We start from the raw sequence: 72,053 nt of genomic DNA on the forward strand, positions 1-72,053 counted from the left end.
GGTAGGCCTTAACGTAACGTTGCCACATTTCAGTCCTCTGGCCTCTAATACAGGCGGCCATGATAGTGGCCAGCAACTTTCTCTCTGGTCCCGGCAGCGAAGATGCTGTCTCCGTTCGTTGGGCCGCCCTCTCCGCGTATGAAACATAAAAAATAAATACAAAACTTTAGATAATTCACAACCATTACAAATATTACAAAAATACATAAACAAAACACTAAATTAAACTTTTATTCACCTGCAAACTGGGCTGACACTGGTGGATGGGTGACGCTTCAATTTCGCGTCCCACTACAATCTCTATAAAGGCTGTTCCACCCAATATCACTACCTGATCATCCTTTGTAAAATTCCTACGTAACTCCCCTATGCTGTCAGTCACTTGAGCCAACCCTGCACTAGGCTTCACAACGCTGGTGACCAGGTAATCACACCCCAACACTTTCTGCAACTACTTGCCCACAAATGTACCTAGCAGCAGAACCTTTAAATTTTTTCCTCTTGATTCTGACACACATTCTACTTTTTTGCCTTTAGCTACAGCTTACACTTATTTCCCTGAGAATTTCAAGCATCTTGAGTATTTTATGTTGTCGAATGCTTTTTGTGATTTGTAAATGCTATGAACTTCTCTCGTTTCTTCCTTAGGTCTTTCTTTCATTATCAAGTGCAGTATCAGAGATGTCTCTCTGCTGCCTCACCTTCCCTAATGCCAAACTGATCGTCATCTAAAGGCTCCTGAATTTTCTTTTTATTTCCTGCCAGCAATTTTGATGCACCAGATATTAAGGTGACTGGAGATAGTTGTTTCTCTTACCTCTCTTTGCTGTCTTCGAGACTGTCTGGATGATATTTTTCTGAAAGTCTGATAATATGTCTCTAGACTCAAAGATTCTACAAACCAACTTGAGTAGTTGGTTGCTATATCCCCCAATGATTTTAGAAATTCTCATTTGGGACCAAATGAAGTATGACAAACCTCTGGTCACGTACCTCATCAGCTTACTGAGTATTCAGTATCTGATCACAAGCAAACTTTTGTCTGGTACTCTGTAGCCAACCTGCTCCTCCAGCAAATTAGTTCAACACCCATTCTTCTCGATTTGTATCAGAATAGCTTGAAAAACGCTCCATAGACATGAGTGATCCTCTGGACAGTACACGACTGTGATTCATCGCTGAACACAGTGCGATACCATTCATCAACAGTCCATGCTTCCCACTCGTGGGACCACTCAAAATACAGACATTTGTGTTGTAATGTTAACAGCAGCCTACCCATGGGCCGGTAATTCCCCAGTCCACCTGTTGCCAATATCTGACCAATGATGGGATGACAGAATATTGCAGGATGGCAAGGACAGAGGTCAAGGTATTATGTCGTAGTCGGTGCACGACATGGCGACTATCCCTTATGGTTTTCAGACATGGTCGACCTGTACTTTGACAATGAGTATGCCTGCTCTCACTTTCCCATACAGTCCAACATTTGGCCACTGTCACATCATAATGCCCCACAAATATGGATGTTGTACGATTCGACCAGCCAGTCAAATGGAGACCCACAATGAGGCCCCTTCCAACCTCATCAGACCCTGATAATGCTGTCTCACATGAGTACGTGTCATATCTCTGTCCTTCACTCAACATCCGTTCACGCCCTCGATATACCATTTGGGCCTAGTAACAACACTAAAAGTGAACGACACTGATGTACTACAGTGGCCATTCTGCCTGTACAGAGAATTGCAACTCTTATCCCTTACATATCTGGCGATGGTGTGTAAGTGTACGTAGTCACAATGACATCCGATTGACATCCGACGATGCCTGCTGGGTGCTTCACTTTTTTTATTAGTTTGTGTATATTATGGAAACAGCTATACTGATCTCATCTGATGTACACATCATGTATTCCACAATTCCAGTCGAGGAAACAAGTAGGTAATAGAAAAAGACCTAGATGCTTACAATCTATTATCACAGGAACACATCTCCAAATTAAACTAACTTCTACACCCTATTACAGACCAAACCTACTTTCAGTTTAACGAAGAATACCGCTTGCAGGAAGGATTGGTGATGGGATTTCCTATTCATGGAAGTTAGCAAATATCCTCATGAACAATATAGACGCAAGATTGCTTCAAACAACTGTACCAGAAAAATACAACCTACCATACTGGTATAGATACATGGACGACATTGCCTGCTTGGCAGATGCTCTGGAAACGAAGAGAGACTAACTACACAGAAGGATAAACACATAAAAAACATAAAGTTCACTTCATAGGAATAACAGTTGACACAAATAAACGTCTTAAATACAACTGTCACAAAAAGAAAATAGCCAACAGTCATTTAACATTTACAGGAATATCCCCACAACGCTAAGAGTACTACACCAATCTTCAAACCACCAACAGTCTCAAACACAACAAGCTCTCAGATACATTCTCCTCAGGTTAAACACAGTATCAGTAAGCCGGAAAAAAATAATAGCTCAAACAGCAAAAAACAATGAATGGCAAGAATCTCTAATCGCAAAACTGAATGATAAAATTCCAAAAGGCATAAAAATAAAACAAATAAAGCAAAACACCATACAAATTCAAGGACTCACAACACTCACCCAAGCACATATACCAACAGCAAGACTACTGCCCGGTAAGGACACAACACTGAAGACAAGCTCGTATGTGCTCACATATGGAAACAAACTGGAACACACAACGGCAAAATCCTACAGAAACAAGGAATACAACTAGCCTACCAACGTAATAACTTCATACAAAACTGCTTAAAAAGGAATGATGACACTTACATATATAAAAAAAATCAGGCATTTACCAATTTCAGGGTAACAGCTGTGATATTTGCTACTCAAAACAGCCCAACAGAACGTTTGAAATCAGACATGAAGAGGATGAAAGAGTATGGAAGTATGGCACCAGCCGTTTAAAACTGGTAGAGTACCGCAGACAAAGAAACCTTCACTCCATCACAATAGAAATAGAAATTAGAATCACCAGATTCACTAACAAACAACATGTCCTAATACTACAAGACAGTTTCCAAACTAAAAAGGCAGTCAGAGAAAAGAAGCACATACTAAAAGACCAAACAAACTTCAGAAACCTAACATTAGCTGAGCTTATAAAACATTAGTAAGTAAATTATGACACCCCTATAACCAAGACAAAAACATTATCACGTAAAGCATACAGCATACCCACTTACAATCACACAATTTAAGACATACAATACCCCTCCAAATAAAAATTCACTCACTCGCATAGGCAAGTTAAGACATAACACCCCACACCATTGAACGCTATATGAGACAGAATGTATTCTGGTTTTCATCTTGCGTAAATCCACATTCGTTTCGTGAATTTAGTTGTGATCGCCACAGAAAAAGACGATCGTATTAGTGTGATTACAACAAAGTAGATGAAGTGAATGTAACTTACAAAACACGAAAACGAAAATACGTTATTCCTCCATAAATTGCAGTGTACTATAAATCGAGCACCTGAGTGTAGAAGGACTTAAGGGATGAAGTAGGAGCTAAAAAACACGACTAATAATGGTAATTTAAAACATGAAGACTGTTTCATAATATTCATTTAACACACGAGAACTGTTTATGATGTCACAGAACAGATATGTAAAAAAAAAAAGAAAAAGAAACACTTTGTAATGACAACTGAAAATGCTTTAAAATAAAGCGAGACGCGTGTAGCGGGACTTTGAATTTCGCCGCGCTACACTCGTTCCCTCAGATAAAAATTATACCATCGCAGCGGTATGAGAGTTCGACGGCAAAGAAAATACTAAAATTGTAACTCTGTTTTGTTTTTTTATCCGTTTCATTATTGTCTCCCGAGAGGGGAAGCTTAATGCAGACGTGATCTGATTAAGACGAAAAAACTTATTAATGTGTAGACATTGTAGAAGTTGTTATGAAATTCGGAGGATGGAGAAAAGCAACTAAAATAAATTGCATTTAATATCAAGACGGTTTTGGATACATTAGAAATTCCTGGACAATGAAACTTATTGCAAGATTTCGGAGCACACTTTTCACGCAGAATTGAAGGAGATTTTTGAAGACCTGGACGCCACACGAAAGAAGACATGTTAATCTGGTAAAGGATGAACTCTTATCTACGCCATTTACCCCTGTCAGTTACATTTTGTTATTCTCTGTTCTTTTTCAATAATTTTTGTAGTGGAAATTGGTTTAACTTTTGCTCAAAAACGCCACAAGGACCACCCCAACAATAGCTTTTCCGAATCACGAAGTCCGATAGCTTTTCTGTAATACGAAGTCCGATTTGCTTTTCATTCTTTCCCTTTTTCACGGTCATTTACGATTTTAAAACCCCCTTTTATTCCCCATTTCTTCCCACATTTTCAACCTTTTCCTTTTCTTTTCTTCTCTTTTTTTCTTTTTTTATTAACCACTACACGCGTCTGGTGTAACGGAATGTTTGTTACAGGCACATAACGTACAATACATCCCATGCTACTTGTACATCCCATATTATTTGTTAAACTGCGACTTCGGAAGAGAGGCACCAAAAAACCAAAATAGAGAACAAGTGTTCTACGTATTACCGGTAACTTAACATTCTCGGGCAGGAAGGTAGCCAGGGAGTTACTTTTGACATTAATTAGACTCCTTAAATTTATTTACTGCTACTTCTGCTGTTACCACAACTTTATTTATTTATCGTATGACGATACAGAGCTTGGATCAAATACATAATTTTAAGAATATACAGTGTAAGAAATGACAAGCAAAATACAGGTACAGAATCAAATGTCCAAAGTATTATACTAAGTTATGTGCGCATTACACAAGTTCTTAGATTTCTAAGTCCAGTCTGTTGATCCAGTTGAGCCCTTTAGGTGATGCATGGAGGATGTCATTTATTGATCCCCCGAAGGCTCGTTTCGGGCATTCATCAACAATGTGATTTATTGTTTGCAGGGCATCTCCACAGTCACAATCTGGAGATGTTGCCCAGCCTCATTTGTGCTTTAGATATCCGAAGTTCCTTTGTCCTGTTCGGATGCGATTGATGGTTCTCCACTGGCGTCTGGGGAGTGTGAAACCTGGAACTCGCATGGAAGGCTTTTCAACCAGATGAACACTGACGATTCTTCCCATTGACTTCTCCATACTTCGTTGAAGTTAAAGGCGGAGGCTTCAAGATGTTGTGCAGTTCGCCAAGGTGGTTTTCTTGACCTCAGACGCTGATGTTCTGCTATTAATATATCGCTGTGCACTGGTAGCTGGGGGTTCTTCTGAGTGTTTGTCCAGATCTTCAGGAGAGCATCCGATCTTCGCAGAGCTGGAGATTAGGTGTTACTTAAAACTGGTAGCCATGCAGTTTGAGTGCTACGTATGCAGCCTGTGATAAGTCGCATTGTCTGGTTGAGTTGCGCATCTATCTTGCTACAGTGAGCACTGTTCACACAAGTTGGACAACAGTATTCAGCGACAGAGTATGATAGTGCCAAAGCTGTTGATCTTAGGGTTTGAGCACTGCAACCACAGGAGGCTCCAGCAAGCTTCTGAATGACATTATTACGGGTCTTCAGTTTTGCGGCCACGTTAGAGATGTTGTCGGAAAGTTGGGGACTTACCGAGTGTTATTCCGAGGTACTTCGGTGTGCTGCAATACTGCAAAGTTTGTCTCCGGAGTTTAAATTCCGGTTTATAGTCAGAGTGTCTGTTACGCAGGTGGAATGCTGAAGTAACAATTTTCTGATGGTTTAGGCGGAGGCACCATTTCCTGAAGTATGTGTCCAAGTTACCCGCGTCCGTGACATACCCTAAGACACACGTGCCTCCTGGGTGGTGCTAAATGAGTAACAACAACAGGATGAGACCGAACTGCCCGAAAAGGCCTCCGGTCATACACTCCTGGAAATGGAAAAAAGAACACATTGACACCGGTGTGTCAGACCCACCATACTTGCTCCGGACACTGCGAGAGGGCTGTACAAGCAATGATCACACGCACGGCACAGCGGACACACCAGGAACCGCGGTGTTGGCCGTCGAATGGCGCTAGCTGCGCAGCATTTGTGCACCGCCGCCGTCAGTGTCAGCCAGTTTGCCGTGGCATACGGAGCTCCATCGCAGTCTTTAACACTGGTAGCATGCCGCGACAGCGTGGACGTGAACCGTATGTGCAGTTGACGGACTTTGAGCGAGGGCGTATAGTGGGCATGCGGGAGGCCGGGTGGACGTACCTCCGAATTGCTCAACACGTGGGGCGTGAGGTCTCCACAGTACATCGATGTTGTCGCCAGTGGTCGGCGGAAGGTGCACGTGCCCGTCGACCTGGGACCGGACCGCAGCGACGCACGGATGCACGCCAAGACCGTAGGATCCTACGCAGTGCCGTAGGGGACCGCACCGCCACTTCCCAGCAAATTAGGGACACTGTTGCTCCTGGGGTATCGGCGAGGACCATTCGCAACCGTCTCCATGAAGCTGGGCTACGGTCCCGCACACCGTTAGGCCGTCTTCCGCTCACGCCCCAACATCGTGCAGCCCGCCTCCAGTGGTGTCGCGACAGGCGTGAATGGAGGGACGAATGGAGACGTGTCGTCTTCAGCGATGAGAGTCGCTTCTGCCTTGGTGCCAATGATGGTCGTATGCGTGTTTGGCGCCGTGCAGGTGAGCGCCACAATCAGGACTGCATACGACCGAGGCACACAGGGCCAACACCCGGCATCATGGTGTGGGGAGCGATCTCCTACACTGGCCGTACACCACTGGTGATCGTCGAGGGGACACTGAATAGTGCACGGTACATCCAAACCGTCATCGAACCCATCGTTCTACCATTCCTAGACCGGCAAGGGAACTTGCTGTTCCAACAGGACAATCCACGTCCGCATGTATCCCGTGCCACCCAACGTGCTCTAGAAGGTGTAAGTCAACTACCCTGGCCAGCAAGATCTCCGGATCTGTCCCCCATTGAGCATGTTTGGGACTGGATGAAGCGTCGTCTCACGCGGTCTGCACGTCCAGCACGAACGCTGGTCCAACTGAGGCGCCAGGTGGAAATGGCATAGCAAGCCGTTCCACAGGACTACATCCAGCATCTCTACGATCGTCTCCATGGGAGAATAGCAGCCTGCATTGCTGCGAAAGGTGGATATAGACTGTACTAGTGCCGACATTGTGCATGTTCTGTTGCCTGTGTCTATGTTCCTGTGGTTCTGTCAGTGTGATCATGTGATGTATCTGACCCCAGGAATGTGTCAATAAAGTTTCCCCTTCCTGGGACAATGAATTCACGGTGTTCTTAATTTAATTTCCAGGAGTGTAGAATGCAGAGCAAATAACCAAAAAGTGCTTCTCAGGACGCACAAGGTCGTAGAACTGGACCATCTATTCGCATATGCCAACTTAACATCGAAGGAATAAGCAGATTACCACAAATGTTCTTTTGTTTGTGAGCAAACTTTCCTAACATAGCCACCACCCACTCTCTAGTTTAACAGTGATACTCACATTATTTATGGCCAGCTCAGTTTTTATCGCCTGTTACATTTTTTTGCGATCATCAGATACTATCTATTGCCAACACCATGTCAGCTACATGCACCCGTAGCGGAAGTCCAAACGGACGCTAGTATGTATGTTTGTTTTCGACATGGAGTTTGCATGTTCGAATTATTGTGAGAGAACGAATCTTCATATCGAAACACAGAGGACAAGTTACAGGCTTTTCACCACAAAATTTTACATCAACATCCTGGGTTAAATGACAAACAACTTAGAGTGCCATGTAATGAGAATCTATTAACCTGTTTATCGTGGCTTTCACGTTTGACGCTCTGGTGTGTTAAGCTCAACGCCACCTCTATCGCATTTCAGAGGAATACACTAGGTGCTTGTGCAGCTATAATCGTTGGTTTTGATCAGTAATTAATGCACGTAAACAGATGGAAAGTGAAGTGTTTCGCCATGAAGAACCTGTCTATATTTGTGAAAGTTTGTGGGAACGTATGTCACATAACTGGCATTAAATGATTCGACTTTTTTCCCATTCGGAACTGATACCCCTTAACTACAGCGGTATCAGATACGACCGCGAATACACTTGTATTCATTGTGGCGTGGAAGTAGACAATCTCTGAACGCCGTCATGAGGAATCTCCCGCCATGTCTAAAATATATGCCGTGTCACTTCTTGAAGATGACTCATTGCAAGTTGTTATGAAATTATAAGTCTTTCCATCACACCTAATACATGGTTTATGGGCGATAAATTAGGATATCGGCTGACGAGGCAAGGACCCGAAAATTTCTCAAGGCATTTCTAGTGTGATCCGTAATGTGAGGAGTTACGTTTCTTTCTAGAATGTGCTATTTGGTACCCTGATCATGATGGATATGACAGCAGGATTTACCATTCTTGCCACGCACTGACAAGATTTCAGTTGTCCTTGAACATTTAGAAAATCAGTCTTGTAGTCATATCCTTAGCTGTACACACCATCTCAGGTGAAGGACAGTTATACATATCGAGAACCGCTGCTTTCTATGACCTTTCACCAGCTCGTCTACGGACAGACTGGCATCGATCTGACCGCCGCAGACAGAAGTAAGATTCATCACTGAACACCACAGAATGTCAGTCACTGTCCTAGTTGACTCTTACATCGAATGGAAGTCTCATTTCTCTACAATAAGGTGTCAGTGGTAAACGACGAATGGTGGCACTAGATCACAAACCAGATACTAGTAATCTGTTCCCGGATGAAAACTTCTATCACCCGTCTACTTGTCAGAGCCAATCAAACAAACATACCATCTTATTTTCGATCATCAATCTTCAAACGGATAGTGCAGCAGTGTACCGTGGATCTCTAGAGGAGCGAAGCGTTCCTCGTGATTGGAAAAAAGTACAGGTCACTCTCGTTTACAACAAGAGTCGTCGAACAGACGCATAAAACTATAGGCCTACGCCTCTGATGTCGTTCTGTTGTAGAATTTTGGAGTATGTTTTATGCTTGTGTATTATGACATATCTGGAGACCAAAACTCTCTTTTGTAGGAACGAATATGGGCCCAGAAAACAACGATATTGTGAAACCCAACTCGCTCAGTTCTTCCACGAGACCAAGAAAGCATTAGATACAGGCACCCAGGTACATGCCATGTTCCTTGATTTCTGGAGAACATTCGATATGGTTCTGCAGTACTGCCTGATGAACAAAATACGAGCGTACGGAGTATCAGGTCAGCTGTGTGACTGGACTGCACTGTTTCAAGTAAATAGATCACAGCCGTTATGCCGAACGAAGATCAGTCTTCAGAGGTAAGGGTAACTTATGGTATGCCCAAGTGGATTGCTATAGCACCGTTACTTTTGATAATAAATATAAATAGGCTAATAAATGACGTAGGAAATTCCATGAGGCTTTTCGTGGATGACGCCGTATATACAGACAAGTCGCGACGCTAGAAAATTGTAATGAAATGCAGGAAGACGTGCAGAGGAACGCCGCTTGGTACAGGGTATGGCAATTTATCCTCCACATTAGCAAATGTAACGAAATGCGAAGACATTGACAGGAATACTCTGTGGTTCCTGATGGTACAGTTCCAGAACAGTCACTGTAATCTGTTACGTATATAATATTTCTAGGAATTCGGGTATGAAATCACTTAAACTGGAATGCCTGCATAAAATTAACTGCGAGTAAGGTAGATGTCAGAATTAAAGGCATTGAAAAAAACCTCAGAAAATATAAAACATCGACAAAGGAAGTAGCTTATAAACGCTCATTCGATCAATATTCGAATATCGCCCATCAGTAAGGGATCCTTACCAAATAGGACTGATAGAGGAAATACAGAAGACCCAAAGAAGAGCAGCACGTCATGTTGCTAGTTCATTTCGTGAAAGAAAAAGCGTGACGGAGACGCTCGGCCAATTCCAGTGGCAGACACTGCAAGAGAGGCATTCTGCATCACAGTTGTCTACTGTTAAAGTTCGAGTGTGTACATTCCTAGAAGATTGCCAGCACGATGCCTTTGAAAGGGCATGGTTGATTCCCCCCCCCCCCCCCCCTTTCATGAAACAGTTCGAGTTTGTGCTTCGTCTCTAGTGATCTCGACGTCTACAGGATAATAAAGCCTCTCTTCCTTTCCTCTCCCTAGAAGAACGAATAAATTGCTTCCTCCAGTGTATATCTCGTGGCAAGACCATCAAGATTAAAGTAGAGAGATTGGAGCCCACACAGTGGTTTACCAGTAATCGTTATTCCCACGAATGAGGGAAATGACACTAGTACACAACGTACCTTCCGCAACACACCATAAAGTGGCTTGTGAAATATAGATATAGATGTATATGAAAATTGTGGGACAGGAGCTAGAAAATATATGTGAATGAATGAACAACACCGAAAGCTGCGTGTCGGTATGTATTATTTATTAGACTTTTCCACACAGCTTTGCCCTTGTAAGTGCACGTCTCATACATCCAACACACCTCCTCCTCCCCACTCTCTGAGTCCACACTTTCCTTCCTCTATCTGTCCATCTCATCCTATCTCCTCTATCTGTCTAGCTCTTCCTCTCATCTCTCTCTTCCTCTTTATCTCTCCCTCCCCTTCCCACTGATGATATCCTTCTCCCCTTTCTCTTTCCATCTCTGCCTCTCTCGCTTCCTTTTCCATTTGCCCACTCCCTTCTACAGTTTCCAAATGCCTCATGAGTCTCACCCTCCTCCTCTCTCTCTGTCCATTTCCTCTTCACCCTTATTGTGTACATCCCATCTGCTGTCCCCAGCCATGCTCATTGACATGTGTAGCCCCTGCAATACAGTTCAATAAAGAAGGCCGATACTACTACTGCAGCATACCTGCCACACAGGCAGTCTATACATAAGGGGCTTAAAAATCATTTATTTACCCCTGACATATAGGCCGCCATGTAAAGCAAGTCGTAAAAGTAAGTAAGTCCCACTCTAACTCAACACAAATGTCATCTAGGGCTGCCTACATGTCAGGATACAGAAAACTATTTCTTGCTCCTGATGTGTGGGCTGCCCTGCGAAGCAGATTGATTTGGCAGCCTGATAGTGTTTCCATGGTACATGCCCATCGCTAGTGGCTCGAAAAAGAAGTTTTTGCCTGTATCTGCACCCCAGCGGGAGATCTAGAGGTTATAAGTCCCCATAGTGCCGATACTCATGAGCCAGTTGCTTCTGTGACAAATATGACTGAAATCCTGGAATATACTACATGCTGTTATGTATATACGTAACAAATTTAATTTTCAGTTTCAGCGGTACACTCCATTGTTTTCAGGTCGTGGTATGCCAAATGGCGGTCGTAAAACTAATAGCAATCAACATCAAAGAAAGATCAGTGTCTACGAATTTCCTTATGTGTGGTGTGTCTAGTACGAACCATGCGCACTTGAGAAGGTTTGCGGATCCAATGTTTCCTGTCATTTTATGATGTTGACTATCATTGGTTTTTATACTGGATTGAAGACTCTCTTGCAGACAGAACTCAGCACATCACTATTAACAGAACAAAATCGACGGATGTAAAGGCAATTTCTGGAGTACCTCAAGGAATTGTGATAGGACTGTTACTGTTTGCAATATATGTAAAGGATCTAATAGAAAGCGTCATATGCTCTTTAAGGCTGTTCACAGATGATACGGTTGTTTATAACAAAGTAGCAACGCCAGAAGGTAGTAATGATTTGCAGAATGACCTCCGGAGAATTGATGAATGGTGCGGGTCTAGCAGTTAACCCTGAATGTAAATAAATGTAACATATTATGCACACATAGGAAAGGAAATCCACTACTGTACAGCTACACTGTTGATGACTAACCTCTGGAAAAAGTATCTACCGTAAATGTCTAGAAGTAACTTTCCAGAGTGACCTTAAGTGAAGTGACTACATAAAACAAATAGTGGGAAAAGCAGATACCACACTCAGATTCATAGAGAGAATCTTAAAGAAATGTAACTCATCCATGAAGGAACGCTTTAAGATGCTAGTTCGACCAATTGTTGAGTATTGTTCATCTATCTGGGATCCCTAACAGGTAGGACTGATAGAAGAGATAGAGAAGATCCTAAAAAGAGTGGCGCGTTTCGCCATTGGATCATTTAGCCAGCGCGAGAGTGTTACGGAGATGTTGACAAACTCCGTTGGCAGACAACAGAGGCGTTGAGCATCATGGAAATATTTGCTATTGAAATTTCGAGAGCACTTTCGGGGAAAAGTTGGCCAACACGTTACTTTCCCCCCACCCCTCCCCCCACATATGTCTCGCGTAAATACCTCGAGGAGAAAATTCGAGAAATTAGAGCCAATAAAGAGACTTGCCGACAATCATTCTTCCCACGCGCTATTCGCGAGTGTTGCAGTGCTCAGTTAGTGGTACAAAAAGCACCCTCTGCCACACACCGTTAGATGGCTTGAAGAGTAAGATGTAGATGTAGGTGTAGATGTAGATTTGCCATAGAAGGGCCTGATGACTATAGTGGGACGAAATGAACAACATCGCAAGTTGTATGTTTGTAGCTATTATTTATTTAATCGGTCGCAATTAAATAATAATAAATACAAACAATAAGTAATAGTAAATAATACTAAATACAAACAACGTTCATTTCGTTACGTAAACCTACGATTTTCTCGTTGTGCAGAAAACTGTTTCTTGCCCCTGATGTACAGGCCGCCTGGCAAAGCAGGTTGACTTGGCAGGCCGACACTGTTTCCACACAAAATGCTGGGAAGGATCCACTCCTACTCTCCTTGCCATACTGTTGTCCTGAGTTCATCCAGGCTGAGCCTAGGAAATTTCTGCGTGATATAATTTTTTCTAGTACTGATAACCCAGCAAGGTATGCAGAGCTTCTATAAAGTTTAGAAAAATAGGGGAGTACTGACAGAAATGAAGCTGTGAGGGCAGACTGATAGTCACACTTAAAAATCCTTCGCATTGCCTACGAAATACTTGATTCCGTGTCCAAGTCCCAGTCCTTCACCCAAGTTTAGTCTCCTAGCGAGTTTCGAAGGTAATTTTTCGCTCTCACAGCTCTAATGAGAGAATACTATATTCTGAAACTATCTAATCAAAAGTATCCAGACGTCATTACTTAATGGGGACTCAACTACTAGATGTCTCGGGAGGCGGACCTGTCAGTATGAAAGGAGGTGGGAAGTACTGTGTTGTAGGAGGAGAAGCAGTAACAGTAGTATGGCTCGGTATCTTTGAACATGGATTCATCATTGATGTCGAGTAACAGATCCAAGAAGGAAATCTCAACTCTTATAAGGCTGTCCATGACGACTGTCCGTGATGTGATCGTGAAGTGAATATGTGAAGAAACAGCCACAGCCAAAGCATGACCAGGCAGACCTCACGCACTGCCCCACAGTGACCATCGATTACTGCACAAGATGGTTTTAAAAAAATCACATGAGATCAGTGAAGGGAATCACTCGCTGGTCCAAAGTGCTTCCAGTAGTCCAGGTAGCAAAATGCGTAAGGAGTTAAAAACAAATTCTCGAGCTGCTCCTCATCAGCCATGCGTCTTTGTAGGAAATTCTAAGCGACAGTTGAACATCTGTAAAGAGCAACGCCACTGGACAATGTATGAGTGGAGACGGATAACTTGGAGTGATGAAACACGCTATGCCTTGTAGCAATCCGCTGGTAGGGTTAGTGTTTGGCGAATGCCTGGACAAGTTTAGCTGCCATCAGGTGTTGTGTCAACAGTGGGTATTTCTCATGGCTAGGGTGTGGGTCCCTTACTACTCTTAAGAATGCGCAAGGATATCAACACATTTTGTAGCATTCTGTACCGCGTACAGTTCAGGAAGAGTTCGGAGGCGATGACAGTTTGTAACAGCATAACAATGCACCGTGTCATAAAGCAGTATCTGTGTGGAAGTAGTTTGTGGGCAGCAAATGGACATGACTTCCCCGAGTCCCAATTTAAACCCAATGTCATACCTATGGGATGAGTTAGAACGTCAGCTTCGCTCCAGACATCAACGTCCAACGTCACTACCTTCCCAGGTTTCGGCACCTGAGAAAGAATAGGCTGCCATTCCTCCACACTTCATCGAAAGGGTCCTCAGCAGAGTTGAAGCCGTCATAAAGGCGCAGGGGAGATATACCCGATATTAAAGTGCTTCAATAGGTAACCACATACTTATGATCAGTCAGCGTACAACAAAAGTCTTAGGTATAGAATTTCAACATATTGTCTAATGTAAGACCAGAAACTTTTTATTTGATGAAGAGTTTGCTGGAAATCTGTCACAGTTGCAGTACATATACTCGTATTTTGGCGACTATTTTCGAACCGACTGGTTCATTCTGAAGCCGGACCTACTGAGGCTGCAAGGAAAGTGGCTGATCTTAATGACAAAAATCTAAAATTGGCAGTACATGCATCACACAGTGATCGTCTGCAAGGAAAGTGCCTGATCTTAATGACAAAAATCTAAAATTGGCAGTACATGCATCACACAGTGACCGTAGATAAATGTCACAATATATACAACATATATACAAATCTAAAATTGGCAGTACATGCATCACACAGTGACCGTAGATAAATGTCATAATATATACAACAGCATCACTCGGAAAATGCCTCATGGAACTTCCGTTGTTATCTACTAGCTTCGCCCTAAGTCTGTAATGTTGTCCTGTGACTTCCATTATGGATATTCATCATCCTGTGCTATGCGCTAGAGATGCACTTTAGACGAATGCCGAGTAAAGCTTCACACGACGATCTGTCCACGCTTGTTCATCTGTACTAGTGGCCCGGCCCTAACGAGCACGACGTCGACGGGGCGTTGACCTCTACCTCGTTTCCTTTTTACAGAAAAAACTTTTTCTAAAACAACCGATTGGTTTACATCCATCCTACAAAACCTGCCAAACAACTTTTCGATAACGTAATAAATTAATTTTGTGCTCAGACACTCTTACGACGCCGAATAAATTCAAAGATTACTTAAATTAATATTTTTTTGGTAATTACAGAACACTCAGGCTTTTGATGTTAAGGTAATAATTTACAACGAATACTGCATGATCCTTCTGGGCAGTCTTTATTCAAATCAATAGCGGGTGCCGATTAAAATTGTGGGACGGCAACACGCGAGAGTTGCTGCTGCCGGAGAAGCAATAAATGAGCAACTAGAAGGGGCCAGGCAAGACCGGAAGTAAGATCTTAGGTCCGATTAAACGTTACCTTTGATTCTCCGGAGCTTCTCCGTTTCAAACTGTTGTCATCGTCCAGCAGAACAGAGTGCTTTTACGAAATATTGCTATAAACATTTTGAAAATAGTCGATACATAAGAGTCCGCTAGTGGCGGATAATGTGTCCAGAAGCATGTTGATGTCCTTCGTTATTATTTACAAGTGTTGCATAATGCTAGCATGCTCAGGTACCGTCCAAGTGACTTACACGATTAACTGTTGCTCAATATTTTCATACACAAGGGTGTGCTGAAATGAAATTGAGGCGTAGCACCGTATACCGATCCTGCCTTGGAGGCGGTTAAGTGGGAGATGTGTCTCAGAGCTGGATAGTGACAGATGGTGACGCGAGACTGGACGCGCACTAGTTTATGTTACAGCCGATAGAGGACAGTATTGGATAGGGGGACTGTGATTTTAGTTTCGATTGTGCCCACTAGAGTGCACTAAAGTAATAGAATGTTTTTCATAAACTGTTGTAGTATTTTCAGAAAGTGTTATTATGTCTTTTTGTGTATGTAAAATGTTATAAATGTGTTTTAGCAGTATGAATGATGCGTGAGTGTGATCTAAGTCTAATATGAAGATAATTGTTTAACGAGTTATGTAGTAGGATTTCATGTGGGAACATTTCGAAAAAGTATGGATGTGGACAAAGGGGATTTTTGTAGAATAGATTTGTAAAGTAAGCTTATGGTAAAGGGAAAGTTAATTCAGGTATAAATAACAATAGTAAATAACTTTATGCATAAACCAAAATTCAGCAGTCGTTAGGTTTACTATTTTGCGATTGGCTATTAATGAAAGCGCGGATTGACGTGGGAGAACGTTGTTTTGCTATTGGATGTTGATTAAACCGACCAGTTTCAGAATACATTGAGGACAAAATTTCCAACCTTTCATTTCGTGTGAAAACTTTCTCCCGAAACGTAGATTAGTGACTTTAATTGCAGCCTGATTCACGTCGAAGTACAGTACGTTTCGCTCGGCTTCCCTACTGATGATATGCTGAGACAATGTTCACAGGTAGGTGAAGGTTAGTCGTAAAGGGACGGAAGGAATCGCGCCGCCGCATAATGCCTCCGAATTTGTTATGGGAAAACTCTTAAAGTTTTTTAAACAAAACAAAAGTTATTAACATTCTACATCTGTATTCTTCATGTCCACATATTTGCGACTTCTGGTGCTAGAGGGCTCCGAATTTTAGAGTGCAGCTTGGTGATGCCTAACGTAACCATGTCGGTGCGTGAGGGTTGGGTTGTCTGTGGGAAGAGACCAAACTGCGAGGTCATCGGTCTCGGTGCGTGAGAAACTGCGCGTGTAATCAAGCTTCGGATTCGCAGGCTTGGTCTACACGTGGATCGCCCACTCCTTCAGCATGACAATGCAATACCAGACGAGCGCTGCGACATCTGCAACAATCCGACCCCTTGGGTTCACGGTCATCGACCGGCCCCTATACTGTCCCGACTCGGCCCCATCCGATCTTCGTCTGTTTCCGAAACTTAAAGAGCACCTTCGAGGATTTCTCTTTGATGGTAATGAAGCGATGCAAGCACCGGTGAAGACTGTGGCTCCGTTAACAGTGTTAGATATTCTATCGTGACGGTGTCAAGAAACTGGTCTCTCAGTGGGAGAAATGTATTCGTCACCAGAGTGACTATGTGGAGAACTAGATACGTAAATATGAAGACTAAAGATGTATAATGTTAATAACGTTTGTTTCATTTAAAAAGCTTTAAGAATTTTGACATAAAAAATTCGGAGGCATTACATTTCAGCACGCCCTCGTATATAAACGTACATGGAAACTGCCAACACCAAGAAACAACGGCCCGAATAAATCCTGACTCGGAAGCTGTGTGGACAAGTGTATGAGCAGTATGCGTATACCAGTTTTTTTGTTTGCATAAAATACAAGCAATGAAATAAGTAGTTGTAGAGAGAACTTAAATGAAATTTTTTGTCACTAAACCTCGAAACGACGCACTATATGCAGATCAGTACTAGGTACAGAATATATAACCCACAAATTGTCTTAAGCAGTTTGTCACGTAGATAGGAGAGGTTGACAGTTTTAAATTCCCGGGATTACAACTCGGTGATGAGTTCAGTTGGAAGGAAGGTACCACTGAACTGCGTAAGCGAGTAACAGATCGTTATTTGCTATGCGGATGTTGTCGGAAATAGGTGTAAGAAATAAAAGAATCTGGCGTAGTTTGTTTTTATTCTTTAATGTCATGCAGGATCAAATTCTGCGTTAAAGTGTGGAATACCATTTTTGTGAGGTACCAACGCTCTGCAGTGCTCGCTTCAAGGAAATAGGAATACAAACTACTGCTTCCAAGTAACTTTATGCATTTCATAAACAATTAATTCTTATACCAAAGTAACAGCACTAGGATCGATACTAGGAATAAAAATAATCTACACAAAGGTTTAAATTCATTTACTTCCCTCCTGAAAGCTGTCCACTATTCAACGACACGCAGTTTCAATAACTGGCCACCAGTTTAGCTGTTAGTAAAGTACAGTCTACAGCTAGCTCAGAGGCTTATGGTCCCCTCCTTCTGTTACACTGACGAATTCTTTGGTTGAACTAACTGATGTAATTACCATCTTACGATATGCAGTGTTTATCTCATTACCTGTGCAACAAGTAATATCTATTAATTGTACCAAATATCGGGTATTACGCCAAATCTGGCTTCGGCACCTATTCAGTGCAGTACTGATGTACTTACCATCTTACAACAGACAGTATTAGTCTCATTACCTGTGCAACAAGTAATATCTATTAATTGTATCAAAAAACCCAGTATTTCGTCAAATCGGACTTCTGCACCTTTTCAGTGCAGTAAAGCAGTCTGTGAAAGTAACTGTTGTAACCTGCTTTCTGTTTGATGACATATGGCCACCTTAGTCTACGAATCATCGAATTCACTACAGTGTATAAATACTTAAATGTCTACGATGGGTTTGATATAATTTTTAAACTAAAATATGTTTCACAATTTTTATTTATTCCACAGTCTTGAGATACATTTCACTTATACCTATGGTAGGAAATTTAGGATAGCACTTCTTTTGTAAATATGTTAGGTATTTTTGTTTTTATGAGTTGTGCTACATTCTTGAGGAACCCATCATTACGGATCCATGAAAAGAACGTGCGTCTATCACAGAGATGCGTGGTACGAAAGGCTTCAGCAGCAGTATTGTAACGTTCTGAGGCCTAACCTAGTTGCGATATACCGCTTATTTCCGGGTTCTGCATCTACTTCTTGTGGGACCGCACTTTACTTGACCGAGCGAGGTGGCGCAGTGGTTAGACACTGGACTCGCATTCGGGCAATTCTGATTTAGGTTTTCCGTGATTTCCCTAAATCTCTCGAGGCAAATGCCGGGATGGTTCCTTTGAAAGGGCCCGGCCGACTTCCTTCCCCGTGCTTCCCTAATCCGATGAGACCGATGACCTCGCTGTCTGGTCTCCTCCCCCCAAAAACAACCCAACCCAACGCACTTTGCTTGCGGCAAGATGAATGAGTTTTGACAAAATTTTCAAATTTTCAGCCCCTTAACAATTTTATATTGAACAGTCGAAGTCTCTCAACCACCCAGTATAAAGATAGACTTACAGTACCTCTACGTAATAGATAGCTAAGTTTTATCTTTAACAGACGACAGTACAATAGTTAAGTTTTATCCCCGACAAGGATGAGCTCTGCGATTACGGCCCCTCTTCAAGATTTTGAAGTCATTTCGACTATTTTTCGACCGTGACTGTCTCAAGAAATATGTAAAGGCTTTTTTAAAATCCCGCTACCAGTCACAAACTTTGTCGCCTATTGTGTTATTTATTTAGCGACATGTTTCGAGGGTTATACCTCATCTTCAGGCTAAATGGCATTACAAAAACAACTTTACAATAAGTTCATACTGATGATATATAGTCTTTTCGTAAATGTTGTGGTCATCCTGTGGATGAAAGACTATATAACATCATTTTGACCTTATTGTAAAGTTATTTTTATAATGCCATTTAGCCTGAAGATGAGGTATAACCCTCTAAACATGTCGCTAAACAAATAAGTAACACAATAGTTGACAAAGTTTGTGACTGGTAGCGGTAATTTAAAAAATCCTTTACATATCCCATTCCAAGATATTTATGCTGTTCTCTGACGTCTGACTTGTCAGTCAACAAGACTCAGTGGAACCGAAAACACAACTGAAAATGTCCACCGCAACTCTCGACGAAATGTCATAAACAAACATGTTTTATGGACCACGGCCACGGCCATTCCTTCGGTCAGTTTATTTGTGCTGGTGGTGTTACAGGTGCGTGCAGCGGCTGGGGGCGCTGGTGGGTCCCATCGTGCTGGGCCAGTTCCTCGCCGACATGGTCACCATCAGCGCCGCCACCTTCGTGGCCACCGTCTCGGTCAGTCAGTCACTATGTGCTCTAGTAAAAGAAGAGGAGAAAAATAAAAATAAAAACACTGGTTGCCGTCATGCCAAGCAACCTCGTTCCACGTCATGTTTGGGGGATTGAAAATGACGAGCGGAAACTGCAGTCTATGGCCAAAAGTTGCTAGACTGTTGACCTACTTCTTAGCTAAGGTTGGTAACCAGGCTTGTTCGATGACACTCGACTTAGCCTGTTTGAATCCTGCAAGAGGGAAAAATTTTCGTCACTAGTATTTCGTCGGCAAGAGGGCGAGTGATGACGGCATAAAGTTGTTGATCAACAGTCATTGTCTCAATCTGCTAGATTCGAACCTCTCCTTGCAACCTGATTTATTGAATGTTGAAGGAAATAGCATCTGCATTAGTGGAAGGTGCTTTAGCAACTAGCTAATCAATTGCTTAACACACATGAAAGACCTAAAACATTTAAAATTAAAATTAATATTCTAATAAAAATAACGAATATCACTCCACGAACAAATAGAAAATAAATACACAGTTTAGAAAGAAAAACTTCATATCATTGATCCCACAAAACAATATTTTTAATTATACCACTTAGCCGCAAAAATAGGACCTTCTCCATGGTCTAGGAGGTATCAGATCCTGTTTATGGAGAATGCCTTCGAATTTACTAGGGTAAGGTAATTTGCGATGATCTCCGCTAGTGCTCGTTAGGTCAAGTGAAAAGCCCTTCCGTAAATAAATAGTAACGTTGACACTGGTGCCAAAGCCACTTCAAACTAAAACAATTGCAAGAGGTTGGAAGACGCTCGGCATATAACGATGTACATGGAAATGAACGAATCAGTTACCAACAGTAATTGAACATCTTTCTCTGGGACTTTTGATGAGTGTGGTTAATAAGCTCTAGCAAACTCAGACGAGGACTTGAAACTTCCTGGCAGATTAAAACTGTGTCCGGATCGAGACTCGAACTCGGAACCTGTGCCTTTCGCGGGCAAGTGCTCTACCATCTGAGCTACTCAAGCACGACTCACGCCCCGTCCTCACAGCTTTAATTCCGCCCGCCAGTACCTCGTCTCCTACCTTCCAAACTTCACAGAAGCTCTCCTGCGAACCTTGCAAAACTAGCACTCCTGGAAGAAAGGATATTGCGGAGACATGGCTTAGCCACAGCCTGGGGGATGTTTCTAGAATGAAATTTCCACTCTACAGCGGAGTGTGCGCTGATATGAAACTTCCTGGCAGATTAAAATTGTGTGCCGGACCGAGACTCGAACTCGGGACCAGCAAGGATCGCAGGAGAGCTTCTGTGAATTTTGGAAGGTAGGAAACGAGGTACTGACGGAATTAAAGCTATGAGGGCGAGGCGTGAGTCGTGCTTGGGTAGCTCACTTAGTAGAGCACTTGCCCGCGAAAGGCAAAGGTCCCGAGTTTGAGTCTCGGTCCGGCACACAGGTTTAATCTGCCAGAAAGTTTCATATCAGCACACACTCCACTGTAGAGTGAAAATTTCATTCTGAGACGAGTACTTATCTGGCAGAGTAAATACAGCGTGTTACGAAGTTGGCACTATTAATGCATCTTCCGATAGCATGCATGTTTCCAACTACTCTTATGTAGCATTTATTTTTCGTTTCTATTTAGTATCATTCTTTAAATTTTTTCAAGGTGTTCTTCCACTAAACTATCAATCTTTATTTTTGTTCATATTATCACTATCATCGTCATTACAATCATCATCAGCCATTTAACATCCAGTGTGCGATGAAATCCTCCTTCAGATTTCTCCATGTATTGCTTTCATCAGTGTTATGCATTCATGTAGCCCCTGTATGTTTTCTAGCGTCATCCACACTCAACTATTACGTCGTCGTTTCGGTCTTATTGAAAAATATTCAAGCTACTGAAAATAGATGATTTTGGAAATATAAATCCTTCGCAAACAGTTTGATTTTGCAATACAGGGGTTAACTAATATCGAGCTACATTCGAAGTACATTTGTGGCGGAAGATAAATTAAGTGCAGCTACTGTCGAATTAAAAGACGTATTTCTTTCGAGGAATATTAATCGTTATATTTGGTTAGCAGACAACCACGTTAAAATAATGAAAATACACATCTGGTTGTGCAGCCCCAAATCATGAAATACATGCATCATAAAATGTGAAACAATAATAACAAAACAAAACCACTTGGACAAACGCCCATGTCTTACATAGTAGTCATGAAGTAAAATCATTAGGGCGCAAAATCCTCGTCTTACAGTTAGATTCGTCCACTTGCGTCCTTGGAGGTATATCACACTACTGCTCGACATCCACAGCGTCCATCAGTCTTCAGTAAAGTTTCGTGTAGCATCCACTTGGTTTCTTTTTAGGTGACTTACTTAACACGTCGGCTTGTACAGAGGCACTAGAGCACAACTCAACGTGAGCGCACCGCCTGACTGATTGTTCCTCCTTGTTCAACAGTGTCAAAAGAGGTCCATACAGTTGAGGAATCCGTTGTGGCTATCAGCTGTTCGTACATTAACCACATTATCGAATCTGTCATGGTGGATTGCTTTTCCGAGCCCTTGAACCAAGTCCAGCTTTCTTTCCTTTTCATTTCCGCGTAGTACTTCTGAGTTCTCCTCAATATATCTATTAGTTGGGGCCTGTCTCTTACATACGCTTGGCTACTGGGGTGCATCTGTTCAACAACTTACGAATGGGTATCCTGATGATGAGGGCCTGACTAGAAAAGCGTTGCTGCGTGTTTTTGTTGTTTTAATTTGATTGTCTGTCCATAATGTACAAATCCCCCCACACTTAGTTTCTGTCTGCATGTTCGAGCTAATCTCAAGAACTACTGTAGGGATTTTAATACGGATTTCATTAACAGATAGACTAATTCACGAGGTAGGTTTTTGTATACAGTTTATAAATATTCCGTGAAAAATGGCTGAACTATAATGAATTAAAGTCCTCCACCGCTGTGTAAATGATGCCATTACCAACTAGCACTGAATGGTGGAACTCCTTAGTATTATCCATACGTAACATAAAGTCCCCTCCCGCGTTTTTCTGTCTGTATATTCGAGCTAACCTCAGCAACTGCCGTAGGAATTTTGATATGGTTTTCACTAACAGATACAATGATTCACTAGTAAGGTTTGTGTAAACAGGAGGCAGGTTTACGGTTGCTCAACTGCAGCGCCAGACAGGCGAGAGTACCTCCAGCGGGAAACCGGTGCGAGCTGCTGCCCACATCCCAAATGCCCTGCGATGTAGGATGTATCAGATTTTAGGCTAATACGAACAAATTTTTTGGTATATAGTTAATGTTTACGGGATGTGAAGGCAAATGTGGGTAAAAGTCAAACAGAAAACATAGCTCGCGACAGACTGACGTTGGGGTTCTAGTTGGGCAGCTAGCAATTGGCCGTACCTTGCACCGAATTGGTGCCAGTCCAGTGGGCCTGGCAGATTGGTAGCTCGCATCTCCTGTCACTGCCCTGAGGTGTCACTCCAAAAGCCCATTAAACGCGAAACAGGTAACATTTGTGCCTCCTGGGGACTTTCCCGGTATGCGCTGCTTCGATAATTTAACTCATATGAAAGTCGAAGGAAGAAACCTCTCAACCAAGGTCGCATTTGTAAAACCTTTATTTAGGATGACCGGTTACCTTCAACTGATCTGTGAATAGTGTACATAAAGTGTAATTAAGTAAGTGACTATGAAAAACAACGTCCAATGTCACAAATATAATACGTATAATAAGTTATGGCTTCAGTTGTCAGAGACTGTGGTCAAAGTGTGTTTGAGCTGTGATTGCGTAAGTGTGTGAGTGTGTAGTATGTTATCTACGGTATTTGCGATGAAGGCCTTGTTGGCTGAAGCTCACTTTCTGACAGTCTTTTTGCTATGCCTATCTGCGACTCAGCATCTCCGCTCTATGGTGAGTAGCAACTACACTTTTCATAATACTGATGAATGAATTATTGCTGCACATACCTCGGTAAAGGTTAATATAAGTACCCAATTGGAGCTATAGATATATCTTAATAAGCTAAATAGTTGACGTAAAATGCTTTGGCAAGTCGAAGATACGATCAATCATTACAATATGTTTCACCAAGTCCCACATTACAAGTCGCATATTACATTACAGATACAAGAGCACTGCAGAACTGATAGGCGGCGGAAGCTGCTAAAGAACATGTTGACATTAGTGCCGCTAGAGGTCACTCCTGCATTTATATCAACGTCATCTACAAATCCAAATATGTAATTTAAATAAAAATGTGGTAACTGGCATAAAATTATATTATTTGAACCTTCTTAATGTCTTCAAAGCTCTGTCCTCTACAGTTTTCATTCCCACACTTCCTTCCATAACCAAACTGACTATTCCTTGCCTCAGGATGTGTCCTACCAAGCGATCCCTCTTTATAGTCAAATTCTGCTTAACTTTCTCTTCGACGCAGTGCCTCTTCGTTAGTTATTCCATCAACACATATAATCTCCAGCACTCTCTTCTGGTCTACAATGCTAATAGTCTACGTCTTACTTTCATGTAAGGCTATACTCCAAATACTTTCATATTATACTTGCCAATACTTAAATCCATATTGGATGTCAACAAGTTTCTCGTTTTCAGAAACGCTTTTCTTCATGTAGCCGACCTGCAGCTTGGATCCACCCTGCTTCGATCATCATCAGTTTCCTTATTGCCGAAATAAAATACCTTGTCTACTGGTTTTAATGGCTCCTTTCCTGATCTAATTCCCTCACCGTCACTGGACTTAATTTTATTGCACTCAGTTACTCTCCTTTTACTTTTCTTGATGTCCATGTTATAACCGTTTTTCAAGAGTCTATCGAATTCGTTCAACTGACCGTAAACTCTGTCTATGAGGAAACTGCTTTGTCATCGATAATCGTCAAAGTTCTTATTTCTTCTCCCTGGACTTTAATTCCATTTCTAAATTTCTCTTTGGAATAATATTAGATACATATTTGCAGTTGGTAGAAATCTGCAGTCAGAGACAAATTTATTCTTAATCTCGTCATCACTTTGTTCCCTCTTTGCAGCACAGTAAAAATTTAAATCTCTTTATGTTCCTTTACTGCTTGCTCAGTTTACGGATTGACTGACATGGAGGATATGCTACAGGATTTTGTTACTCCCTGCACAATTACAGCCCTTCTTTCAAGTCCTACGGTACGTTTTCTGTACAAGTTGTTGACAACATTTCGTTTACTGTATTTTATCCCTAAGAAACGTAGTATCGAGTCAATTTTTAACATTAGAAACGAAACTTCCTGGCAGATCAAAATTGTATGCTGGATCTGGCCTCAAAACCGCGAACTTTGCCTTTCGCGCGTAAGTAATCTAACAACACTACCCAACCACAGCCAACGACCCGTCTTCACAGATTTGCTATCGCCAGTACCTCATCTGTTACCATCCAGACTTCACAGAAGTTCTCTTGCGAAACTTGCAGGGCTAGTACTCCTGGATGAAGGAATATGCGGCGTCATAGCTTAGTCACAGCCTGGGGGATTGTTTCCAGATTGAATTTTTCATTTTGCAGCGGAGTGTGCGCTTATATGAAGCTTTCTGATAGATTAGAACTGCATGCACGACCGGAATTCTAACCTGCGACCTCTGCATTTCGCAGGTAAGTGCTCCATTGACTGAGGAAAAATTCATATCGGGATTTTTAACAGGTCACCACCACTTCATCGACGGTTGACTATACCGGCAAGAACGCGAGATTTCAAATCTTCGTACCACTTCCAACAACAAAATGTAGAGTAAATGTATAAACGTATAACACAGTCTGTTGATTTTCTGGTTTTAATATGAAAATTGTTGTATTAACTTAAAGTATATAGCATAGCTTAGTACCAATAAAGAACATTGGTTTAAGGAAACGCCCTCATTATGTTGCAAAACATGCATCTGTATAATGCGATGGACATTCAGTAAGAAATGGCAATTTAGGTTGCAAAAATGCGGAATTTCCTAAGGGACGTAGTGGAATAATCCTGCTTCAGCCACTGTAGTTTCAAAAAGTTCCGATAGTTAAGTAGCCTTCAAAATGGCGTCTGCAATAGAGGTGCGTTCCAAGCAGAGAGCTGTCATTGATTGGTTGATTAAGGAAGGATGCGAAAGAAGTCGGCCATGCTCTTTCAAAGGAACCACTCCGGCATTTTCCCGAAGCGATTTAGGGATATCACGGAAAACCTAAATCAGGATGGCCGGACGCGGGTTTGAACAGTCGTCTTCCCGAATGCGAGTCCACTGCGCCACCTCGCTCGGTTCTGTCAATGAATTTCTTTTGGCGAAAACCAGAGCGTCGCAGATATTTATAAGCGCTTGCAGAATGTCTACGGAGACCTGGCAGTCAACAAAAGCTAGGTGAGTGGTTGGGCGAGGTGTCAGTCGTCATCGCAACAAGGTTGCGCAAACCTGTCCTATCGCCCACGTGCCAATAGACCTAACACAGCTGTGACTTCTACAGTGTTTACGTCGCCACAGATATGCAAACGAGCTTCTCCTTCTCCACGACAACTCAAGGTGTCACACTAGTCTGTGCACCAGAGAGGAGAGGAGACCACAACACTTCATTGGACCGCTCGTCGTCATCCACCCTACAGCCCAGACCTCACACCTTCCGACTTCCATCTGTCTGGCCCAACGAAGGATGCACTTTGCTGGAAGCAGTACGTGGATGATGAGGAGGTTATTGATACAGCAAGACATTGGCTCCATCATCGACCAGTAGAGTGGTACCATGCGGCCTACAGGTCCTCCCGGTAAGGCCGTGGCACTGAATGGAGGCTATGTTAAAAAATAGGGCTTTCTAGCCAAGAGAGTGGAGACTAATGTGGTATATTGTAATTCTGAATAAAACCAACCTGCTTTCAGAAAAAAAGTGTTGCGTTACTTACTGAACGCCTCTACCAAAATGATGTCACTTCCCAACTATTTAAAAACTTAAAATGCATGATGACCCAAATCTTTAGGGACGTAATTGTCTTTGTTATATACACCGAGATAACAAAAGTAACGGATTGTCTCCTAATATCTTCCTTTTACCAGGCGCAGTGCAGCAGCTCTCGACGTGTCATGGACTCAACGAGTCTTTGGAAGTCCCGTGCAGAAATACTGAGCCTCGCTGCCTCTACAACCGTCAATTATTGTGAAAGTGCAGCCGGTGCAGAATTTTATGCACGTACTGACATCTTGATTATGTCCCATAAATGTTCTATGGGATTCATGTTGGGCGATCAGGGTGATCATATCATTCCGTCGAACTGTCTAGAATGTTCTTCAAACCAATCACGAAAAACTGTGGCCCAGTGACGTGGCGCATTATTATGCATAAAAATTCGATCCTTGTTTGGGAACATGAAGTCCATGAATGGCTGCAGATGGTCTCAGGTAGCCGAACATAATCATTTTTAGTCAATGATCGTCTGAGTCGGACCAGAGGACCCAGTCAGTTCATGTAAACACATCCCACACCATTACGGAGCCACCACAACCTTACACAGTGCCTCGTTGACATCTGGAGTACATGGTTTCGTGGGGTCTGCACCACACTCGAATCCTACCATCGCCTCTTACCAACTGAAATCGGAACCCATCTGCCCAGGACACGGTTTTCCAGTCTGTAGGGTCCAAACGATATGGTCACGAGCCCAGGAGAGGCGCTGTTAGCGGAGGCACTCGCGTCGGACATCTGCTGCCACAGCCCATTAACATCAAATTTCGCTCCACTGTCCTAATTGATGCAATCGTCGTACGTCCCACATTGGTTTCTGCGGTTACTTCTCGCAGTGCTGCTTGTCTGTTAGCACTGACAACTGTACGCAAAAGCCGCTGCTCTCGGTCGTTAAGAGAAGGCCGTCGGCCATTGCGTTGTCCGTGCTGAAAGGTAATGCCTGAAATTTAGTATTCTCGGCGCACTCTTGGTATTGTGCATCTCGGAATACTGAATTCTCTAACCATTTCTGAAATGGAATGCCCATGCGTCAAGCTCCAACTACCATTCCGCGTTCAAAGTCTGTTAACATCCGCTGTGCGACCACAAGCATTTCGAAAACCTTGTCACATGTACTTGTCGCTAGCCCATGACTTTTTTCACCCCAGTATATCATTCTCAAAAACAGTATTTTGAGATTTTAGATTGATCTTTTTAAGCATAACCTTATTGGTTCCTCAGTAGAGTATAAGCGTTTGTTAAAATACTACGAAATTTCTAGCATAAAAAGCTATCTTCAGCAGCATTTTCTCTTGCTTACCTGTAGCATACTGCCACCTTGTCAGTTGCGCGGAAGATCTGTGAGACGCCTGTGTGTTTGTTCGCAGGAAGCGGACTCGGTGTGGCTGCTCAAGTTCTCGTCCTACCTGCTGGCCATCGCCGAGCAGCTGCTCCTCTACTGCTGGTTCGGCAGCGACGTCGCTACTGAGGTACGGTCAACAAGTATCTACACTAAATCATCAAAAGTATCCGGACATCTCTATGTAATGCGGAGCTGACAACTGGCTGTCATGAGAGGCGTACCCGCCGGTATAAATGGAGGCGGGGAGTATTCAGTTGTCAGCAGAGAAGGAATTACAGCAAAACGGATCGGTCGCGAGCGTGGGTTAGTAATTGGAGTCACCTGAGTACCGAATCCATCAGGGTCATTTCACCACTTCTAAAGTGGCACAAATCGTTTGTTGGTGACGTGATTGTGAAGTGCAAACTCGAAGGAACAACAGCAGCTAAAACAGACTAGGAACACTGAAACGTCCCCTTAGAAAATTGTGTATTACTGTGCTGGTAAACCTCTACGTTATTTGATTTTCAAACAGCTGAGAAAATCTGAACGTCTCAGACATTTCTCTCTTTACTTATTCTGATCATCAATAAACTGACTCACAATGTTTTTAGCCCAACGCAATCTGATTTTCAATAGTCCCTACAAAAGAATGGCTCTGACTAACAATAATCTATACCTTTCATGAATCACTTACCTCACAAAAATCTTCATTACTCGAACTACTGCAATACAGCGAGCGTCAATACTGCCAGCTAAATAAAAGATTCTAACTACGGAAGGCACTAACTACTGATAGGCATAAGTAGCAAATGAAAGATTTTTATGGAGAACAAACAATGTATTTACCTTAATAGTGTTCAAAAGTCATATATATATATGACCAGATGGCAGTTATAAGAGTCGAGGGACATGAAAGGGAAGCAGTGGTTGGGAAGGGAGTAAGACAGGGTTGTAGCCTCTCCCCGATGTTGTTCAATCTGTATATTGAGCAAGCAGTAAAGGAAACAAAAGAAAAATTCGGAGTAGGTATTAAAATTCATGGAGAAGAAATAAAAACTTTGAGGTTCGCCGATGACATTGTAATTCTGTCAGAGACGGCAAAGGACTTGGAAGAGCAGTTGAATGGAATGGACAGTGTCTTGAAAGGAGGATATAAGATGAACATCAACAAAAGCAAAACAAGGATAATGGAATGTAGTCTAATTAAGTCGGGTGATGCTGAGAGAATTAGATTAGGAAATGAGGCACTTAAAGTAGTAAAGGGGTTTTGCTATTTGGGGAGCAAAATAACTGATGATGGTCGAAGTAGAGAGGATATAAAATGTAGGCTGGCAATGGCAAGGAAAGCGTTTCTGAAGAAGAGAAATTTGTTAACATCGAGTATAGATTTAAGTGTCAGGAAGTCATTTCTGAAAGTATTCTTATGGAGTGTAGCCATGTATGGAAGTGAAACATGGACGATAAATAGTTTGGACAAGAAGAGAATAGAAGCTTTCGAAATGTGGTGCTACAGAAGAATGCTGAAGATTAGATGGGTAGATCACATAACTAATGAGGAAGTATTGAATAGGATTGGGGAGAAGAGAAGTTTGTGGCACAACTTGACCAGAAGAAGGGATCGGTTGGTAGGACATGTTCTGAGGCATGAAGGGATCACCAATTTAGTATTGGAGGGCAGCGTGGAGGGTAAAAATCGTAGAGGGAGACCAAGAGATGAATACACTAAGCAGATTCAGAAGGATGTAGGTTGCAGTAGGTACTGGGAGATGAAAAAGCTTGCACAGGATAGAGTAGCATGGAGAGCTGCATCAAACCAGTCTCAGGACTGAAGACCAGAACAACAACAACAACATATATATATATATATATATATATATATATATATATATATATATATATATATATATAGGGTGTCCCAGCTATCTTGTCCACCCAAAATATCTCTGGAACAATAACAGCTATTGGAAAACGACTTTCACCGGTATCAATGTGGGGCTGGGCCCATGAATGTACATAATTGGAAACATTCAAAAACGAAAGCATATGTGTTTTTTAACACAAACTTATGTTTTTTTAAATGGACCTCCTATATTTTTTCTTCAGCAATCCATAGCATGACAAAGCACATACACAATGGCGTTGATTGCATCGCAATATTCCCATTACATCCCGAGATATTGAGACGCGAAGTTGACGCTTGAAACACCCGACATGCGCTGCTAGTGCACGTCCTGAGGCTCAGGCATGAACCCCGTGCTATTGTACCCTGTGTAAACCGCTTCATCTCCGAATAATTAGTGCAACCTACATCTTTCTGAATCCACTTACTGTATTCATCTCTAGGTCTCCCTCTACGATTTTTACCTCCCCCCCCCCCCTCACACACACACACACACACACACACACACACACACTTCCCTCTAAGACCAAACTGATGATCCCTTGACGTCTCAGAATGTGTCCTATCAACGGATCTCATCTTTTAGTCAAGTTGTGCAACAAATTTCTTTTCTCCCCAATTCTGTTCAGTGCCTCTTCATATTTACACGATCTACGCATCTAATCTGCAGCATTCGTCTGTAGCACCGCATTTCACAATCTTCTGCTGTATTCTTGTCTAAACTGTTTATCGTCCTTGTTTCACTTCTATACATGGCTACACTCCAGACAAATACCTCTCAAAAGACTTCCTAACACTTAAGTCTATATTTGATGTTAACAGACTTGTCTTCTTCAGTAACATTTTTCTTGCCATTGCCAGTCTACATTTTATATGCTCTTTACTTCAACCATCATCAGCTACTTTACTCCCCAAATAGCAAAATTCATATACTACCTTCAGTGCTTCGTTTCCTAATCCAATTTCCTCGCCATCGCCTGATTTAATTCGACTACTTTCCATTATCTTTGTTTTGCTTTTGTCGCTGTCCATCTTATATCCTGCTTTCAAGACACTGTCCGTTCCGTTCAGCTGCTCTTCCAATTCCTTTGCTGTCTCTGGCGGAATTACGTCGTCGGAAAACCTCAAAGTTTTTATTTCATCTCCTTGGGCTTTAATTCCGACTCCAAATTTTTCTATGTGGTCCTTGCTTGCTCGATATACAGAATGAACAACATTTGGGACAGGCTACAACCCCGTCTTACTCCAGTCTCAATCCTGCTTTCCTTTCATGCTCCTTACAACTGCCCTCTGGTTTCTGTACGAGTTGTTAATAGCCTTTCGCTTCTTGTATTTTACCCCTTCTACCTCCAGAATTTCAAAGAGTATTGCAGTCAACATTGTCAAAAGCTTTCTCTAAGTCTACAAATGCTATAAACTTAGATTTGCCTTTCCTTAACCTATCTTCTAAGATAAGTCGTAGGGTCAGTATCGCCTCGCATGTTCCTACATTTCCAAGAAATCCAGACTGATCTTCCCTCAGGCCGGCGTTACTAGTTTTTCTATTCTTCTGTCAAGAATTCGTGTTAGTATTGCGCAACAATACTTATTAAACTAGTAGTTCAGTAATTTTCACATCTTTCAGCAACTCTTTATTTGGAATTATTACATTCTTCTTGAAGTCTGAAGGTATTTCGCCTGTCTCATACATCTTACACACCAGCTGAAAGTTTCGTCATGGCTAACCTCCCAAGGCTATCAACAGCTCTGACGCAGTCGTCTACTCCCGGGGCCTTGTTTCGATTTAGGTCTTTCAGTGCTGTGTCAAATTCTAATCGCACTATCATATCTCCCATCTCATCTTCATCTACGTCCTCTTCCATTTCTACACAATGCCTTCAAGTTCATCTTCCTTGTATAGACCCTCTATATACTCCTTCCATATTTCAGCTTACCCTTCTTTGAAACTTCCTGGCAGATTAAAACTGTGTGCCGGACCGAGACTGGAACTCGGGACCTTTGCCTTTCACGGACAAATGCTCTACCAACTGAGCTACCCAAGCACGACTCACGCGCAGTCCTCACAGCTTTACTTCTGCCAGTACCTAGTCTCCTGCCTTCCAAACTGTACAGAATTACCCTTCTTTGCTTAGGACTGGTTTTCCATCTGAGCTCTTGATATTCATGCAGCTGCTTCTCTTTTCTCCAAAGGCCTCTTTAGTTTTCCTGTAAGCGGTATTTATGTTTCCCCTAGTGAAATATGGTTATAAATCCTTACTTTTGTCCTCTAGACACTCCTGTTTAGCCATTTTGCACTTCCTGTCAATCTCATTTTTTAGACGTTTTACTCTCCTTTGTTTGCTTCATTTGCTGCATTTTTATGTTTTCTACTTTCCTCAGTTAAATTAAATTTCTAGCAGGCCTTGTCTTTTTACCTATTTGATCCTGATTAAATTATGCTCTGTGCAAAATTTTACCAGGCGTCTTCCTCTTTCATTACTTTCCCCCAGTCCATATTTAGCTACTACTTTCCCTCTCTTCCTTTTTCCTACTATCGAATTCCAGTCGCCCATTGAAATGGAAATGAGCGTTTGGCGTCATTGGCCGGGAGGCCCCTAACGGGGCAGGTCCGGCCGCCTTGGTGCAGGTTTTATTACATTCGACGCCACATTGGGCAGGCTGCGCGCCGGGTGGGGATGAAATGACGATGAGGACAACACAACACCCAGTCCCTGAGCGGAGAAAATCTCCGACCCGGCCAGAAATCGAACCCGGACCCGTAGGCCGACAATCCGTCACGCTCACCACTCAGCTATGGGGGCGGACAGTCCCCCATTACAATTAAACTTTTGTCCCGGTTAACTATCTGAATAACGCCTTTTATCTTATCTTGCATTTCATCAGTCTCTTCATCATGCAGAGGTGGCTGGCAAATAAACTTGTACTAATATGGTAGGTGTCGACTTTGTGTCTGTCTTGGCTCCAGTAACGCATTCACTATGCTCTTCATAGTAGCTTACTCGCATTCCTATTTTGTTATTCATTCTCAGACCTACACCTGCATTACTTCTATCTGGTTTTGTGTGACCTTAAGTCCGCTGGCCTGTATGGCCGTGCGGTTCTAGGCGCTTCAGTCGGGAACCGCGTGACCACTACGGTCGCAGGTTCGAATCCTGCCTCGGGCATGGATGTGTGTGATGCCCGTAGGTTAGTTAGGTTTAAGTAGTTCTAAGTTCTAGGGGACTGATGACCTCAGATGTTAAGTCCCATAGTGCTGAGAGCCATTTGAACCATTTGACCCTAAGTCCTGTTCCTCCTGCCTCCGAACTTTACTAATTCCCACTATGTCTAACTTCAACCTATCCTTCCCCTTTTTAAATTTTCCAACTACCTGGCCGATTAACGGATCTAACATTACGCTCTCCCATCCGTTGAACGCGTTTTGTTTCTCCTGATGACGTCATTCTCCTGACTAGGCCCCGCCCGGAGATCCAGGTAGGGGACTACTTTACCTCCGGAATATTTTACTCACGAGAACACCATTATCGTTTATCCACACAGTAGAGTTTCAAGCCTTCAGTAAAATTTACCGCTGTAGTTGCCCCTTGCTTTCATCTGTTCGCAGTACTAGCACAGCAAGGCCGTTTTGGTTGATGTTACAACGCCGGATCAATCTATCACCCAAACTGTTGCCGCTGGAAATACTGAAAAGGCTGCTGCCCCTCTTCAGGGACCACAGTTTTATCTAAACTCCCAACAAATACGCCTCCGATGTGGTTGCACCTACGGCACGGCTCTCTGTATCTCTGAGGCACGCAAGGCACCCCACCGATAGCAACGTCCATGTTTCATGTGAGAGAATACTAAAATGTGATTAGCGGATGACTGCAATAAAAAAGATGAGTAGGTCACTCTGCAACAGATTAAAACCTCCATATTAAAAGCGTGAACTGTAGTTCAGATACTACACAAATTGAAAAAGAGAGCAATTTCGCACTCAAATGTGTTTCTGCGCTCTCGTCAAAATATGGAATGTATGCTTTAAAGTCTGGCATTCAGTGATTTTCACGCTCCAGGTATCATAGGGAATAGGAGATGGGGGTGGAGGGGTGGGGGGCTCCCGTTGCAGTGCGCTATGTAGCTACACTTTAACGGACAGTGTCGTATTCGGAGGTGGACCACGGTGGCTTAATCCCTTCGGAGTACTGGTGGTAGAATGCGTAGCACACTATTTGCGTATGTAGATAGCTAAGGTTTCACGTCTATTGTTGTCTGACCAAGAAAAAAAAAGAATAAAATTTTGTGAATGTCGTTTTATCTATCCATCCTTTTACATATATCCTTTTTGTCTTCTCTCACGGGCGAATTTTGCGGGGTCTGTGTCATGTCGCAACGCCCCACCGAGGTGTCCTCAGTATCTCTCCAGCGGACGCCTACGAGCAAACTGCAGACACAAATACCGTGTATTTAGTGGTTCCGTCCGCTCACTTGAAAGCTCTTCAAATGTCAGCACGCAGCAGAGGGCCAGGAGGTGCGTCTTAATAACTGACGAGCCGAAGCGACGGAGACAGAGGGAATTTGTTGTGCCTGGGCTGCTGTGTAAACTGAGCGCCCGAATCGATGGCTCCGTAGCCTGCAGCCGTCACGCCACGCTGCGTGCCGCCGTCGCCTGAGGCGCAATTAACGACCGCTTCCCGATTCACTTTGCGTCGAGTGCTGCGGACGAATATAGCGGCTTCTTTAAGGCTTCTTGCATGTTGCAAATTATCGGAAGTATACGTAATCTCATTAAAGGTAATTCTGCGTCAGCACTGGAATCGGGATTTTCTTAGGATAGCAGCAAAGTGTGGGGGTTAAACTTTAATTTGTTTTGGTAGAAACTAGGTTTTTGTTGACCTAGTACTGTCCCTCTGTAATTTAGTACCTAACATATATACTGTTTTCAAAATTCTCTCTTGAGTGAAACAATTCTCCCGGTCATAACCTTGCCCATACATGTTTGGGTGTTGTTACACCATCATCATTGGATTTCATTTACCTTCTAGACGTCTGGCGGCCGATGTGTCACACTTGCTTGGGTCGTACAGGCGTACTTCTCTGACAAAACTGCTGTTATAAGCAGGTCTACTTTTAAGGTCGCATATTCGCTCAAGATTTCGCAATCGGCTGCCAAAGGGTACTCTTGCCGATGTTTGTGGTGGTTTGCACGTGATCACAACTACATCACTGAATACAGAAAAAGTACTACTATGAAGTTTACTGTGTACTCACATATTTTGTCATCGCCATTTATTTTATTTTCTAAAATAAACTATACGTCATATTCAAGTCAGCAACAACTCAAACTAGCTAGTTTTATCTAAATCATCTTTCGTTTAACTTGAAAGCCTTACCTGCAGCAACAAACTATCTGTGGCCGCCATTGTTTATAAATACACCGCCTGCATTTGCTTGTTTATAGATCATCGGCTGCTAATTTCTGAACGCATGTGCTACTTTAAAAATACGCACCTGGCATACATTTACAAGGACACTGATAAAATATTTGTCAGTCCTTCATACTGTATTCACCACGTCTGCGCGAATTTTTGATAAAAACTTCACACAAATTTACCAACTATGAAGAAACTCACCGAATCAGCAAGCAGCTTAGACTGCAGTTGCACAGTAAGGATCATCTCTGTTAAACTGCGATGCCTTTCCCGAAGCTCTGTGTTTCTATTTCGCCGTAAATTGCGTCGAAAGCACTGTTACGTGCAAGAAAATTTTGAACACCTAAATGTGCAATCGCTCGACAATAAATAGAAAAATAAAACGATTGAAAGCTGGTTACAATAACTTGAAACTGTGTATAAAACAAAAAGGGCTATTTAAACCAACAAAAAACTATTTTCATTACTTTTTGTTGGATAATTATATTGCATTTTTTTCATCGAATCCATATCTGGTTTTTTTCCTATCACGTACTACTCTGTCGCAAAAGGGCTGTTATGAAGCAAAAAATTAGCAAGACGTATTTAATAGGAATAAAAAGTAATTACATTTTTGAGTATGAACAAAACTTTTATTGAAGTATGAGAAAGGAGACACGTCCTTATATCATAGGAATTATGTCCATTGGCTTATATTTTCTTTCCCTCTTCTCCGTAAAGTGTCTGATATAACTTATTCTTCCATAAATTTTGTGTTGTACGTCTCGCTGAAGTGACCAACAGCAGTCTCACGCAACATTGGCATTCTTACGACCCTGATATAGTCCTTCCGTCTTCTAGATATTTTGATACAAACGCTCTTCTTGTTTGCCCTGACGTCACTAGAGTCTGTTCGAAAAGCGAATTTTGAGGCTCATCAAACAGCCCAATTTTCCAACTTTCAGCTCGTTGGCTACAATAGGAAATTAATATGAGTCTTTTTACTGACTAAGAAGCCAGTAACAATTTCCTTGAACTATATGCAAGCAGGCTTCTAATTTACGCTCATTTTTAATTGGAATCTAACATCAAATATCAAATGTCAGGTCTAAAAATCATTTTCATTTGAGTAATTCTTCCAGAAATTATTTCATGAGGTCCCAGTTCACTTCCAAAGATACCAATGGACTTTTTTCGTATCCACGAGGTTATGGTCCACAAGGTACAACAGCCAAGGATCTTCTCAAGAGCATTTACGATACGCACTATCTACTACAATAATAGACATGGAAACTGTAACTTCGTATTAGTGTTAATTGAAACAGTTTACGAATTATAAGTATACATCTTTAACCCTTTCATGGTTAAAATTTATTTTACATGTATTTGTAAAATAAACGGTCAAAAACTGTCTTCCTTTGTGATAAATAATACTCCTTCACTATCAAAGAATTTTAACCTGACTTATTTTGAAAATCAGTTAAGTATGACACATGTGTCCCGCGAACGTAACAAGCTCCGTGTTATCACATGAACCTAAGATTTTAAGAGATAAATTTTTATTTTTAGACGATTTTACCAGGATGGTAATCGTGGAGAAAAGTATAACGAATCAGTAGCTAAACACATTTATTCTTCTGACAATGAAAAACACGAATTTTCGCACACAAATTTTCAACACAACATTTCAAAGTGTCTTTGATATACCACACACCAATGTTTTCGACGTTGTATGAAATTTTCTGGATCGTGTACTTCCCACTACGTGAATTATACACAAACCAACAGAATTACTGAGGTGTTCAGTAGTGTTTCAAAACAATGTCGATTCTGTATAAGAAAACACAGTTAGTTCAGCCATTCTTGGACTAGAGAAGATGGTGATGTAATCTGATTTTCGTGAAACAATCACACTATAAACGCACGCCTCACCATCTGATCACTCACAGCCTTCTATACAGGGTGAGTCACTAACTATTGCCACGTAGAATAACTCCGAAAGTATGATAATGGCTGAAAAGTTTGTGGGACAAATATTGCATGGGAGAACGGGGGCCATAATATGACAATAGTTTTTTGTTCCTAGGTGGGGTCGCGTTACAGATACGAAGGTCAACTTTGTTTTTTTAATTGGTATGCTGTAGTGTTGTACTTATTTTCTGATAAGGGCTATCGAGACGAATCCAATGATGTGTAACAGTAAGGTCTTTGAAGGTCAACGAAGGTCACAAAGGTGGCTGGTATAAATGCAGTGCTACAATCTTCTTATCATGGATTGAGTTGTATTCCTTATCACTTCGGCACCTATCGGAGCACATGCTCTGACAATTCTCTCTCGTATGTAGTGGAAATAGTAAATATTCGCCGAATACGGCGTATCCATCTAACGTGCCATTGACATGTAAACACCATTCGACCGTTTCGCAATAGGAACTGTAAGACTTGTATCGTCGAATCAAGCGAATTTGAATGGCATACTCCTTCGAAGAACAAGTCGATATTCTTCTCATTTACGGAGAATGCCAACGAAATTCAAGGAGAGCTAGAGACTTACACGCTGAAAGACATCCTCACCCTACACGCCGTACATTTATATATATGTACAGCTGGATCTTTAACGCATCGGAAACATATCTGACAAAGAAAAGTTACTATCGAGGAAACGGTAATTGGTACTCTTGCCACTGTGGTTCGAGATCCTTGTGTTAGTTCGCGTCAAATCCAAGGGAATCTGGCATGAGCCAGAGTAGTGTTGTTCGTGTTCTGCATCGCCATAAATATCATCCTTACCATATCAATCTCCACCATGAATTAACGGGTTATATGCGTCGCACTGAATTCTACCGATGGGCTCAACTTCAGATTCAGAGGCTCTGGTTCAAATGGCTCTGAGCACTATGGGACTCAACTGCTGAGGTCATAAGTCCCCTACAACTTAGAACTACTTAAACCTAACTAACCTAAGGACAACACTCACATCCATGCCCGAGACAGGATTCGAACCTGCGACCGTAGCGGTCGCGCGGTTCCAGACTGTAGCGCCAGAACCGCTCGGCCACCAGCGGCCGGCCAGATTCAGAGGGATGACACATTTATTGATTTGATTTTATTTACTGACGAGTCTACATTCACGAACCATGGAAATGTTAATTTGCGTAACATGCATTACTGGGCAACCGAAAATCCATGTTAGCTCCAGAAAGTTGCACACCAAAAACCGTGATTGTTGAATGTACGGTGTGGGATTCTGGTGGACAGAATTATAGGCACCTATTTCATCGAAGGAAATCTTAATGGTAGGAAGCACACCACATTCCTGCAAGAAACATTAGGTCTGTTATTGGAAGAAATACCTTTAAGAACAAGGAACAGAATGTGGTATCAACACGATGGCTGTCCGGCATATTTTTCGCTGATGGCTAGAAATGAGTTGCAGAGACAATTCCCAAATCGTTGGATTGGACGCGGAGGAGATGGGGCGTGGCCGGCTCGTTCGCCAGGCTTGACGCCTCTGGATTTTTTCTTGTGGGGTTTCGTAAAAGACGTTGTTTATAAAGATGTTCCAACTATCCTGAAGAAATGTGAGATAGAATCGTCAGAGCATTTGCTTCGATAAGTGCCGATATGACAAGGAATACCACCCAATCCATGATAAGAAGACTGCAGCACTGCATTGATACCAATGATCTTCACTTCGAAGACCCTCTATAAATGGACGTTCATGCCACCTTTGTGACCTTCGTTGACCTTCAAAGACCTTACTGTTACACATCACTGCATTCGTCTCGATAGCCGCTCTCAGAAAATAAGTACCAAACTAAAGCATCCCATTTAAAAAAACAAAGTTGACTTTCATATCTCTGAATCGGCCTCAGCTAGCAACAAAAAAGCAGCGTCATATTATGGCCCTCGGTGTCCCATGCAACTTTTGTCCCACAAACTTTTCAGCTTCTATCATATTTTCGGAGCTATTCTTGGTGGAAATAGTTAGTGACTCACCCTGTATAGCCATGCCACGGTCCATAGTCTTCTCTCCAAGTTCTGAATGCATCTTGCTACGTGCTAGCACTATACAAATGTGAGATATAGACGTCCCAAAGCTCAAACCTGTGTTTTACTTTAGTGGTACTCTTGTATCCCGTCAACCAAGAAAGCGTTAAAATCGGAAAGGTATAAATTTTTTGAATACTGAGTGTTAATTTGTATGAATGTATGGTTTCGCGGCGATATGAATTAAAAAATTTTTCTCGGGTTTCCATCCCCGTCAGGTGGTTAAAATCCCACGAGCTTTCGACCGAGCTCTCCTCAGTCATTGTCAAGTGCTAAGAATGACTGCTGTGTCGCCGCGGCCGCTTCGTTATATAGCCGCACTGCTGGCTGTGACGTCACTAGTGCTCTCTTCCTCGCCATATATGGTAATGTTTCCATCCCGCCTCCGTCGCGTCCGTTTTAGCTTTGCGATGGCCGGGTCCCATGCTGTGCTGAGCTGCAAACCGTACAGCCACGGACATTTGTCGCAGGCTATATCTGGTGTGAGACGCAAGAAACACACCAACAGCGAAGAGAACACCACCGAAGAAGAAAGCAAAAAACTTGTGTTTTTGCCTTTCTGTGGTACAGTATCTGGAAAGATTAGCCGCCTCCTGAAGAGATATAACATTTCATCGGTGTTCAGGCACCCAGCAAAAATTCGACAGCTTACGAGGCCTGTGAAGGACGATCTAGGGCTTAAAACACCTGGAGTGTACAAGATACCACGTCAGTGTGGCTGTTACTACGTCGGCCAAACAGTACGCACTTGGAGCAACGCCGGACGGAACACGAGAGCTGCTTACGCCTACGCTATCCAGAAAAATCAGCCGTGGCAGAACACGCCTTGGAAAATGGACACCGAATTGTATTCAACGAAACATCCATCGTTATGAGGACGAAAGCATTTTGGGATAGCGTCATAAAAGAAGCTATTGAAATAAAAACCTCTGAAAACACTATCAGCTAGGACAGCGGTTAGCAGCTCAACACAGCCTGGGACCCGGCCATCGCGAGGCTAAAACGGGCGCGACGGAAGCGAGATGAAAACATTACCATATATGGCGAGGAAGAGAGCACCAGTGACGTCAAAGCCAGCAGAGCGGCTATATAACGACGTGGCCACGGCGACACAGCAGTCAGTCTTACCACTTGACAATGACTGAGGAGAGCTCGGTCGAAAGCTAGTGGGATTTTAAGCACCTGACGCGGTTGGAAGCCCGAGAAAATCTTATTGAGTGTTAATTGTAAAAGAACTGTAGATATTTTATATATATATATTAGCATTCAGCAGCCTAAAAATCACAAGACAAGTCACTTTCGTTTTCATCGTCAGCATACGCTCTTCAGATGTGATAAAATAAACGCTGTAAAAACCTCTTTAGTTTATAAAGTGAAGATTAGGTGTTTTTTTAGTGGACGTTATTGACCGCCTCGTCATTTGCTGTGCCTCGGCCACCCGTGTTGCAGAGCGAGCGCCTGCAGCTGGCCGCCTACAGCAGCGACTGGACGGCGGTGCCCGCGCGCTTCCAGAAGGACCTCTGCATCCTGCTCAGCCGCGGGCACCGGCCGCTGCGCCTCGCCGCCTACAAGTTCTACACCATCTCCAGGGAGACCTTCCTCATGGTACACGTTCAGAGGCGCTCTTCTCATCCCCCCGTCACGCGATCCACCTGTCACCTACCTCTCACGGGTGATGCGCTATACTGTTAATCTCGAGTAATACACTATTGGCCATTAAAATTGCTACACCAAGAAGAAATGCACATGATAAACGGGTATTCATTGGACAAATATATTATACTAGAATTGACATGTAACTACATTTTCACGCAATTTGGGTGCATAGATCCTGAGAAACCAGTACCCAGAACAACCACCTCTGGCCGTAATAACGGCCTTGATACGCCTGGGCATTAAGTCAAACAGAGCATGGATAGCGTGTACAGGAACAGCTGCCCATGCAGCTTCAACACGATACCACAGTTCATAAAGAGTAGTGACTAGCGTATTCGACGAGCCAGTTACTCGGCCACCATTGGCCAGACGTTTTCAGTTGGTGAGAGATCTGGAGAATGTGCTGGTCAGGCCAGCATTCAAACATTTTCCGTATCCAGAAAGGCCCGTACAGGACCTGCAACATGTGGTCATACATTATCCTGCTGAAATGTAGGGTTTCGCAGGGATCGAATGAAGGGTAGAGCCACGGGTCGTAACACATCTGAAATGTAACGTCCACTGTTCAAAGTGCCGTCAATGCGCACAAGAGGTGACCGAGACGTGTAACCAATGGCACCCTATACCATCACGCCAGGTGATACGCCAGTATAGCGATGACAACTACACGCTCCAATGTGCGTTCACCGCGATGTCGCCAAATACGAATGCGACCATCATGATGCTGTAAACAGAACCTGGAATCAACCGAAAAAATGACGTTTTGCCATTCGTGTACCCAGGTTCGTCGTTGAGTACACCATCGCAGGAGCTCCTGTCTGTGATGCAGCGACAAGGGTAACCGCAGCTATGGTCTCCGAGCTGATAGTCCATGCTGCTGCAAACCTCGTCCAACTGTTCGTGCAGATGGTTGTTGTCTTGCAAACGTCCCCATCTCTTGACTCAGGGATCGAGACGTGGCTGCACGATCCGTTACAGCCGTGCGGATAAGATGCCTGTCATCTCGACTGCTAGCGATACGAGGCCGTTGGGATCCAGCACGGCGTTCCGTATTACCCTCCTGAACCCACCGATACCGTATTCTGCTAACAGTCATTGGATCTCGACCAAAGCGAGCAGCATTGTCGGGATACGATAAACCGCAATCGTGATAGGCTACAATCCGACTTTTATCAAAGTCAGAAACGTGATGGTACGCATTTCTCCTCCTTACACGAGGCATCACAACAACGTTTCATCAGGCAACGCCGGTCACCTGCTGTTTGTGTATGAGAAATCGGTTGGAAACTTTCCTCATGTCAGCACGTTGTAGGTGTCGCCACCGGCGCTAACCTTGTGTGAATGCTCTGAAAAGCTAAACATTTGCATATCACAGCATCTTCTTCCTGTCGGTTAAATTTCGTGTCTGTAGCACATCATATTCATGGTGTAGCAATTTTAATGACCAGTAGTGTAGGTTGCCAACGGAGAAATGCTCCTATCGGGACACATAAAAGGCGAATATGCTCCTGTTTAAAAGACTCTGAAAAGTGGGGTACCAGCTGCTTCAGTCTACCCTCTTCAGCACCCTTAAAATCTTACTCAAAAGTTTTGGCATGCGAACATTATCGCGCTCTTCCCAGCGCTCAACTCAACTCTCGTTACCACAAGCTCCACTCACTCACACCCACTATCGCTGTAAGTCGCTCATACCCATCCACTACCACTTGCCCATTCTCACTCACTCAGTCAGCCAATTCACTGCCATTATCTCTTTGTGTCTCTCTGTCTGTCACCGTCTCCCTTTTTCTCTCTCTTACTGCTACTGTCTCATTCATTTCTCCCCACTCCTGCTGTCTCTTCTAACTGTCGCTCTCTCTTTCTACATCGTTGTCATTGTCAAAGACTGTGTCTCTCATTATCACTGGCTCTCACCCATCCGCATGCTTAGCTGGGTGGTAACGTGCTCGCGGCCCATGCAAGCGGGCCCGGGTTCGATTCCCGGCTGGGTTGGAGATTTTCTCCGCTCGGGGACTGGGTGTTGTGATTTCTTCGTCATCATTTCATCCTCATCCGCGACAGGCAAGTTGCCCAATGTGGCGTCGACTGAAATAAGACTTGCACATGGCGGCCGAACTTCCCCGGACGGGGCCTCCCGGCCAACGATACCATACGCTCATTTCATTTCTAATGCTCTCATCGCCCCCCCCCCCCCCCGCCGCCGTTCCATTTTCTCCTTATCTTTATTCTTCTCCCACTGGCACTGCATCCTGCACTCTTGTACTAGCATACTCTGTCGCTGTCAGCTATGTTCCACTACCATAGTGCCCCTTTTCTTTTGCTCACACTGTCATTGTCTCCTTCGCTGTTGCCTTACCACAACCACTGTCTTTCAGTATTTATCACTTTTCCGTCTCTTACGCGCTGTCATTTCCTCTTTCTCTGTCAGCATAAAAAAAGCGTGAATATGTTCGCATGCCAAAATTTTTGAGAAAATTTTTAAATGTTCTCCAGAGATTAAAAATGAGGCAGCTGGTACCCCAGTTTTGAAAGGTAACGGATTCGCCTTTTTTGTGCTTCACATTTTTCCGCTTGTTCTCTTCTATTCCCTGCTGCAACAGGGCATGTCACTCATATGAAAAGAAATTTTGATGTTTTACTTATGTGCAACTCAAATAACGCAGAACTAATTTTACACCTCAGACTGTATTTTACGTGCACAAAAATTTTGCTTGTCTTTCTGTAACACAATACGAGATTCCTAGACGTTCTCGTATAACAGAGACACTTTACAGCATATTTGTCCATGCAACATTGAAAGGTCTCTGTTGGATTCCTTTCATGTTCATTTCTTAAATCTGTTGTCATTTACGGCATAAATTCCTCTTCTAAATTTACTGTGGTGTTTCTAACTATCTGGGAGGAGACTGAGCAGTGAAACGTGTTACCTTTACGCATAAACAAGAACGATCTGTCACACTACTACACATGAAAACACAGTTTATATGTAATTCATGTCACACAGTCTCATACGCACCCTACATCCGCTTTCTTTTATATACTGTATATGATAAGATACTGTCATCCTCCTTCCCTTCTGTGTGAGAGGATGAATGAGCAAATGTATTTCTAGTTGCATGTTTGATGGTAGCAGACAAGCCTGTCTGCTAGAGAACAGTAGGACCAACGTCGTAACAGGTAGCTACGCTTTCTAAAAGCAGAGAGGTTTCTATTCTTAGTATGGTCCTGTCTGTTCCTTGTCATGTTTGTATAGGAAGCTGCCTCTCTGGTCACTTCCGTTTGTATCTGTGAGGCACCCTCAGGAAGGGACCACGGCGGTCTGTCCGCGGCGAGCGTCTGAGGTGGTAAGATCTCCGGCTAAGTGTGTGTCTGCTAAGTCCGTAGGACAATGGATTTCTTAAGTTCAGCCTAACTGAAAATTTAATCACCTTTATTTCAGGTTTAGCTCTAAAATATCTAATGTTATCTTAAATTGCAACGCAGTGTAAATCGAGTGTGAAGTTCAGAATATCTTCCGGTAGTTGCTTTGTCACTACTTTGTGAGTAAAGTGGAACCACGTGTTGATCAGTAACTCTAAGATCATCAATCTTAAATGCGAATGTGCGTGAGATTATAACGTCTCGTCTTGACAATATTTTTCAATATAGCAACTTTTCTTTATGTTCAACCCACGTGCGGTGTACTTTGTGAGATCAGTACCACGTGCTTATACAATTGTTTGACCCATCAGGTTAATAGTAAGACGATAGTAACCAGTTCGTGGTTTTTCTTTTGTAAATCGCGTTTCGATGTAATTTATTTTCATTATCAAAATTATTGTGTGACTACGTGAATCTTGTGGTGTAAGCACCAAAGTAGCTCTCAGCTATTCTTTTCGGGAAGATTTCACAGGAAGTTAGTATGAATTTAGTTTTCCAGTGTGTGGTAATTTCATGACGGACAGGATTGCGCTACAAACGTAACTTTTTTGGGTGAAAATTGAATCGGTTGGTTGTGGTTAATTTCTTCTTGCATATGTTTCAACGTCCTTCGTGTGTTATTTTATGAATGCAGTGGTGTATGTAGTCTCCCAATGTTGGTTCCCTATTTGATGTGTTCCGTAAGATTACAAACTCACATTTTCACAATCCTAAATAAGGCACCAGTTTAGTTATGAATCAAGTTTGATATGCTGAAATTTTAACGGAACAATGATCAATGTTAAAATAAATGTCCAAATATAAACTGATTTATTTCTTTTTATTTAAATTGTCTTTATATATGTATATCACCGGTTATCATAAGATGAGCACTAAAATATTATAATTAATGTTAGTCTGGTTGGGAATTTGGTAAGCTAGACTGGATACCTGGTGAAACAGTTGCGCAGAAATGCAAGGTTAACTTCCTCAGATAGCTCACAGCTTTTAACCCATTTTTACGGTCTTGAATATCAGCACCGCAATCAGAACAAATTAATGCAACATTACATTCATCTTACGATAACCGGTGATATATATATAAAAAGACAATTTAAAAAAAAAAAGAAATAAATCAGTTTATATTTGGACATTTATTTTAACATTGATCATTGTTCTGTTAAAATTTCAGCATATCAAACTTGATTCATAACTAAGCTGGTGCCTTATTTAGGATTGTGAAAATGTGAGGTTGTAATCTTATGGAACACATCAAATAGGGAACCAACATTGGGAGACTACATACAACACTGCATTCATAAAAAAACACACGAAGAACGTTGAAACATGTGCAAGAGGAAATTAACCACAACCAACCGATTCAATTTTCACCCAAAGAAGTTACGTTCGTAGCGCAACCCTGTCCGCCATGAAATTACCACACACTGGTGTACTAAATTCATACTAACTCCCTGTGAAATCTTCCCGAAAAGAATAGCTGAGGGCTACTTTGATGCTTACACCACAAGCTTCACGTGGTCAACTTGATTTACACAAAGAGTGTAACTCCACAATAATTTTGATAATGAAAATAAATTACATCGAAACGTGATTTACAAAAGAAAAACCACGAGCTGGTTACTATCGTCTTACTATTAACCTGATGGGTCAAACAATTGTATAAGCACGTGGTACTGGTCTCACAAAGTACACCGCACGTGGGTTGAACATAAAAAAAAAGAAATAAATCAGTTTATATTTGGACATTTATTTTAACATTGATCATTGTTCTGTTAAAATTTCAGCATATCAAACTTGATTCATAACTAAGCTGGTGCCTTATATAGGATTGTGAAAATGTGAGTTTGTAATCTTATGGAACACATCAAACAGGGAACCAAGATTGGGAGACTACATACAACACTGCATTCATAAAAAAACACACGAAGAACGTTGAAACATGTGCAAGAGGAAATTAACCACAACCAACCGTTTCAATTTTCACCCAAAGAAGTTACGTTCGTAGTGCAACCCTGTCCGCCATGAAATTACCACACACTGGTGTACTAAATTCATACTAACTCCCTGTGAAATCTTCCCGAAAAGAATAGCTGAGGGCTACTTTGATGCTTACACCACAAGCTTCACGTGGTCAACTTGATTTACACAAAGAGTGTAACTCCACAATAATTTTGATAATGAAAATAAATTACATCGAAACGTGATTTACAAAAGAAAAGCCACGAGCTGGTTACTATCGTCTTACTATTAACCTGATGGGTCAAACAATTGTATAAGCACGTGGTACTGGTCTCACAAAGTACACCGCACGTGGGTTGAACATAAAAAAAAAAAAAAGAAATAAATCAGTTTATATTTGGACATTTATTTTAACATTGATCATTGTTCTGTTAAAATTTCAGCATATCAAACTTGATTCATAACTAAGCTGGTGCCTTATATAGGATTGTGAAAATGTGAGTTTGTAATCTTATGGAACACATCAAATAGGGAACCAAGATTGGGAGACTACATACAACACTGCATTCATAAAAAAACACACGAAGAACGTTGAAACATGTGCAAGAGGAAATTAACCACAACCAACCGATTCAATTTTCACCCAAAGAAGTTACGTTCGTAGCGCAACCCTGTCCGCCATGAAATTACCACACACTGGTGTACTAAATTCATACTAACTCCCTGTGAAATCTTCCCGAAAAGAATAGCTGAGGGCTACTTTGATGCTTACACCACAAGCTTCACGTGGTCAACTTGATTTACACAAAGAGTGTAACTCCACAATAATTTTGATAATGAAAATAAATTACATCGAAACGTGATTTACAAAAGAAAAGCCACGAGCTGGTTACTATCGTCTTACTATTAACCTGATGGGTCAAACAATTGTATAAGCACGTGGTACTGGTCTCACAAAGTACACCGCACGTGGGTTGAACATAAAGAAAAGTTGCTATATTGAAAAATATTGTCAAGACGAGACGTTATAATCTCACGCACATTCGCATTTAAGATTGATGATCTTAGTTAGAGTTACTGATCAACATGTGGTTCCACTTTACTCACAAAGTAGTGACAAAGCAACTATCGGAAGATATTCTGAACTTCACATCCGAATTACACTGCGTTGTAATTTAAGATAACATTAGATATTCTAGAGCTGCCATTCGTCCACAGACATATAGCAAACCTCATGCCGTCACGAAGGCGAATGGTGGATACACTCAGTATCAGTGTCCACTAATAGGTGTCCCGAGAGTTTTGATCAGATAGCGTACATGAATGTATTGAGAAGAAGCACTAAACATAAATGAAATGGAAAATACCCCGGGTCATGCAGCTTTACTGTATGGTTAAATCATGATGGGATCCTCTTGGGTAAAATATTCCGGAGGTAACATAGTCCCCCATTCGGTTCTCCAGCCGGGGACTCCTCAGGAGGATGTCGTTATCAGGAGAAAGAAAACTGGCGTTCTACGGATCGGAGCGTGGAATGTCAGATCCCTTAATCGGGCAGGAAGGTTAGAAAATTTAAAAAGGGAAATGGATAGGTTAAAGTTAGATATAGTGGGAATTAGTGAACTTCGCTGGCAGGAGGAACAAGACTTATGGTCAGGCGAATACAGGGCTATAAATACAAAATCAAAGAGGGGTAATGCAGGAGTAGGTTTAATAATGAATAGAAAATAGGAGTGCGGGTAAGCTACCACAAATAGCATAGTGAACGTATTATTGTGGCCACAAAAGACACGAAGCCCACGCCTACCACATTAGTATAAGTTTATATGCCAACTAGCTCTGCAGTTGACGAAGAGAATGACGAAATGTATGATGAGTTAAAAGAAAATAATCAGATAGTGAAGGGAAATGAAAATTTAATAGTCATGGGTGACTGGAATTAGATAGTAGGAAAAGGGAGAGAGAGAAACGCAGTAGGGGAATATGGAATGGGGGTAAGAAATGAAAGAGGATACCGCCTGGTAGAATTTTGCACAGAGCATAACTTAATCATAGCTAACACTTTGTTCAAGAATCATAAAAGAAGGTTGTATACGTGGAAGAGGCCTGGAGATACTGGAAGGTTTCAGATAGGTTATATAATGAATGGTGAGTCAGAGATTTAGGAACCAGGCTTTAAATTGTAAGACATTTCCAGGGGCAGATGTGGACTCTGACCACAATCTATTGATTATGACCTGTAGATTAAAACTGAAGAAACTGCAAAAAGGTGGGAATTTAAGGAGATGGGACCTGGATAAACTGACTAAACCAGAGGTTGTACAGAGTTTCAGGGAGAGCATTAGGGAACGATTGACAGGAATGGGGGAAAGAAATACAGTAAAAGAAGAATGGGTAGCTTTGAGGAATGAAATAGTGAAGCCAGCAGAGGATCAAGTAGGTAAAAAGACGAGGGCTAGTAGAAAACCTTGGGTAACAGAAAATATATTGAATTTAACTGATGAAAGGAGAAAATATAAAAATGCAGTAAATGAAGCAGGCAAAAAGGAATACAAACGTCTCAAAAATGAGATCGACAGGAAGTGCAAAATGGCTAAGCAGGGATGGCCAGAGGACAAATGTAAGGATGTAGAGGCTTATCTCACTAGGGGTAAGATAGATACTGCCTACATGAAAATTATTAAAGAGATCTTTGGAGAGAAGAGAACCACTTGCATGAATATCAAGAGCTCAGATGGGAACCCAGTTCTAAGCAAAGAAGGGAAAGCAGAAAGGTGGAAGGAGTATATAGAGGGTCTATACAAGGACGATGTTCTTGAGGACAATATTATAGAAATAGAAGAGAATGTAGATGGAGATGAAATGGGAGATATGATACTGCGTGAAAAGTTTGGCAGAGCACTGAAAGACGTAAGTCGGAACAAGACCCCAGGAGTAGATAACATTCCATTAGAACTACTGACAGCCTTGCAAGAGCCAGCCCTGACAAAACTCTACTATCTGGTGTGCAAGATGTATGAAACAGGCGAAATAACCTCACACCTCTAGAAGAGTATAATAATTCCAATCCCAAGGAAAGCAGGTGTCGACAGATGTGAAAATAGCCGAACTATCAGTTTAATAAGTCAAGGCTGCAAAATACTAACGCGAATTCCTTACAGACGAATGGAAAAACTGGTAGAAGCCGACCTCAGGGAAGATCAGTTTGGATTCCGTAGAAATGTTGCAACACGTGAAGCAATACTGACCCTACGACTTATCTTAGAAGAAAGATTAAGGAAAGGCAAACCTACGTTTCTACCATTTGTAGACTTAGAGAAAGCTTTTGACAATGTTGATTGGAATACTCTCTTTCAAATTCTGAAGGTGGCAGGGGTAAAATACAGGGAGCGAAAGGCTATTTACAATTTGAACAGAAACCAGATGGCAGTTATAAGAGTCGAGGGGCATGACAGGGAAGCAGTGGTTTGGTTCGCACTTTGCACTGGCTGTAGACTTGGTAAATGCCTGCCTTATAAGTGTGACACAATGAGACAGGGTAAAGTTAGTTCAGAGAGGTTCTGTGGACAATATAATAGGAGTAATGAACGATGCAAGTAAACAGTCAATCCCGCATACAGCCAAGCAGTGTTAAGCATTATACGAGGGTTGGAACTTAAATAGTGGCTGCTATTTATTCACAACCGATGCAAAAGAGTTATATGTTTGCACCTGTTACTGTCCTTCAAAGTAGTCGCCAGCGTTGTGTAGGACCCGATGCCAGCGATGTGGGAGGCGTAGTATACCGTTAGCAGAGCCTGTTCTGTTTATGGTGCGAATGGAGCGGTCTACTGCCTGTCGAATCTCTGGAACAGTTTTGAAGCGAATGCCACGAAGTGATTCCTTCATCTTCGGAATCAAATCAAGGTCACAAGGACTTAAGTCCGGGGAGCAAGGTGGATGGTACAGTACGTCCCAGTCCCATCGACCGAACAGAGCAGCCACAGCTTGCGCTGTATGAGCCCGTGCATTGTCGTGCAAAATGATGGGTGGGTTGCGCAGAAAGTGTCACCCCTTCTTTCGCAAAGCTGGTCGCAGGTGATGCTCCAAAAACGTACAGTAATACTGTGCACTGACGGTCTGCCATGAGGAACGTAATGCCTTAGGACAATACCATCACAGTCGTACACGAGAATCACCATAACTTTCACCATACTGAGTCTCTGACGCACTTTCGACTTACGCGGCGACCCATAATGACGCCATTCGCTGGATTGGCGTTTCAGTTTTGGCTCGTACGATGTGGCCCATGTCTCAGCCAGTGTTACGATACGGCGTAAGAAAGCCTCTCTCTCGCGCTCATAGCGCGCTCCAAGTGCGTCTCAGCAGCGTCGTATGGCATCCACTTCTGCATTTCCGTCAATTCATGCGAAACCCATCATGATGCAGTTTTTCGCATGCCCAGGAGTTCCGTCAGGATACAAAGCACAGTCGTATGAGCTAATCCGGTTTCGTGGGCTAGCCCACGACTCGTATGGCGTCGGTCACTGTCCACTAACGCGGCAACAGCATGCACTTCTTCTCCTTCAGAGACGCTAGGACGACCTGCCCGATGCATGTCTGCCACAGTTTGCCGATCTTCGTTAAAGGCTTTTACCGAACGTGCCACTGTTCTGTACGGCAATCCCGATTCCCCGCACGCCTCTTGAAGACCTTGATGACACTGTCATCCTGTACGCCTCTGACACATTCAATCTTGATCCAACTCCGTTGTTCCTGTTTCGAAAACATAGTGACACCGTTACGTTAGACCGCTCGCTTACAAGTGACTGTGTTTCGCTCGATTGTGCGAACGCCGGTGACGTGGGATGGGTGAGTCCATTTGCTCGGAGGTAAGGTAGGTATGTCAACAACGTGTGCTATCAGTGATAATAGCAGATTCCATTGCACAGTGTCTCCACAGCAGTGTTGCCTCTATTTAAGTTCCAACCTACCTATACGCACACATGACACCAGGTCCACCGGCTTCACAACGAGTCCGTAGAATAGCTCCGGGACGGTTGGCTGAGACTAAGGCGATACTTCAGGATATGCTCCGTGCTGGTGTTATACGAAGGTCAGACAGCCCAAGGGCATCCCCGTTACATCTAGTGCGCCAAAAGGATGTCACATGGCGCCCCTGTGGCGATTACCGTAGGCTGAACGCAAGAACAGTCCGAGACAAGTACCCAATACCTAATGTCCAAAAATTTGCCTATTCTCTGTTCGGAGCAAAAGTTTTCTCAGTGCTGGATTGGCGGAAGGCTTACAATCAGATCCCAGTGCGAATACCGATGGTGCAAAGACAGCCGTTATTACACCTTTCAGCCTGTTCTAGTTTTTATTTACGCCATTTGGTCTTAAAAATGAAGCCAAAACCTGGCAGAGGCTCATTGACGAAGTGTTACAAGGCTTGCCATTTTGCTGTGCGTATTTAGATGACATATTAATATATTCAGCTGATTCACAAGTTCACGACAAGCATATACGTGAAGTGCAACAGAGGTTGTATAACTATGGAGTGGTGTTAAACGAAGACAAGTCCGTCATGCGCAAAAGGGAGGTAACTTACCTAGGCCACAGAGTCTCGGCCAATGGGATCCGACCTTTGCTTGAAAAGATTGCCACATTTCGTAATCTACCAAAGCCAACGGACTACAAGCAACTTAGACGATTTTTAGGCATGGTAAACTTTTACCGTGGTCATTTGCCAATAACAGCTACCATCCAGGTACTCGCTTGCGGGTAAGAATGCCAAGGGCAAGAGACTATTACAATGGACACTAGAAATGAGTAACACGCCCAGCCAATCACAAACCAGCCTTGAAGACGCAGTGTTGCTGGCTCATCCTGTCCCGGGTGCAACCATTGAATATTGTGGTCGACGCCAGCCAGCTACTGCACAGGCAGACAAAATGGAGTGCTTATTATAGGGAGTTATTGGCGATATGTGGGAGTGTGAGACATTTTCGGCCTTACATTGAAAGCCGACCAGTGACAATTTTCACAAACTAAACGTATCACAACTGAGACCACGTCCATACATTACACAGCGATTCCGCAAAATGGATTTTGACAGTCTCCGCAACTTAGCTCACCCACCTGCAAACACCCCTCTCAAGTTTCTAACCGAGCGGTTTGGGCGGCCGTCGATCAAAAAGGATATCAGGAATTCGAGTCGTTCGTCCCTTCATTGCCAGTGTTGTAAAGCAGGACGACGTGTTAATGCAGAGGTCGGAAATTTTTCAGGTTCCCCAGCAAGGTTTGGTCACGTTCACCTCGACATAGTGGGCCCACTTCCACCCTCAGACGGTTATAAATACTTGCTCACGGCATTAGACAGATGCACAAGATGGACAGAGGCTATACCAGTGACAATTGTAGCAGCCGAGACAATAGCAAAGGCATTTGTTGCACATTGGTGAGCACTTTGCGGATGCCCCCTACGTATCATAAAGGATCAGGGTCGACAATTCGAGTCTAATCTGTTCATTGAACTGGCTAGACTGTGTGGATTCCAGCGTCATCACACAACCAGTTATTACCCGGCAAGCAACGAAATGATGGAAAGATGGCACAGAACACTCATGTGTCACCGAGAGTGCTGTACAGTGGCGCTACCGCTAGTACTTCTAGGTTTACGGATTGCGCATAAGGCTGGTATAGACGCATCAGTGGCGGAGATGGTTTATGGAGAACCATTGAGAATTCCTGTGGACTATCTCACAATGGCACCACTACAAACACAAACGTAGATACTACTGTTGGTACAGCGCATTCGTGACCATGTAGCAAGGATGAGAGGGCCACCGGCATCCCGCCATGGTGAACATCCGGTCTTCGTGGACAAAGCTTTGATGGATTGCTCGCATGTCATGTTGCGCACAGACGACGTAAGGGTTCCCCTTCAACCTCTTTATACTTGGCCCTACCAAGTACTGCGACGTAATGCCCATACTATAGACATATCCCAAAATGGAAAGTGTCAGGGTGTCTGTTGGAAGAATGAAACCAACAGGGACCTTACCATCCCCGAAGCACGAAAGCACTCCTCCAGTTCCGGATGATTGAAGGTCAGGCGAGCTTACACAAAGTCGAACTGAAGAGACAACGCCAAGATGCCAGAGGACTATAGAACTCACCGACACATCAACCGGTCGTCGGTACAAGAGCTGGACGACAAGGTCAAGTTCAAGTACCCCTACATCCCAGGTGCTCCGCAATTTGAGGGTTGGGGTGCTGCATGGGGACAAGAGACCGGCCAGTGGAGAGTATCGTTTATGCTTAGTACGAGCAGCTGATTTCTCTGGGGTTTTTTTTCTAGAGCTGTACTTCTGACCTTAATCCAAGTAAAATAAATATCTCTAAGTATATGTGGATTTGATCTCTGACCTACAGACTTTTGATCTTTACCATATTTGTGAAACTGCCTTTATTGATTGATATGTGGTACACGATACGATTCAAAGTAATGAACACATTGCTTACGTAAGATACGTCGACAACACTGCCCTATTTGGAATACAGTTCCAGTAATAACGTTACAAATAACAACATGGTCTGTACAGTTCCCCTGAAATGTATATTGGTTGTTTGAGACAAACATTCACATTGAATCCGTGCACAGAAGGATGAGTACCATTTTGTATGACTATTACTTATTACGCTGTGTCGCGATATTGCGATTTCATCTTCTCAAGATTAAAAAATTAAAAAAGTTACTTTCCTCTGCTGCACTTATCTCCATCCAGCACTCAACAAGTGAGGTACTTAATTCTCCAATTTTAAAGAGAGTAGAATTCACTGACATGAAAAGCATGTTTTCACCATTCACCTCGACTTTGGGTAGCATCTGGAAAACTATTCAGTTTTTATTACAGTAAATTTATTCTTACTGTTAATGTTTCAGTAATTTTATAAAATATCAATACCATTCCTGCGTTCATTGCAGTGGGCAGCCTTACGAGTTACTTGGGCTCAAGTTCGCGAGGGCGGAGTACAGGGGAGCAGCCCTTTGCGCAAGTGCATCGTGGGTAGCGGGGTCCTTGCGGCAAATATCAGCCGTCTCATTGTTAACAAGACAACAGGTAGCTAGGCTTTACGATTTTGGCATCACACGCAACTGCAAGGAGAGCGGAACGTACAAATCGTAGACTTCACTTTCCCGGAACACATCGCATTTGCATAACGTGCGAGTAGGCGACTACTTTCATGTCAATATTTGGCTCGACAAACATACCACAGCTTTCGCGTTGGAACGGAGGCTCAGCAGAAGCAAATGGTCGCTCGGCAGCATTAAAAATAAATAAATAAAAAATCATCCAGTTGCGAGTAAGGACATGTCAACGCGGACACGTTAATGAATCACAGCTTCAAAGTTCAGCTACATTTACATCTACGTATATACTCTGCATATTACTGTGAAGTGTATGGCAGAGGGTCCGTCCCATTGTACCAGTTATTAGGGAATAATGACTTTTTGAATGTATAGCGCGTGCTCTAATTACAGTACTGGCCATTAAAATTGCTACACCAAGAAGAAATGCACATGATAAACAGGTATTCATTGGACAAATATATTATACTAAAAATGACATGTAACTACATTTTCACGCAGTTTGGATGCATAGATCCTGAGAAATCAGTACCCAGAACAACCACCTCTGGCCGTAATAACGGCGTTGATACGCCTGGGCATTGAGTCAAACAGAGCTTGGATGGCGTGTACAGGTACAGCTGCCCATGCAGCTTCAGCACGATACCACAGTTCATCAAGAGTAGTGACTGGCGTATTGTGACGAGCCAGTTACTCGGTCACCATTGACCAGACGTTTTCAATTGGTGAGAGATCTGGAGAATGTGCTGGCCAGGGCAGCAGTTGGACATTTTCTGTATCCAGAAAGGCCCGTACAGAACCTGCAACATGCGGTCGTCCATTATCCTGCTGAAATGTAGGGATTCGCAGCGATCGAATGAAGGGTAGAGCCACGGGTCGTAACACATCTGAAATGTAACGTCCACTGTTCAAAGTGTCGTCAATGCGAACAAGAGGTGACCGAGACGCGTAACCAATGGCACCCCATACCATCACGCCGGGTGATACGCTAGTATGGCGATGACGAACACACGCTTCCAATGTGCGTTCACCGCGATGTCGCCAAACACGGATGCGACCATCATGATGATGTAAACAGAACCTGGATTCATCCGAAAAAATGACGTTTTGCCATTCGTGTACCCAGGTTCGTCGTTGAGTACACCATCGCATGCGCTCCTGTCTGTGACGCAGCGTCAAGGGTAACCGCAGCCATGGTCTCCGAGCTGATAGCCCATGCTGCTGCAAATGTCGTCGAACTGTTCGTGCAGATGGTTATTGTCTTGCAAACGTCCCCATCTGTTGACTCAGGGATCGAGACGTGGCTGCACGATCCGCTACAGCCATGCGGATATGATGCCTGTCATCTCGACTGCTAGAGATACGAGGCCATTGGGATCCAGCACGGCGTTCCGTATTACCCTCCTGAACCCACCGATTCCATATTCTGCTAACAGTCATTGGATCTCGACCAAGGCGAGCAGCAATGTCGCGATACGATAAACCGCAATCGCCATAGGCTACAATCCGACCTTTATCAAAGTCGGAAACGTGATGGTACGCATTTCTCCTCCTTACACGAGGCAACGCCGGTCAACTGCTGTTTGTGTATGAGAAATCGGTTGGAAACTTTCCTCATGTCAGCACGTTGTAGGTGTCGCCACCGGAGCCAACCTTGTGTGAATGCTCTGAAAAGCTAATCATTTGCATATCACAGCATCTTCTTTCTGTCGGTTAAATTTCGCGTCTGTAGCACGTCATCTTCGTGGTGTAGCAATTTTAATTGCCAGTAGTGTAATATTGTCTTCGAGAAACCTACGGGAGAGATACGAAAAGTCATCATTCAAAGCCGGTTCATGGAACTTCTCAAGTAGGCATTCTTGGGATGGTTTGCGTCTGTCTCCAAGAGTCTGCCTGTTCATTTTCTTCAGCAACTCTGTGACACTCCCCCACAAACCTGTGACCATTCGTGCTGTATACGTTCAATCCTATTTGGTACGAGTCCCACACACTTGAGTAATATTCCAGGATGGGTCGCGCGAGTCATGTGTAAGCATTGTCATCTGTAGACGGATTTTTTCGGAAACCAAGAAATTCTGTATCTACCTGACTGCTTTGAGACAAAGATTTCAGTACGTCGCCTGAAAAAAGTTCGATTCGGCTTTCACAGGACCCATGTTTTCGGAATTCATGTTGTTTAGCGTGAAGGAGGTCATTTTCTCCGAGATATCTCATTATGTTTGAGCTCAGATTATGTTCTAATACTCTACAACAAATCGATGTCAAGGATATAGGACGGCAGTTTTGTGGAATGGGTCTACCGCCCTTCTAATAAACTGGTGTGACCTGTGCTTTCTTCCAACTAAAAGGAAAATTTTTTATTTGGGGGATCTATGACAGATTATAGTTAAAAGAGGTGCTAAGTCGGCTGCAAATTCATTACAGAATCTGACATATATTCCATCGGTCCTTGGAGTTGCTTTCGGTTTTAACGATTACATCAGTTTCTTAACACCACTGACACTAACATTTGTCTCACTCTTCTATTCAGTGGTGAGCCGATTAAATTGGGGCTATTCTCGCTACGCTCAATTTCAACTTCTGTCTGATCCACGAGTTGGTGGATATCATTACGGCCTATGTGGAAAGCATTAAATAATTAATAGGTCTGTAAACCTTCTATCGTGTTCAAATGGAAACTTGCAAACTATGACTCGTAACGGTTCATGTCCCTATTGTGGACACAGTGTAAGTCGACAAGTGTTAAACAAACTCGTCTCTGATGTACCTCACACATGGTTCTGGTCCAATTGCAGCTGATGAACACAGCCTTCTCCTATTACGCCGTCCTGAGACAGCTGAACGGCAACTGAGGGTCCTAGAGACGTCGCCAGTAACCACTCCACTGGCTCCACACCACGTCAACAGAGGGAGTGAAGCAAAACGACCACACAACTGCAGCTACCTTAACAACGCTTCAGAATTGCGATTCTATTTCATTGTGCAAGCAGGAGACAAATGTTCTTTTTTCTTGTAAAACTTCCTTCACATAGTTAGCAATAACCAAGACTGTAAATAGCATCAATAAAGAAATTGGAAGTTCCAGATTTCCTTAGAATTTTACCATTCGCTGCCTTAATAGCCATCACCATCATCTGAAGTCGCAGGAATTTCTGTTAAAAATGGCTCGTTTAATAATATGTTCCCTCAACAGAAAATGTCCGACACACCTTGCGGTAAACTTCACTTCTCCTCGATTTCGAACACACGCTTACCCAGTTAGAAACAAATCACTGTTGCTCGACTGAACAAGCTGCAGGAGAACGAGCCAAACTAATTGTATCTACAGGTTGCATCAAATGTGTTCTGGTAAGAGTTTAACTAAGCGATTAATTGAACGGTAGTTTTTGAGTGAAACCTTCGATATATTGTCACTTCTGTGATACAAAAACAGTCTATCCCGTGCTAACCTTAAGTTGCAGTTTCGACACTCAACGCAATCACAATCAATCTTAATAGTTTATGGTGTCGAACAAAACCTAATACCAAAAAGGATTACAAAACGGATGATCTGTGACAGGGCGCTCTCTCAAATATTGCACTAATTGACCATTACGAACGTTGAGTTCAAGGTGACAACTAATACAACATGCCACGCGGGTTCTGGTTAGTTAAAAAGTCACAGTTTACACACAAAAATCGGAATTTCGCGTGTTCGTCTTTCTCACACGTTCGCGTATACTTCGCGGCACTCCAATGTCAAGTTTTTCTCATTATTCCGCTAATTTATTACACCTATTCGGAGCTCCTCACATGCGCGTCCCAACAAGGTGATGGCTGAGCTCCGCTCGACTTTACATAGCAATTCTCAGATTTCACGAAATACGTACGGATATACTGTCCTCTGACTGGCTGATGCACATCATTGACAATTCTACATTAGTACAAAACCCCGCAATCCCTCGTCTTTTACATTTGGCCAATTACAACCTCATAACTTTTATGAACAATTTATTAAATGTATACATTTATAAAACCCACAAATATGAAAATAGCTCCCTCTTTAAATAACTGAATTATCGTAAAACGTTTCTTGTTTCCCAGTGCCATAAACTGGCTAATGGCAGTTCGCAAATTTCCTCTGAGTGATGATTCAGGCCCTCTGCAAAGCCACAGATCTCACACTATCGTACACTCAGTTGATTGAAGTAACAGAATCCATTTATTAAATTTTTCACATTCATACCATCATTCACCCTAGTAATTAAACCTATTAAAATAACAATAATTAATGAAAGTTGTAACAGTCACAAAAGATACAATTTTGTTTCCAAAACATGCTATTTTAACTACGTATGAATTCATAGTCCATAAGATGCTGACACCTTTCGGCCACAGACGTAATTACTTGCAGCTAGCTAGCATGTTAGAACCATGACTCATTTTCTGTACCTATCTGCTCACTACCTTCCGGAATACATAAGCCCGATACAAGACGCCTCATGGCGTCCAGTTTTCCCTTCCTCCACGTCCGTTCGAGGACTCCTTCTTTCTCACACCATTTTATGGGCTGGAATTTAGAACAAGTGCAAATATCAAAATGGTTTTATATACAGACGTTGGAAACACCCATGGGTTAATTTTTCAACAAAATCACCATGGCTATTTGTCGTAACGGCCTTCCAGTTTTCCTGTTTGCTTTGCAAACCGGTACGGCGCCAGAATTTTGACACGTGTAGCCATAGTGCTCTGCAGTTCTTCATTTGAGGCGAAACGTGGTCCGTCCAACAACCACTTCTTCGTCTCTGGAAGGCTAAACAGGAAACTTAAAACAAGCACGTAAAAGACGTGGTCTTTGTGGTGGCAATACAAGCTTGGATACGGTAAAGATGAGAAAGGAAATGAGCCATACCATTTTCAAAGGATTCACCTCGTCGCTTGCCTTGGTCATGTTAGGGAAACAAAGTAAAACCAAAGTCTGGATGTCTAAGGCAAAGCTGTGGTCTCTCTCCGACTGAGTGGGATTCTACCAAACGAAGAGGCCTGCTAAGGTCGAATTTCGCTCAATAGGATCACAACATCCTACAGCATTCTGCTGCACACTTTCACATCTTCTTCGACTATTCACACAGCAGGTAAAGTCAGTATTTTGCGCCAAATGACGTCCACTATTTCCCAGAAATGAAAAAGTGGCTATGAACGACGTTTCATCCTACCCATGACCACCTGACAGACAGACAGACAGATAGTAGAATTTTTATATGAAGTAAAAAGGTAGTACAGTCGACATGGTCGTTACGCTTAAAAATTGTCAATGCATGTATATATCGTAGGATTTGTCGACCTAGAAAAGGCGTTCGACGACGTAAAATGATGCCAGATGTTTGACATCCTCAGGAAATTAGATACAAGCTATAGAAGATGGACAATACACCGGATGTACAAGAGACAAGACGGAACAATAAGAGTGTGAGACCAACGGAGTAATAGTTGTTGTTGTGGTCTTCAGTTCAGAGACTGGTTCGATGCAGCTTTCCATGCTGCTCTATCCTGTGCAGGTCCCATCATCTCAGAATAACGACTGCAACTTACATTCTTCTGAATCTGAATGGTGTATTCATCTCTTGGCCTCTCTCTACGATTTTTACCCTCCATGCTTCCCTCAAGTCCTAAATTGGTGATCCCTTGATATCTCAGAACGTGTCCTACCAAGCGATCCCTTCTTCTAGTCAAGTTGTGCCACAAATTCCGCTTTTCCCCAGTTCTACTCAGTACTTCCTCATTACTTACGTGATCTACCCCTCTAATCTTCAGCATTGTTCCATAGCACCAAATTTCAAAAGCTTCAATTCTCTTCTTGTTACACTGATTATCGTCCATGTTTCACTTCCTTACACGGCTACACTCCATAGAAATACTTTCAGAAAAGACTTCCTGACACTTAAATGTATACTCGATGTTCCCAAATTTCTCTTCTTCACAAACGCTTCCCTTGCCATAGTCTACATTTTATATCCACTCTACTTCGACCATCATCAGTTATTTTGCTCCCCAAATAGCAAAACTCATCTTCTACTTGAAGTGTCTCATTTCCTAATCTAATTCCCTCAGCTTCACCTAATCTGATTCGACTACATTCCATTATCCTCGCTTTGCTTTTGTTGATGTTCATCTTACATTCCCCTTTCAAGACACTGTCCATTTCTTTCAACTGCTCTTCCAGGCCGTTTGCTGTCTCTGACAGATTTACAATGTCATGGGCAAACCTCAAAGTTTTTATTTCTTCTCCATCGATTTTAATTCTTACTCCACGTTTTCTTTTGTTTCGTTTACTGCTTGTTCGGTACACAGATTGAATAACATCGGGGATAGGCTACAACCCTGTCTTACTCCCTTCTCAATCACTGCTTCCCTTTCATCCCCCCGAGTCTTATAACTGCCCTCTGGTTTCTGTACAAATTGTAAATAGCCTTTTACTCCCTGTATTTTACACCTGGCACCTTCAGAATTTGAAAGAGAGTATTCCAGTCAACTTTGTCAAAAGCTTTTTCTAACTCTACAAATGCTAGAAACGTAGGTTTGCCTTTCCTTAACCTATCTTCTAAGATTAGTCGTAGGGTAAGTATTGCCTCGCGTGTTTCAATATTTCTATGGAATTCAAACTGATCCTCCCCGAGGTTGGCTTCTGCCAGTTTTTCCATTAGTTTGTAGGGAATCAGTGTTAGTGCTTTGCAACCATGACTTATTAAACTGATAGTTCGGCAATTTTCATACCAGTCAACACCTTCTTTCTTTGTGATTGGAATGATTATATTCTTCTTGAAGTCTGAAAGTATACCGCCTGTTGCAAACATCTTGCTCACCAGATGCAAGAGTTTTCTCATGACTGGCTTTCCCAAGGCTATCAGTAGTTCTAATGGAATGTTGTCTACTCCCGCGGCCTCGTTTCGACTGCTCTGTCAAATTCTTCACGCAGTATCATATCTCCCATTTCATCTTCACCTATGTCCTCTTCCATTTCAATAATATTGCCCTCAAGTATATCGCCCTTGTATAGACCCTTTATAAACTCCTTCAACCTTTTTGCTTTGCCTTCTTTGCCTACGACAGGTTTTCCATCTGGTGGGCCTCTTTTTCTCCAAAGGTATCTTTAATTTCCCTATTGGCAGTATCTATTTTACCCCTAGTGATATATGCTTTTATATGATTACATTTGTCCTCTAGCCATCCCTGCTTAGCGATTTTGCACTTCCTGTCGATCTCATTTTTGAGACGTTTGTATTCCTCTTCGCTTGCTTCATTTACTGAATTTTTATATTTTCTTCTTTCATCAATTAAATTCAATATTCCTTCTGTTACCCAACGATTTCTACTAGCATTCGTCTTCATCTTCTGCTGCCTTTACTATTTCATCTCTCAAAGCTACCCATTCTTCTTCTACTGTCTTTCTTTCCCTGTTCTTGTCAACCGTTCCCTAATGCTCTCTCTAAAACTCTCTACAACCATCGGTTCTTTCAGTTTATCCAGGTCCCATCTCCTTAAATTCCTACCTTTTTGCAGTAGTACTGGAAATGAAAAAGGTGTAATTCAGCGAAACAAAATTCCCCTCTTAGTTCCATCTTAATATGTATCATGTATAATTTTGGTATGTGAACTTTTGGTATCTGAATCGATTGTAAGCGAACAGCGATGTGGTAAGGTGTATCGCTGAAGATAAGCTTGAGCTGCACGAGGGCGCAGGGGAGCCGTCGAAGTTTAGCTGAGTTTGAGTAAAGCAGACAATATTTAGCTCTGGTAGCGAGAGGAGTCGAAGTACATCTGTGTTGGAGTTAAGCTGATTATTTTAAGCAGTGTTAGCGAGGAAGCTATGGCAATATTATGATTCAAATTAAAGTTTATCTTTCGTTCAATCACTATGAAACTGATTTGTGAATGAAGAAATCTAATGGAATGTGAGGTAAATACAATGATGATATTATTTTTACTACTGCTGCGCCATCGAACGAACTTGGTTATTGTACTGATAGTTGTTAGATTTGGGAGATAGGAAAGTGTATTGTTTGGATGTTGAGAAGTTCATTGAATTTAAAATCTGCTTTGAGCTATTTTTCTCATTACACAAAAGAAAACGATGTTGTCCTTCATGTGCATATTTCATTTTTTTGCCAACCTTTCTCTTACAATACTTTTTTATTTGATGATCCAACCACGTTTTTCGATTTGCAATTAACAGAGAACTCGTTGCACCTCTCGAGTGTCTCTGCAGATATAGTTATTTGCAGCTTTAGCACAGCGGCGCGCAAGAGAGAGCAGTACTGCAACATGTTATCTAGATTTGCGCAGATTAGAGGTAAAGCCTAGTTTACACGACGACACAAGGCTGCAGGCAACTGCGCTACCGGCCACTGCGCATGCGCGTCGCACGTTTGCGCAGATAGTCGGTGAAACTAAACACTTTCTGCGAGTTCCAACTTCGGCGACACTAGTTGCATGACTTTTGAGGTTACGTCTGCTCGTAGAGTGTGGACAGTCTGAAATATGCAGTGAGGAACGGGGAATAATGTTCGCTTTTTGGATATCTATGCTTTGCATAGGTGTTTGTGGGATTTCAGTGATACTGGTTACAAAATAAGCAATATATTGCTGCTCCTGAGACCTTCACGTGCCATCAGAACACAGATAGTTTGACAATATTTGAGCTGCAGGGCAAAATTTATTGAATTTGGAGCACATATACAAATGAATTAAGAAAAACACAAGCAAATGTAATTCTAGCTGTGGAAATGCTCTCGTCTACAAGACTAAAAATCCCATCGTTCGAGTTTATTGTTGACAGGATGGAAGGCTACACAAATCAAGTAGCTGCATTCTTTATTCAATATTCATCTGTTTAAAACGTCGCAGCAGTGCTCCCCATTCACATATGTTTGAATTTTGAAATATTGCCACTGTACAGATCTGTCTTGCAAGCCATTCTTTTCTTAATGCGGCCTGCTTCGAATAATTACTGCTGTTAATGTTAATAATTATTACTGTTAATGTAAATAATTATTGGTGTTAATGAAAAAGCGTCATCACCAACTAAAACCGCATCATACAGCATGTCGAGTGTTGTCGATTGAAATGCACGCAATGTGATATGTAATTTCAGTTCTGGCGACAGTGCTTCATGCATTACAGTATCTTTATTCCTTATCGCATAATGATCTCTATTTAGAAGAACGTGAACAGTTCTGGTGACATTCTAAGATAATTGAAAGAACTTCTTGGGTCTTCCATTGCAAATTATTTCAGCAAGGATGCCGAGCAACTGAGCTGACGTCTTTTCTTCATCCACTCACAAATCGAAACACGTTTCGAAACAACTTTTAACTTCATCACAACTCGTGCGACGTGCAGCTGCCAAAACTTTCGTTTCAGACACGACTGAGGAACCCACAAAATGGCGAAACTGAAGTGTATACTGGTTTCGCCGTGTCTACAGTCAAATATGAAACAATTTGCGTGCAACCCATTCCACGCAACGAGTGGCGCAACCCAATGTAAACTAGGCTTCACGGGAAAATATTTTGGTTGTGTTATTTATTCAATCAGGGCCAACTTATTTTATTCAGAGACAATTTCTGTTATCAAATTTTGCAAAGTCAGTGACTAGATTTCATGTCTAAGTTAATCATTCAAGCAGTTTATATTGTTCGAAATTCTTGCAATTAGATTGCTAACTTTTACAGTATGAAATACTTCCTGTTTCATTGTGGCAATTAATTGCTTTTACAGTGCAGCTTGCCTTTTCATTACGACAGTGCAAATTTCATTACGACAGTTGATATACTATCACATCTCATGCCTACAAGGAGAATCTGAGTACTTCAGTCCTATATTTTTATTTATTCAGAGAACTTTCACTTGGCGATATCCTTGTACAGTACAGGTGACGTAGGATGTTTTGAGAAATAGTCAGAAACTATATACTGCTCTGTCTTACTGTAATTATTAATGTAGTATAGCGCAACGCGTATATTGCTGATACTGTGTTTTGCCTTTCAGCTTTGACATTATTGTTTTCGAAGTTGTCTTTTACATCTGTGATATTGTGATTCATTTTTATATTTCTCTATTATCATGGCGCGTAGTACGTTCCTCAGCAAATCACGCACCACGATGAATTCGCAAAAATCTGATTAGAAAAATGCAATCGACAGCTGATCACTCTCTTGCTTCTAATACTAACCATGTATCTGACGTAATAATGCAAGACGCTGTGTCTTTGCGACCGAACAGTCAAGTCACGACGGTTAAAGGTGCTGCAGTCCTGAACCGCAAGACCGCTACGGTCGCAGGTTCGAATCCTGCCTCGGGCATGGATGTTTGTGATGTCCTTAGGTTAGTTAGGTTTAACTAGTTCTAAGTTCTAGGGGACTAATGACCTCAGCAGTTGAGTCCCATAGTGCTCAGAGCCATTTGAACCAGTCAAGTCACGAACATTGTAAACACTCTTGATACTGACATGACTCCACATTCAGATAATAATGTTTGTGGTAATACTGCTATTTTATTTTCTGAGAATAGTGATATCACACACACAACTATGGAAGATTCTCTACGTTTGCCAAAATCCGACACCCAGCATTTACGTAATTCTTCCGACAAAACTATTACGCAACAACTTCATTTGACTACACACAGTATGAATTTCTCGCAGCAAGCTCAGTTCGATCGTTTGTTTCAGTTCTTAGGTGAACGTTTTGAGGAAAACTCCGCTCGTTCTGCTGAGCAGCTCAAAGAAAACAACAACACACTTACGAAACGTTTGATGAACAATCCGCTCGTTTTGATGAACATAAAAACAGTAACGAGACGCTTGCAAAACAATTTGAAGCACTTAATGATAAATGCACTAAAAATCATGAATCTCTTGCAGAACGTTTTGATGCACAGGCTACTCATTTGGAAGAGCTTAATCACAAATTCGAAGAGCATAAAAAAATCTTTAGGTGCGCACCGTGGCAATCAGAAACCATTCGCTGATGAATTCAAAGACAACAAAGCTTTAACAGATCGCGTAAATGATATTTCAACAGAGGTTACCAAAGTCACATCTCGTTTAAGCGAATTAACTACAGCTCATGACAACCTTAAGCAGCGTTTGTCAGTCTGAGGAGCAGCCGTTGATGAAAAACTCAATACTATTTTAGAAACTCAGCAGCAATACAACGCCCTACTTATTGCTAAAATTAAAAGTCGGTACCCAGTGAAGTTGCTGCTGCTCTGCAAAAGAAAACGCGTAGTCATGCTGTACAGTTACAGTCACTTAAAGATAATACTACGAAAATTCACGACCAATACGACAATCTGAAAGTCGAATATGATGAACTCGCCAACACTGTAGCACAATTAAAATTAAATCATGACAATCACCTGAAGGTACACAACCGGTACACTTCACTGACACTGAAGAATATCAATCACTTGAAAACTTTCGACAGGGACCGATGCAAATTAATCGTCAAATCAAACACGAAGTTAATAAACTTAATGCTCGCTTATCTGACAATAAAAATGATATCATTTATCAGGACTGCTCACACAATTATGCCACGAATTGTATCGATCAGAATATAGAACATTCTTCGGAATCTCAGCTTACTAAACCGATCAAAGAAAGAGAATGTTTGCGATCATATGACAACTCTCGCACTTTTTTCAGTCAATAACATTCTTTTGATAATGTTAGAACCGATGGATTTGACTACAAGCAAGTTTTATCTCTCAGAAAATGTTTCGTAATGGTCCTAGTTGTCTGTATCCCTAGGACTGGAATCAGCAATTTACCTTCTCTTTGCCGCCAAATTGGCCTGTTTCTAATAAATTAGGATTTATTTGTAGCTTTTTGGAAGGGGAATCGTCAACGAGAATGCGACCTATTGCACGCCAATGTTTTTCAGTTGAAGAATTTCAAAGCGCTTTCCTCGCAGCGTACTAGTCTGAGACGACATAGCGTGCTGTAAAAGACAAATTGATAAATTTACCGAAATTCAACAACTCGAATTTTGAAACGTTAACACAATACTTTGAATACATGGTACAGCAAAACCAACATTTACTTGAGCCATTCAGCCCGAAGGTTTTATCCACCTCTGTCTTTCAAAACTTCCAGGAAATTTGAAATTTGTGTTAAGAGCATGTCAACAAATATCTAACATACAAGCTTTTCGTGACGTTTTACAATTACTTTAGACTGATCAGTCGTTTTCTCAGCAGAATAATAAAAACTTTTCTAACATCAACTGCAATTTTCTCTATAATCACAAAAATGGTTCAAGTGGCTCTGAGCACTACAGGACTTAACTTCTGAGGTCATCAGTCCCCTAGAACTTGTTGTTTGTTGTTGTGGTCTTCAGTCCTGAGACTGGTTTGATGCAGCTCTCCATGCTACTCTATCCTGTGCAAGCTTTTTCATCTCCCAGTACCTACTGCAACCTACATCCTTCTGAATCTGCTTAGTGTATTCATCTCTTGGTCTCCCCCTACGATTTTTACCCTCCACGCTGCCCTCCAATACTAAATTGGTGATCCCTTGATGCCTCAGAACATGTCCTACCAACCGATCCCTTCTTCTGGTCAAGTTGTGCCACAAACTTCTCTTCTCCCCAATCCTATTCAATACTTCCTCATTAGTTATGTGATCTACCCATCTAATCTTCAGCATTCTTCTGTAGCACCACATTTCGAAAGCTTCTATTCTCTTCTTGTCCAAACTATTTATCGTCCATGTTTCACTTCCATACATGGCTACACTCCATACGAATACTTTCAGAAATGACTTCCTGACACTTAAATCAATACTGGATGTTAACAAATTTCTCTTCTTCAGAAACGCTTTCCTTGCCATTGCCAGCCTACATTTTATATCCTCTCTACTTCGACCATCATCAGTTATTTTGCTCCCCAAATAGCAAAACTCCTTTACTACTTTAAGTGCCTCATTTCCTAATCTAATTCCCTCAGCATCACCCGACTTAATTAGACTACATTCCATTATCCTTGTTTTGCTTTTGTTGATGTTCATCTTATATCCTCCTTTCAAGACACTGTCCATTCCATTCAACTGCTCTTCCAAGTCCTTTGCTGTCTCTGACAGAATTACAATGTCATCGGCGAACCTCAAAGTTTTTATTTCTTCTCCATGAATTTTAATACCTACTCCGAATTTTTCTTTTGTTTCCTTTACTGCTTGCTCAATATACAGATTGAACAACATCGGGGACAGGCTACAACCCTGTCTTACTCCCTTCCCAAGCACTGCTTCCCTTTCATGTCCCTCGACTCTTATAACTGCCATCTGGTTTCTGTACAAATTGTAAATAGCCTTTCGCTCCCTGTATTTTACCCCTGCCACCTTTAGAATTTGAAAGAGAGTATTCCAGTCAACATTGTCAAAAGCTTTCTCTAAGTCTACAAATGCTAGAAACGTAGGTTTGCCTTTCCTTAATCTTTCTTCTAAGATAAGTCGTAAGGTCAGTATTGCCTCACGTGTTCCAGTGTTTCTACGGAATCCAAACTGATCTTCCCCGAGGTTGGCTTCTACTAGTTTTTCCATTCGTCTGTAAAGAATTCGTGTTAGTATTTTGCAGCTGTGACTTATTAAACTGATAGTTCGGTAATTTTCACATCTAGAACTTAGAAATACTTAAACTTAACTAACCTAAGGACATCATACACATCCATACCCGAGGCATCACTATAATTACAACCGAGGTCATTCTGGTACGTTTTTCAGTCATAATAAGAGTAACTATTTTGGGAATGAAAGACGTAACAGGAATTTTGACGATGTTGTTGTTGTGGTCTTCAGTCCTGAGACTGGTTTGATGCAGCTCTCAGTAAAGCTGCATGCCCTCGGGAAAAATTACGGCTGTAGTTTCCCCTTGCTTTCAGCCGTAACCCGAATTTTAATGGTAATCAGCAACGACATTTTCAGCAGAACCGAAGTCTCCCCAATAACTACCAACATCAGAATCACAATTTTCAACAGTCTAGTCAAAAACATGTTAATTCAGGCTGTACATACATCAGCCCTTGCCGCAACAGCTGTCACAACAGCAATCATTCTCGCAAAATTATTCTAGCAATAATTTTGTACACAAGAACAATTTTCGTAATTACAGACAACAGCCGTACCAGCAAACCGCTTACGGCAATGCCCAGCATTTTCCGGGTCACAATGGAAATAAGCAGGAAAATAGATATTTTAATCATAATTACAGGAATAAAGGACACTTTACCCATTTTCACCCACGACAAGGTAATCAATCAGAACGCCAGCGCACTGTTCAAATCATTGAAGTCGCATATGCCAACGCACAAAACGGTGCAGACACTACGCAACAATGACTAGCGGACCAGGCGTCAGATGCCGATGCTGCGCCAACACAGGGTACATCGCATTCTGCACACGTTATAGACCATATGATCCGCTTAGAAGACATCTAGGATTTACTGTTGCGTGAAACTGAACAGGCTCTGAAACATTTTTATCATCCTGTTACCATTCAAATTGGCAAACACGTATTAAAAGCAGTTCTGGATTCTGGTTCTCCTGTTACCGTCACGAGTGACGTGGCATTCAACCGCTGCAATTCTGATGATTCTTGTTCGATGTTACCTCTCAATAAAATCAAAATAAATGGTGTTGTACCTGGTAAAAGCGTTGAAGTCAAATCTCAATCTCATTTACAATTTTCTACTCAAGGTCAAACATTTTTCGCCAACTTTCTTATCGTTCCATTGTTAACAACCGAAGTAATTCTGGGCATCAATTTCTTGAACAGACATAAAGCAGGGCTTGATTTTAACAACTCTTGTATTACATTACAAAACGACGACAATATGATATCTTTAAATTTTGATCAGAGCCTCTCCAGCGAGGAACAAGATATCAGCCGCCTGCATTTTCTTTCTTCAAATAGAAATATAGACTGGTGCACTACACAATTTAATTCTGCTGACCAGAACTGTGGGCACAACGATGACGACACTGTAACTGGCTTTATCAAAACTAGAAATGATTGTCTTAATGGGATTTCCGAGATCGTTCTTTAAATAAAAATATGGCATTTCAATCTTTGATCACTATTTTTTATTTTCAATGACCGGTTTCAGGCTGGCTGCCCATCTTCAGATCTGTTAGACAAAGTTAAAAATATAATTAACATGAGAGATACATTTACTGATAGAAATATCATAGTTTACAAAAAGAAGAAATTTTGGAATGTATTAAATGCCAACATATCATACATTGCAGTTACGGAGTAACTTGTCAGTACAGAACTATCGGTTCACTGTCATAACTAAAGTAAATTTTAATCTGTTAAAAGCTCATATCGCAGTTTTGGTGAAAACCTGATTGGAAACAGTTAAAATTTGCCCTCTACCTATAAGAATTGTGCATATGTTATTTTTTCACCATACATATTAATGGCGAATATACTTTTTAATAAAACAATTTATTTTAAGTGGGCCATGAACCAAATAATTTACACTAATGTAAAAATTTTTCATAAATAAACTTAAAAATATAATTAAAATGTAGATATTCTTTCGAAAATGCGCGTTTCCTCTTCTTTGTATTGATTGGTGGTGGAGAGGGTTTCCCTACGCCAGAATGTATACAACGCCACGCGTGTAAAAGATAGTAAACATGAAGTGAGTAATATAAATGAACATATGGAGGTGGTACATAGAGCTACAAAAAGTATCTATCTTAACGTGCTCGAAGAGATTGAAATAAACGCTAATCAAAGAAAAAACCCAGATCTACTACTTAATGAGCAAAGTGATTTTATGCACAGAAGTTATTATGAGGTTTTTAAACACCTGTTTTAGCCTTACTCTTGAATGCAACAGCACGCCCCAGTAAGAAAGCTGCAGCGGAACGGCCCTCAGCGTACTGGCGGCGAGGTGAATTGGGCGCGGCGGAAGAGGACTTGGCGTGGCGTTGTATACATTCTGACGTTCTTCGTGTCCATGCCAACATTGCTGATAATTTGATTCTGCATCACGATAATGTGCCATCCCATACTGCTCTGTCAGCAAGCAATTTTTAACCTCAAAACAAATTTCAGTACTACCACAGCCACTTAATTCACCAGATATCGCTCCGTGCGACTTTTTTCTATTTCCAAGAGTCAAAACGGCAGTCTAGAGACACCATTTTCAAACAACACAAGATGTCCAAAAAGGTGTGACGAGTGTCTTGGAGGATATTACAGAAGATGAGTTCCAGAAATGTTACCATCAATGGCAGAAGCGCTCGAAAAAGTGTGTGCAATCAGAAGGAGACAACACCAATCTTGACTAAAACGCTAAGCAACATTTCTTTTCACATCAGTCTCATTACTTTATTGTCGCACCTCGTGTGTCAGTGTCTTTATGTGTCTATGCACAAATATAAACAGTGTATGTATCATGAACCATGTTGAATGGATAATTTTATAAAAGGATGAATAATTTTTTTGTTTTTTATTTTACATACATAGTTTCATGGTACCAAATTGATGAACAAATCTCCATAGCCAAGTAATGTGTCTGTACATGAAATTAAAACAAAAAAGTAATAATAGATAACATAAAATGTTCTTGAATTCTAAAAAGACGACAAACTGTAAGTTTATATAAACGCAATCAACAGTTTAACACAGGAATTAGCTGAATTTTTCAAGGAACTCCTCGAGAGAATAGGATTGACTTGAAAAAACTCTTCAGTTTCGATTTGAAAGCGTGTGTATTACTACCAAGATTTTTTTAATTTTTGTAGTAGCTTACTGAAAATGGATGTGGCAGAATACTGCACATCTTTCTACGCAAGAGTTAAGTAGATGCAATTCAAATGCAGACTTGATTTCTGCCTTGTATTAACTGAATGAAAGCTACTAATTCTTGGGAATACTTTGATATTGTTAACAAGAAACTATATTAAAGAATATATCTATTGAGAGGTCAATGTCACAACAACCAGATTAATGAACAGAGTCGACAAGATGTTCGCAAACTTGCACCATTTGTTGCCCAAACCACTCATTTCTAAGCCAAAAATACCGTTTGAAAATGAGAAGAGTTACCCCAAGATATGTCATAAGCGAATGAAAATAAGCAAAGTAGACTACTTTTTGCGTCAAACTATCACTTCAGATATTGTTGCAATTGTAAAAATGGCAGCACTAAGACTTTGAACAAGATCCTGGAAATTGACTTTCCACACCAGTTTGCTATCTATCTGAACACCTAGAAATTTAAACTGTTCAATCTCACTAATCACATGCTTATTCTGTGTAATTATAATGTCTACTTTGGTTGAACTCTGTGTTAGAAACCGTAAAAACTGGTTTGCAATATTAATACAGTAAGTGCAAATGCGTAATACGTAACTGTCCCATTTACATCTAGTATGAATAAATTTGAGAAACAAGACATCCATCTGTGTGTGAAGTTCTCGAGGTGTTAGCT

The 72,053-nt window shown here is 42.0% G+C and overlaps 1 protein-coding gene across 1 annotated transcript; it reads left to right on the forward strand.

Annotated features, from left to right (window-relative positions):
• The first annotated feature begins 15,480 nt into the window (after positions 1–15,480).
• Positions 15,481–57,421, forward strand: LOC124613761 (odorant receptor 4-like). Its single transcript, XM_047142478.1, has 5 exons — positions 15,481–15,488; positions 19,642–19,744; positions 28,104–28,205; positions 40,850–41,005; positions 57,365–57,421. Exons 1-5 carry the CDS (start codon positions 15,481–15,483, stop codon positions 57,419–57,421), a joined length of 426 nt encoding a protein of 141 aa, XP_046998434.1.
• Positions 57,422–72,053: the final 14,632 nt, after the last annotated feature.

The sequence above is a fragment of the Schistocerca americana genome, chromosome 4, assembly GCF_021461395.2.
Source record: "Schistocerca americana isolate TAMUIC-IGC-003095 chromosome 4, iqSchAmer2.1, whole genome shotgun sequence".
NCBI lineage: Eukaryota > Metazoa > Arthropoda > Insecta > Orthoptera > Acrididae > Schistocerca > Schistocerca americana.

Coding starts and splice junctions, on each gene's coding strand:
- LOC124613761 (XM_047142478.1), top strand. Junction 19,745..28,103: donor CCTTCGTGGCCACCGTCTCG/GTCAGTCAGTCA, acceptor GTTTGTTCGCAG/GAAGCGGACTCGGTGTGGCT. Junction 41,006..57,364: donor CCAGGGAGACCTTCCTCATG/GTACACGTTCAG, acceptor GTCCAATTGCAG/CTGATGAACACAGCCTTCTC.